Below are 72,089 nucleotides of genomic sequence, written 5' to 3'. Positions count from 1 at the left end.
GTTTAAATGTGCATCTCTAAGAGCACAGTAATAAAGTGGGCAATATTTTCACAGACGGTCATCTGGCGGCCCATTGTAAAAAGTGTGTTGCACACCCACCTTGCCATCCCTCGCTTGATAAGACGGTCATTTTGTACCGGCACCACAAAGACCTTACAAGAAGAAATCACGGAAGCATCCGAGATTGCACGCGCAGGTGATCCATGCGTCAGCAGGCCGCCTGTGGCATTATCATCTACAGAGCTTGAATTCACGGCATGACGGCATCTGGCGTTTCTGTCAAGCTTTTATATCCTTCTTTCCCTTAGCAGACTCAGTTGCGTATATAATCTCCTGTTCCGCAATAAACGCTGTGTTGAAAGTTAGAGCTTGTCCTGCTTAGTCATTGTCGATCGTCCTTTCCACGCTATGCTTCCAGTGTAACTGTTGTTGGTAGGAGTGTGCTGATCTTCAATGAATTTTTTGCACGTCAACTTCAGTAACCAGGTATGTGCCATCGGGAACAAGCAACTCTACAAAGACGGAAAAGAGATCCTTCAGGTTTATCCGATGCTGAGCAGAGTCGAAAACACGTCAGAAGAATTCCGAAAGATCAGCAACCCATCGCATTAGCACCCTGCGAGAAATATCCACTGGTCATGTGCCGCTTTTAAATGAAGGGCTTTAAAACCAAAACTCTAGCGAGCTGCACCTTAAGTAGACTAAGTATGTGCTTTTCTTCAATGAACCTCTCGCCAACTTCGATCGCAGAATATGTGCCACTGGATGCGCAGCAGGCGAAGGAACAATTCTCAGCCTTCGCAGGCATCGGCGCGCCTAGCTTGTCATCTCGGAGGCCACGCACGACTTCTCGGCTGCGAAACTACATGACGCAGCGTGCGCAGAAAAAAGAGAGCGAGAGGAGCTCGCTATTTACATGACAAGTTCCTAAACGTTCTGACTCACCAGCACACGTTGTATTTCGAAGGTCACACGCAAGCTTTGAGACGGAGGTGGCACCGAGTGTTAGGGAGGCGCAAAACAGGAGTCCTTCCCGCAGTACACACCTCATAGATAACTGGCTTCGACGGTGGCGATGTGCTGTGTCACTGCATTGATTCAATGCTAAACGCAATACCGCAGACAATCACCGTGGGGTGTGTTCTGCCATACTTCGAGCCTGCAGTACACCCTTATTCTTTATATTTATTGCATACTGTAGACCACAGCAGGGTCCAAGCAGGAGAGGCGCAACATAGTAAAGGTACAACAAGAATAAGAATGCGGAACGCAGTACGGTACAGATGGCGGGGAAAATTATGTTATTAAAATTAAGACGAAGTTGGGAAATGGTTTCATTCAGATATGGTATAAAGCCCCCACATATGCCCGCCTTCTCGCTATCACATGATCTATCTTATTTTGAACATACACTTCTCTTATCCAACCGTCCGTCACGTTACTCGGCGCGTCCATTTATTCTCATTTGATCCCGAGGTTTCGTTGCTAGTGGATGGGCCTAGCGAACTCTCCGGATGCAAATTATAGGTAACAATATGATGTGCACTTAGTCCACTAGTTAAGAACCTTATTGAAAATTTAGCATTTCCTTCGGCATGTCCCTGTTGGTCCGGCCCTTGAGGCGCAGTTGCAGCCATAGTCTCTGTCGCTTCATTCCGTTCGCGTGAATTTAGAGTCGCGGCAAGGCTGCTTCGATTAAGGCGAAAGCATTATATTCCCCATGATACAGGCAATCTGGCGAGCGCCCGGTGTTAGAATCCTATGGCAGGAAAATGACCACGTGACCAAGTGATGACACATATTCCCCTCACTGGACCTGCTGCGGCTCACACTGCGCAATCACACTGCAAACAGCCACTGTGTCGAATGGACGCCATGGTCCACACGCAAAACATTCGTTTTGCCTACTTATAAAATTGAGTTGACCCCGTGCAAGACCGATCTGTCCCACTCCGAAAATAGCCTTGTCCCACTCCCAAAATTTCAGTGGTCAATGTCCAAAATTAACTTTGCCCAATTAGAAAATTGAGTTGAACACGTTCAAAACCGACCTAGCCCATTCCGAGAATTGCGGCTGTCCACCGCCAAAATTTACTTTGTCAAATTAGAAAATTGAGTTGACCACGTCGAAACCCGAGCTGACCCACTCCCAAAATTTACTTGATGGACCTTCACAATTTCTGTGGCCCACACGCAAGAGACAGATAGAGAGAGAGAAAAAACAAAAGGGAATACACAGAGGTTAACCCGAGATTATCTCCGGTTGGCTACCTTGTACCGAGGAAGGGCAAATAGATGCAATAGAAGAGAGCGATAGAGAGAAAAAGAATGAAAAAAATGTTGTGTGCGGACGGGTCATGTTCGTATTCTTTTGGTCACTATTTTAAGTGGCTCTGCAAGCGTCGTCGTTGGCGGCTGCATAGACGACCTTGTCGGCGCTTAGCGCGTTCCTCGTAGTTCTTCCGAGCTGGACGTTGCGGTTCTGTGCAAGGTGCACTTCGTGTTTGCTGATTCAGCGTATATTTGACTTTTTTCTAGCACAACTTGCTGCTCTGGTGCTCCCCACCACTTTTCTCGGAAATTGTGGTATGCGTCCAAATATCATTCTTTCGTCGCATTCTATGACAGCTGTGACAAATTAGGCTTCGCGGCTACTCTACATCGATACTTGTCTGAGTACGCTCCAGTAGCGCACCTCTTGCGGGAGGTGCGATCATTCGAACGTTTTTAGGAAAGCGCCTTTCCTCTCCATCAGCTGCGCTGACACAATGTCGTGTCAGTACAGGTATAATGCCGTCTCGCGTAGGTTTGTTGTTTCGGTTATAAGAACTCGTTATATCCATTCCGGCACATTCCCTGGTTGGGCGTCTGATGCGCAGGTATTACAATAGATTCTCCCTCCGAAATGTTGATAGATGTTATGTGCAGCAGCTAGTTAGCGTGCATGCCGCCGGGCGTGTTCACTGTAATTGTGTTGACTTCCTCGCTGGAGTGTACGGCAACCTGACCATGCGTGCTCAAGTCTGAAGCCACACTCATAACAGCCTCCCGTAGCTTGCGTTGCGGTATGTCAGTGGAGAGTAAGTGTGCTTGTGGACGTATCGTAATTTCTGCTTGCGGTTGCTTGGTGAAGTTGCCTGCGAAAGGTATCTTGTCCTTCTGACCGGTTCTTTGTTGCTCTCCCCCCCCCCCCCCTCTTTTGGGACACTGAAGAACCCATACTCACTTACGGTCTTCGTCTGCTGAGTGATCCAGCGCCGACCATTTGGCTTCGTAATTGGCGGTCGTGGACATTTCCGTGTTCGCGCTGCCATTGTGGCTGTCCGAAGGTTGCGAACAATAAGAGGCGATAAAAAATCACTCACAAGCATCGTCTTTAGCTCCCGTATCGTCTTTACTACAGTTGCTGCAGTGGAGCTCCCCTCTGTGCCCTTTGCGAATATCAAACGTGGCGTTATGCCATTTGCAATGTCAACCTTGTGATACCGGCTGTGGACTGCGTTCATTGATTTTTGTAATGACGCGTTCTCCTAAATGGACATGTTCTTTTGGCCGCAGTTCTCCAGCTCGGCAGGAATGTGCGGAAGGCGAATGCATGCTCAGTGTCATACCAGGTGGAGAGAGGACCGATGCTTCAGTTCTAGGCGATGGCTGCTGACGAAGTCGGGGAGACGTGAGGAACAACACGAGGCGACTCACGTGAGCACGCATCATACTGTGTTCGGGATAGTATTGGCCCACTTTGGTTATGACGGGGTATCCAGCGTCGGTGCGCCGACTCGTAAACTACGCTTTACTCGGCGAGAGACGGACTAAGCATATACTCCAAGCTACAAGCCGTAAGAAATAATGCATACAAAGCTTTGCCCAGTAATAGAATTGCACTCTTGTTGAAGTATAAGCGCCACAATGAGGATTGTTTGGTATCATTTGTTTTGTTGCTCAACTGAGAACAAGGAGAGCGGGCAGGGCACTTGCAAGGGCACCGAATGCGGTAGTGTCGTCCTGCATGCCAGCTATTCTGCAAGATGGCACCCCAAACCTCACTCGCGAAAGTCAGGAAGGTTTGCAAATAAACATTTGCCTTAATATTGTTCCCTTCACCGTAACAATATGAAAGCGAAGAAAAATGTCGAGTTAACAACCTCAGCAGAAAAGATCAGCACTGGAGTTGCTTCTAACGCCTCGCTGCTATCCCACAAGTTCCTCCATCAGCCTGCAGTTCCTCCATGCAGCATGTTTTCAATCCAGGCGCCGAAGCGTATGTAGTTTTTGCATCAGCGCGCACTTTGGTGATGACGGCGCCACGAACGTTGAAGCTCGTCTCCGGCGATCATCCGTCGAGTGCAGCTCAAGAACTGCTCGCTCTCCAGCTGCTCCTTATATATGCAAGAACCCTGTCACTCGAGAGGCGTGCTCTTCGTGTGCCGACTCCCGGCTAACATCACAGAAGACACGCTTGTGTACGCGGTTTCTCTCGGCGTGTCAACACGCGGCATATCAAAACAGATGCTCGTTTCTTCAGTGTTTTCTAGCCTTGCTGGATTCTTTTTTTTTTTTTTTTGGCGCGTGGGCGGGCCGCATTACAATTTTTTGAGACAGCTTATTCTTTCGAGAGGTCGCCCGCGCGAGCAAGCACGCTCCTTAGTGCTAAATGCACACCAACGCAACGCATTTTCTAGCAAGCACAGTAATGTTTTTTTTACAGCCTCGTAGGCCCGGTTTCTGTCTTATTCATTATTCTGTGAGAAGAAAAATCAGAGTACGTCGTTTAAAACTGCAGCGCTCTTGTTAGGCTTCTCTCATAACTCGCTGACTGGACAATGTGGACTTCTCCTGCGATCTCTCTTTTCCTTTCTAGGAGGAGCTTTACCTATATGTAGAAAGAAAGCCTTTAGCAATGAATGGTAGCGTTGGTGCGGCCCGAATTCCGTGGTTATTGACGAGAAAAATGGTAATCGTGTTCGAGCATAGTGCTTGCAAGAGACATGAATGAGAGAGAATACATTAAAGTCATGTTTTCGTTCCCTATGGTCCTGCCTTTTTTAACCAATGGCTGCAGCTGCTGTCGTGCCGAATAGCTCACAGTTAAATAAATTGACTAACGCCCCAATGGTAGAATCGAACCTCGAGTGTAGAGCACAGCATCGCAGTGTTCTAGCAAGTGGGTCCCGATTATATGCTTTCCTTTACAGCTGGTTTCGACTACGCAAAACAGAGTAAATCGGTTCAGCCTAGCATTGCTGACCAAACACTACTAAAATTTCTTCAGTACAGGAAAGTGCACAGGGCACTGCCTCAACCGCCTGAGTGACAGTACTTGATTACTTTATCACATTAGGTCATGGTCATCCATGACCATGCAGCTCTTTGAAACATTTGGCGTCTAACGACCACCTTAGAAATAATGCAACTTCTGTCAAACGATCGTGCTCAACGTGGTCTTTGTCTTGCGGCCGTCTTCACACACACACGCGTGCGCTCGTGTCTCACGCACAGGTACTCAATTTGCCCAAAGACGGTGGTTAACCTGCTGCCGCTGTGCCGAACCCCAAACAATTCTGGATAGCTAGGTACTTGAAGAGTGCTTCTCATAACGTCCATCACCATACTGCCGGAAATCTGATATTTGAAGCAAAATATTTAAGTTCTCATATATACGCACGCGGGAAAACTGAATATTCCCGACCGGTGAGGTTGGTTATGTTTCAGACTTTTTAAATGAGACGCCTTTCTTTGCCTAGTCAGAGCCAAGGTCAAACGAGACGTCGGGCCACGGTCGCAGAGTGTGTCGCTGGTGCACAACCTTCGATGTGCTTGCGCATGCGGACGCACCACACCCTATAGCGATGATGCAAGCGCCATGTTTACGCTCGCTAGCCGCAATTTCCAGTGATGAGGACATAGCTCCACCTAAATGTCCTTCACTCGAAGACAATAATTGAAATAGGTTCTTGCTTCTGCAGTCTGTCCGCGTGATTTTAGACCCTATGCCCATTGCTACTGCATTTTTTTCGAGGGACAACTGCTAAATCAAGGCTAGGAAGTCTACTAACAAAAAGTTCCGCGCATTTGAGACGAATCTGACCTAACCAAAATAGACTAGAGCTTATTGTTTAACCAATTGACATAACAATTATGGCTTCCCTATCGAAACCGTATCACGTAAATCCCTTTTTAAGCGGATTTCATTCCATCATTCATTTTAACGCGAAGAGTCTTCGTAAGCACTTCGACGCTATTGATAATTTCTTCGCATCGCTAACTAGTTCGTTTTCAATAATTGTCATTACTGAAACTTGGTTATCTGACGACGACAAAAATTTGGATTGCTTCCCTGACTATAAATCGGAATACTGCAATAGATTAACGAGCAGTCACGGTGGTGCGGCCATATATGTTTCTCCTAATATTGCTTATCGAAGAAGAGACAACCTATCAATACCCATTACTAATTGCGAATCTGTTTGGGTTGAATTCAGTAACTGCTTTCTTGTTCAGGACAAGAATTTTATAATTGGCTGCATTTAGCGTTCTCCTTCATTATCAGCTAATGATTTCTATACCAATCTTAATCATATTTTACATACTGTATCATTAGAAAATAAAAAATGTTGTTATAATGGGTGATATAAATATTAATTTACTCCATGAAACATCACCCATCTGTATTCACCATACTAGTTTGTTTTATAGCTACGGATATGATTGTTTAATTGACGTTCCCACACGCGAAGTTTCTAATGGTACCTTTACACTTATTGATCATGCTCTTTCTGACCTGCTTCATTTACCAGAGGCAAAAGTTTTGTACATCGACATCAGTAATAATTACCTTACGCTTTATATCCAACGTACCACCTTGCCCAGCTTCACATAAATGTTGTTCTGGACAAAGTTGGCTTCATAACTGATGTTGCTAATACAAATTGGTCTGAAATTAAATGACTAAACGACCCACAGAAAGCCTTTTCTACATTTTTTTCACGTATTATATCATACTTAGAACAGTTCACCTCCAAAAAAATGTAAAAAGATTGTACCATTCTCTCACAATCCGTGGATCTCGCAGCAGTTATTACCAGCATTAACATTACCAGCACGGAGGGATAACTTATATAGGAAAACCGAAAGGCAACCGTTTAGCATGAACTTACGTGCCCGATATGAAAGCTTCTGTAACAGTCTTCCCTGTAAAGTAAAATCAGCTAAACGATTGTATTTCGAGCAAAAAATTTTACATGCGGCAAATAACAATAAAGAAATGGGAGATTGTCAACACCTTCATAAAGGGAAACAGATGACTAAACCCAGTATCCAGAATTTTAAATGATGGAGTAGAGCTCAATTCCACTGCCGATATAACTGAGGCTCTTAGTAGTGTTTTTTTTCCTTAACAATTTACCTTCTCCTACACAGATCGTTAGCATGAACCATCTACCTCATTCATTCTTTTTGTTTCCTACAACGGTAGAACAAACAACAGCTGTTATAAGTAATCTAAAAGTGACAAGAGCTGGAATTTATGAGGTCCACCCTGCTAACAATAAATTAATTGTACATCTAAATTGCCTATATACTTCAATATATTGTTAACCTATTATTCAATACTGGTTTATTTCCTTCTCAACTTAAGCGTGGCAAAATCATCCGAGTTCTAGAAAAAAGGCGATAGCTCATTATTACATAACTACAGACCTATTTGCACTCTACCATTCTTTGGGAAAGTTATTGAAAAACAAATTTAAATACGGCTTAAGTTATGAAATACCTTTATCTTTTTATCTTCTCTTCGTGCCAGTTTGGTTTTTGCCGTGGATATTCCACAGAGCTGGCACTCAGTCACCTTACTGACACACTAAAGAATTTAATCGACGAAGGATTTCTCACGGCGGCCGCATTCCGATGGGGGCGAAATGCGAAAACACCCGTGTATTTAGATTTAGGTGCACGTTAAAGAACTCCAGGTGGTCGAAATTTCCGGCGTCCCCCACTACGGCGTGCCTCATAATCAGAAAGTGGTTTTGGCACGTAAAACCCCATAATTTAATTTAATTTTTAAGGATTTCTCGCCACCCCAGTTTTTATCGATCTAACGCAAGCATTTGATGGCATAAATTATAATATCCTATTAGCTCGAGGCAATTGACATTTGTGGGCCTGCTCTTTCAATACTAAAAGGCTACTTATATAACAGAGTTCAAGTTGTTTCTATTTCCTATACTTATTCCCGACTGCAAATTACTAATATAGGATTGCCCCTGGGCTCTGTCCTGAGGCCACTTGTGTTTTTGGTTTATATTGTCACGTGGTAATGACGTATCAAGAACACAGTAGCAATACTGTGAAAGACGAAGCTAACGTTTATTAGGCGAACCTGTGCCCGCAAAAACAGGCTACACTTAACAAACGGCGACAACGGCGACAACGGCGAACACAGTAGGGGGCGATCGTCGAAAATCTGATCAGCGGGTCAAGCGTGTCGACTTTTATACAGCAGTCGTCGCATGTTCCAGAGTAATCGCTGGGACCCGCGTGTCTTCCACAAAGTGCTACACCATTTGCGTTACGCATACAAGCAATCAGATTACACAACGTTCGATCACAGACAGCGGATGGAAACATAACATTCCAGAAACTTCCGATACATGCAGGCGCGTCCTGCGCTGTGCGATAACATTTGTTAGGCGGCGAAACGTGTCGCCCGATAAAGACAAACAAGTAGGCGTGTCAATATTATTGATTTACTTAACTGTCTTTTTTTGCACAGAATGCATTCTGGACACCACTATATTCACCTTTCCTAAATACATCTAATCTCTCGTTAATAAGTTACATGCTGACTTAGAAATTGTCCTAAGGTGGTGTAATGCTAACATGGTATCTAATAATGTAACTAAGACTAAATTCGTTGTATTTTCTTGACATCAGCGAAACATACCATCCATTCCACCTATCGCTTATGGTCCTCACCGCCTTCCTCGAAGTTCATGATCATCTTTCCTTGGTTTTTTACGTGATTGTAATTTGGAATATCACAATCATATTGCTCACATAAAAAGAAAATAACTTATGGTATACGCATCTTAATTAAAACACCCCCTTACTTCACACGTATCACATTACCCTCCCTTTACCACTCTTTTGTCCCCTCTCATTTTACTTATGGCATAATATGTTGGGGAAACACCTGTAATACTCATATTGCGACTCTCCAGACAGTTCAGAACCGAGAGATGAGAATACGGGCTTGCAGTCCATGCTTTTTCAATGCCAATTCTCTACTACACGAGAATAACCTCCTTACAATTTCTGAACTCACTAAATACAACCTGGGTATCTTTTTCTACAGAGTTGTGAATGATGCGCTACTATAGATCACATTGACCATCTAACCTGATGATTCATAGTACCACCAGATTCGCATTGAATTAAAATTTTCTTTTTCCGAGAATCCCCACCAACTACGGTATATATACAGACTGTAGAATTCACTTCCATATCATTATGGAACACTCTTCCGTTCATAATGAAAAACGCAAGATATTTATCACAATTTAAAAGAGTACTAAAAATGCATTTATTATTGACAGATTAACGACATGGATTACTGTATTCGGTCTTTGTTCGCTTTTTTCCTTTTTCTCTTTTTTTGTTTTGTTGCGGTAAATAAACTGTTGGTATCTTCTTCCCGCATAAATTTTTCCTGCTAGCCTGAGATATGATAAACCTTGCTATTATTTGTATTCAATGCTGTATTTTCTTCTGTAGTCGCTCTTTTTTTGTTGCTTGTATACTTCCTTGTTATATGCTAATTTTGCTTTGAGATGTTTATTATAATACCTGTTCTTGTACAGGAGGTTCCGATACAGCCTTTTCCTATGGGACCTCCTTCTGCGTACTAAATACTTGTAATGTGACACAACTTTTTATAATAAATTCTGAATTCCACATCCAGATTGGTCTTGATGTTGCCCTTTCCTTCTTCCTGAATTTGAAATTTGTTGCATCCCTTTGTCACTCACCTAAATATTTTTTGCTTTTTCTCTCATGATATTGCTGTACTTATTACTAGTTGATTGTACCGACTACACCAGCTATGGTAGCGTCTGCCTCGTGCAATATCGCTATTACAGATGCATGCTTCATTCTTACTCCATATATTTTATGTTCATTTAGTATTTCATTTCAAGTACTTCGTCTGTTTACTGCGTATTTGAGTTCTTGTATGCTTAAATGCTTTCTTGTTGCTCAACTTTCGCGACCTGCTAAAATAGCAGGTCTCCCAGTCGTGTTTGGTGGTGCCCGAATAGAGCTTGCCGAACGTTACTCGAGTACGAGCAGCTGTAATGCCCGATGCCTGAAGCCCTACTTTCGTCCACCCTCGACTCCAACGGCCCTGCCCCACCGACACAATATTAGGGAATGATCTTGCAGTGTCGAAACAGCCGATCACTGGCGACCCTCACGCCTTGCATTATATGCGCATCAACTTCTATGGCATTGTTTAAAGGGGGAGGGCGACGCCTTTTAACATCGGAAACTATATCATTTGGCTCCTCTCCACAAAACCTAATTTTCTAAACATGGTAGTCCTCACTATTCCGCCTCAGAGTGTTTCTAAATTTGAAATTGGCCTTTTCGACTAAACTTCATTTGTGTTTCAATGGAAAAACCTGTTTTCATTTATTTTAAGATTGGCATTGCTTCCCGATTTTGCTTACGGCGGCGCAATCTAACGCTTAGTTCCGTTTTGTTTTTATCGTTGATTGAAAATGCCATGTTATTTGCTGGTTGCCTGTCATGCTACCGACGCCGGTACGCGTGCGCGCACCGCAAATAGACGAGGCTTGGTTGCGCTAGGTGCGTTGTCTCGCACGTAGGCCACCAGTTGCAGATGCAACAACGGGCCCTCGAAAGCACCAAACAGAAGAGAAGAGAAAAACCGGTAAAGGCGCGGATATGGTGCGGGGTTTCCAGCGTGCCAGGCCCCGGCCGGCGAAGTAGGACACGTTACGCTATCGACTCCAGGTTCGCCGAAACTTCGTGCCCTGCTTGAGATCGACACGTCGAACGTGGCCCGCAACAATACGGAGATCAACTGTTGGCCCACTGCATGCGTTGAAGCGCGCGGCGAGCAATGCCTTTCTTCGTTTGGCAAAGGCGCAAACTGTAGGCCAGCATGCTGCCGTTCCCTCAAGATAGCGTGCGATACAATATGGTCTCGCGGCTCCTACGTGTAATCGAACATTTTCTGTTTCCATGCTGGCCACACCAAAGCCCGCCGAACGCCCCCAGCGACGCTGGCTGCGCGGTGTTGGTAAGCCCGTCCGCTATGCGCCGGCGTTGCGAAACTGCGTACCGCGTAACGCGAACGAGCGTTACTTCGGAAAATGCGCGAATTTCGAACAGAACGGCTTACCACGGTAAGAAAGTCATGAGCCGATGTCTTAAATAATATTTTTATTTCTGCTGCAGTAATACCACCGCAATCTGGCGCTGTAATGCGACGTGTAAGTGTTGTCACCCATGCTTTCGCTATGCATTTATTCGCAAATATTTGTGCTGGCTGCCCTCATTTTGCAAATGCCGTGTAAGCGTTCATGCACAACTCTCAGTAGGGCAAGGGCATAATGAACAAGGGGCGCAATTTCTTCCTTTGTCGTTTGCATTGTTGTTAGTCCTCAACGGAATCGGTTAGGCCTGTCAGAGTTAAGTCTGCTAGGAGCAAAAAATATTTGTGTCGCTGGTGTGTTCACAGCATTAGTGTACTGCATGGCCATGCTTTGTTTAGGCTTAATGACCAACATGTGTAACTGGACAGGACCGGACCACCCTTGGGCAGGGCCTATGCCAGGTATGGGCCAGCTTTGAAGGCGACCACGGAGCAAGGCTTGGGAGGTCCAGCGCATGGGTCTTTCGGATTCGGGCCAGGCTGAGCGGGAAAGACCGCCTTGTCCAATGCTCTAGGACGTGGCTTTGGGGTTGTTGGGTATGTGTCGATACATGTACATACAATACTAATAATACTTACACGGTTAATAACAACTATTCTGTACCAAAACAAGATTGCTGCACATTACGCAGTTAAAAATTTTGAGCATGTTTAGTTTTTATGCGAAGTGAAACTTGCGCATGCTCCGCAAGGCCCATCATGGTGGTTGTCGTATTTTTCTGAGCCTCTCTCATCCCACTGTCGATCTGTGACGCCATGGTACAGTAACGCCAGCATGACACACTGTACGGCAGCTACAACAGGGATGTATTTAGAATAATATTGTTGCAGGAAGAAAGCAGGCCCACGAGCGTAAAATAACGTATATTTACAACTGGCGTACATGGCGTTCAGGCCACTGCCAGACTTAGTCTTCGTCTAGTCCAATCTAACGTCTAGTCCAATCTAAGAATGGCGACGTGAACAACATCGCTGGTGACGTTGCGATGCACTGAAGGCTGACCGACTGGGGTGATCTCGTATGTCACGTCGCACAGCTGGCGTAAGATCTGGTACGGAACAGAATACCGGAAAAGTAGTTTTCCGACAAGCCGACGCGACGTGAAGGCGTCCAGAGAAGGACAAGGGAACCAGGTGAAATATGGTAGTCTCGGTGCCGAAGGTCGTAGCGTCACTTTTAAGAAGCTTGCGAGAGTGTGAGGCTATGACGGGCGACATCTCGGGCCTGGGCGGCAAAGTCAATAGCATCGCGAGCGTAACCAGTGCTGGGTGATTGTACTGCGGAAGGTAGCAACGTGTCAAAGGGCATGGTGGGGTCGCGGCCATACAAAAGGTAAAATGGTGAAAATCCGGCAGTGTCGTGACGGGACGAGTTGTATGCGAAAGTGATGTATGGTAAAGCGACGTCCCAGTCACGGTGATCGTCGGAAACGTACATGGCCAGCATTTCAGTTAGCGTGTGGTTGAGTCGCTCGGTGAGGCCGTTCGTTTGAGGGTGGTACGCGGTAGCACTCTGGTGTTCTGTTGCGCAGGAGCGGAGCAGGTCATCAACGACCTTCGATAAAATGTAGCGGCCGCGATCCGTCAGCAACTGGCGAGGGACGCCGTGGTGCAGGATGACGTCGTATAGTAAGAAGTCTGCGACATCTGTAGCGCAGCTGGTTGGTAGCGCTCGCGCGATGGCATATCTTGTGGTATAATCGGTTGCTACAGCAATGCATTTGTTGCCTTTGATAGAAATTGGAAAGGGGCCCAGGAGATCTAGGCCCACACGAAAGAAAGGCTCTGTGGGGATATTGATTGGTTGAAGCAAGCCAGCGGGAGGCGTAGCAGGCGTCTTCCGGCGCTGACACAGGTCGCAAGAAGTGACATAACGGCGCACAGAGCGATAAATGCCGGGCCGGAAGAAGCGGCGCCGCAGGCGGTCGTATGTACGAGTGATGCCCAGATGTCCAGCAGTAGGAGCGTCATGAAGTTGCTGGAGCACGGCTAGCCGAAGGTGCTGGGGAACGACTAGGAGGAGCTCCGGGTCGTCTGGACGAACGCTACGACGGTATAAAGTTCCATCGCGCAAGGTGAACATGCGGAGGGACGGGTCATTGGACGAGGAGCTTAGGCGTTCCATAAGTCTCCGAATAACAGGATCTTTGCGCTGCTCGTCGCCAATATGGAGGAAGTCGGAGATGGATAGAACACTGATGTCCGAGTCTGCATCGGTATCGTCCGGTTGATCGACGGGATTATGGGACAGGCAGTCAGCGTCTTTATGCAGGCGCCCTGACTTATACATAATAGAAAATGTATATTCCTGTAGACGTAATGCCCAACGTGCAAGTCGTCCAGTTGGGTCCTTCAAAGAGGAGAGCCAGCAGAGGGCGTGATGATCGGTTACGACGCAGAAGCTCCGACCGAAAAGGTACGGCCGGAATTTCGCGACCGCCCATACGAGCGCAAGACGTTCTCTCTCGGTAATGGAGTAATTTCGCTCGGGCGTGGAAAGAAGGCGGCTAGCGTAAGCGATGACACTGTCTTGACCCTGTTGACGCTGAGCGAGGACAGCGCCAATGCCATGACCACTCGCGTCAGTTCGTACTTCAGTGGGCGCAGAAGGGTCAAAGTGTGACAGAGTTGGGGAAGTTGTAAGCCGCTCAACCAGGGTAGAAAAGGCTTTCTCCTGCAGAGGTCCCCAAGAGAAAGAGACGTCTTTCTTAAGAAGGTCAGTGAGAGGGTGAGCGATGTCGGCAAAATTTTTCACAAATCGCCGGAAATAAGAGCGTAAGCCCAGAAAACTACGGACATCGTTTGTTGAACAAGGTACAGGAAAATTTCGCACGGCGTGAACTTTCTGTGGATCAGGTTGGATTCCGGCGGCTTTTACGAGATGGCCAAGCATGTTAATTTCACGGCGACCGAAATGGCACTTGGATGAGTTTAGCTGAAGGTCAGCCCTGCGAAACACGGAGAGTATGGTGGTGAGGCGCCGCAGGTGGCTCTCAAAGTTCGGCGAAAACACAATCACATCGTCGAGGTAACAGCGGCATGTAGACCATTTCAAGCCGCGCAAGAGAGAGTCCATCATGCGCCCGAATGTAGCTGGCGCATTGCGTAACCCAAACGGCATGACTTTAAATTGGTACAGACCGTCTGGTGTGACGAAGGCTGTTTTCTCGCGGTCCATCTCATCGACACTAATCTGCCAATAGCCGGAGCGGAGGTCAATTGATGAAAAGTATTGGGATCTGTGAAGGCAGTCAAGAGCATCATCAATGCGCGGCAGGGGATAAACATCCTTCTTTGTTATCCTGTTGAGGTGGCAGTAGTCAACGCAGAAGCGCCACAAGTTGTCTTTTTTCTTTAGTAAGACAACCGGTGATGCCCACGGGCTACTGGAAGGTTCAATGATGTCCTTGTCCATCATCCTGTCTACTTCTTTCTGTATTATGGCCCTTTCTGTTGCGGAGACACGATATGGCCGCCTATGAATGGGGCTGGCGTCACCGGTGTTGATGCGATGTGTGACAACAGATGTCTGGCCAAGTGGACGGTCGTCCAAATGAAAGATGTCCCGAAAAGATGACAGGAGGTGACGAAGAGCTGTTGTTTGCTCGGAAGGAAGGTCGTCCGCAGGAATTGAGTACGGAGGAGTGGGTGATAAAAGTCCGTTGGTACTGACGAAGGATTCAGAGGTCAAAGATGAAATCTCTAATTCTTCCAAAGGAGTGATATGCGCTATGGCGATACCGTGTGGCAGCACATGCGACGAAAATCCAAAATTGAGGATGGGCACGCGAGCGCAGTTTTCGCGGATCCAGATTAAGGTGCTCGGTAGGGCAACACTGCGCGACAAAACCACGTCAGTAAGCGGCGACACGACGTACTCGCCATCAGGTACGGGAGGACAGGACGTCAGGAGGACATTTGTAGCCGCTTGTGGAGACCGCCTTGCAAACTCAGCAGAACATAAGCGGTGTGAAACACAAGTTGTTGCGTCGGCAGGAAGCGGCGGATCCAACTGTACAACACCTGCGGAGCAGTCAATTTGGGCAGAGTCTTTCGAAAGGAAGTCGAGGCCGAGAATTAGGTCGTGTGGACAGTGTTCAAGCACGATAAATAGAACAACGGCATAATGGCCCCCAATGGTCACACGTGCAGTGCGCATTCCAAGGACAGGTGAAGTACTCCCATCGGCGACTCGCACAGTGCACGGCACGGCGGGTGTCAGAACCTTTTTGAGCCTACGGCGGAGAGCAGCGCTCATAACTGAAAGCTGCGCTCCTGTGTCAACGAGAGATCTAACAGGAACGCCATCAACTTCAATGTCCAGTAGGTTTCCACATGTAGGCAGGGTCAACAGAGGATTTGTGGGCCGGGTCGGAGTTGCAGCTTCACCTCCGGGAGCTGCACCGCCTAGTTTCCCGATGCGAAGCGACCGGTTGCAGAAGGGGACGAAGAGCGTGAACGAGAGGCGAACGGGACCCTACGACCTTGCGGAGATGGGGAGCGGCTAGATCGTGGTGGAGCACTGTCGGCTTTGATGTTCCTAGTCGGCGCATAGGGCGAGAAAGTGCGATTGTCTGCTGCTTGGCGGTAGTGACTCGGAGACGACCACCGAGGAGGCGACGACTAATGGTTGCGGTAATGACGGGAGATGTGTCCAATACCGGAACAATTAAAGCAAATGGGTTTATCATCCGCTGTGCGCCAGTCAGATGGGTTGCGACGTGGTGGCGGAAAGCTTCGCGTCTGGGAGCGAGCGGCCGGAGAAATCTGGTAGGTGTTTGTATGGCGGACCGAGCAGAGAGATGGAATGCCCAAACTTGCTATTTCCTCCCGAACGACCGCTTGTATAAGGGAGATAGCGGGCACGCTTTCCCGACAGTCAAAACGGACTGGCGCGTGATTTCTTCCGGTCCTGTGGGCTGAACGAAGCGCGGCGGGTCTTCGCAAGAAGATGTCGCGGCGGTATTGGGCAATCGGTCGAAAGTCTGAGCGACGCGGCGGCCCTTCGCTTGTTCGAAGCGCCGGCACTCCTTTATAATTGCATCCACAGTAGCACAATGCTTGCACATCAGGAGATTGAAGGCATCGTCTGCAATACCTTTCAATCTGTGACCAATCTTGTCTGCCTCGGTCATGTTGTGATCAGCCTTGCGACAGAGGGCCAGCCCATCCTGTATGTAGACGACACAGGATTCTGTGGACGTTTGAGCTCGACACGCAAGTTCTTTTTTTGCCGCCAGCTGACGACCGACAGGTCTCGCATTTTTTCTTTGCAGACATCCCAGCTTGTTAGGTCAGCTTCGTGTGTGTCGTACCATTGCCTCGCAGTTCCTCTTAGGTAAAATATGACGTTTGCTAGCATCATTGTTGGATCCCACCTGCTGTTGTTGCACACTCTTTCGTACATCGTAAGCCAGTCCTCGACGTCGGCGTTGTCTGTGGCACAAAATGTCCCTGGGTCCCGTGGATGAGTGAAGATGACCGTTGGCACGGGCTGCTGAGGCGCTGTCGCTTGTGTCTGTTGATTTGCCATTGTGGCGGCAGGTAGATAACGTCCGCTGCGAAGTTCCGTGATTGTACCCCGCACCTTCCACCAAAATGTTGCAGGGAGAAAGCAGGCCCACGAGTGTAAAATAACGTATATTTACAACTGGCGTATATGGCGTTCAGGCAACTGCCAGACTTCGTCTTCGTCTAGTCCAATCCAACTTCTTCGTTCCCTTCACCGTAACAATATTTTAGCGGGACCACAAATACATTAGTTACATATTACTGACTTCTAATTCACGGAAACTGCTCGGACAATGTCGCTATAGAATGTACTTTATTGTTCATAAGGTACAAGCAGCCCGCCAGAATTGACTTTCCAGTGTATGGGCTGGTCCACTATGAAGAATGAGTGGTAATCTGCACTCCCGCAAGCTATCCTTGCGGATAATTACGGCAATGGAAACGGGCTCAAATCGTGCAAAGGAAATGATTGATTTTCTTCTTTTATGTCTCTATAAAGTCTGTTAGAATCTGCGGGATCTGCACTTTCCCAGAATACTTCATATTGGTAAACGTTCACAAGCGTGCCGCTAATTAAATTGCGGACACATTGAATAAATTTTGTAGTAGTATATGAGACGCTGCATGCGCATAAGAATATAGATGAAACCTAAATAGGCCTACATATTGGAATGAAGGGCTTAGTTACCGCGAATTCGGAGGCACCGCATTCGTTACTTCATACAATTTTGGGCAAACCAATGCTGCTCTTCACCTCAAAACACAAGTGAAGGAAGGGGTAGAAACGCAATGATTGTCGTGTGTAAAGGTTACGTAACTGTCCTTGCCGAGTTGAAAACAAGACGAATATTGTGTTACATAATTTAATACTCGCTTACATGATTGCTTGAAACTTCCCAACTTCTCTAGTCAAAGTGCGCCTTTACGCTCGTATAACAAGGTGACCCATGTTATTTTGAACCATGCTACATTTCTACTGTTGAAATCTGAGGGTAAACGCACAATTTCCGCTGTCATGGTACCTAGTTTTTTTATTAAATCAATAAAGTCCATTGCAGGTTTTATTCTCTCTTTATTTCTCCCGCACAAAGCTTCACTTATGGAAAACGGTTCGCTTAATGAGTCACGCCATGTTAGCATATACCACAGCAACTACGAAATACCTACAATTAAAAAGTTCATTTGACAGATGTAGCAAGATTTTTGCTGCGACAATATAGCAAACATTTGCGCAAATTTAGACACTTCTTTGTCTCATTTGCCAAAACACTGGAAAGAAAAGACAGCAGACTTCTGCATCCTCGGAGAATCACAAAACAATTTCCGCCTGTTTCCTTCGGGCAGTTGCAGCAAGAATTCCGGCTTCCTGTATATAAATCAGGCACTTTGAAATGTTGCCCTTATATGACTGATGAGTTTGAAACCATGGCCCCATATAACGCTTTCGAGCATTTCTTAAGAAGTATTATGAAGGCAGCATTTATTCATGTACGGTTAAATTTACGATACAACTGACCATCAATTTTTTCACATTTTTACCGATTGTGATCCTGGTGGCGTTCAGAGTTGCTGCAGGGGGCAGGTTAAATTCTGCACTTTTTGTAAACTACCCTTATTAGTGTCCGGAAATCTTGAAATCGTAATTTTCACTTCAGACCACAACTTCCCCTCACACTCTAGTTTTTGCACAATTTAGCCTTAACATTTAACAAATCGTAAACAAGGTAATTTATTTAGTTTATTGAGGACATGCGTAAAGCCTACTACGAAGCTCATATAACGCAAAGAGAGGGAACAAATTATGGCAGAACTCATCTCATGATGACTGTCGGTGGTAATGCGAATATGAATGGACAAATTTAGAGAATGATCATATTCCTGAAGTGACGTTCATTTATTTTTTTCGCCTTTCTTCCTTTATTGATGTCAAATTGGTCTAGACTATTCCCTCTTCCATTATCGTCGTGGGTGCCACTAGTACTGTACAAATACCTATAGAACTCCTCAGTTACTTGAACTATCTTATCCATATTAGTAATGACATTGCCGACTTTGTCTCTTAACGCATACATCTGATTCTTGCCTATTCCTAGTCTTTTCTTCGGTGCTTGTAGGCTTCCTCCATTCCTGAGATCATGCTCAAATCCATCCATATTGTACTTCCTTATGTCAGCCATCTTACGCTTGTTAACTTGGAAAGTTCTGCCAGTTCTATTCTTGCTGTAGGGTTATAGGCTTATATATCTATATATATATATATATATATATATATATATATATAGAGAGAGAGAGAGAGAGAGAGAGAGAGAGAGAGAGACAAAAACACAGGCAGGCGGACATAGAGACATATAGACATAAAGTAGATAGATAGCTAGATAGACTGATCGATGTATAGGTGACTGGACAGAAAGATGAAGATCTTTACTGAAAATCTCTTTAGCCAGCATATTTTCGCCTCCGTGCTACTCTGCAGGGAATGAGACGAAGGAAGACAAAGGACTTTGAAGGAGGTGTGCATAAGTAAAAAAGGCGGAAACGTGCTGATCTTGTGATGTTATCGGTAGTAAATAAGTATTCGGGGCAGCCGAGGTAGGTAATTCTGTTAAAACTCTATGGCTAATACAAAAGAAAACAAAATTACAGACGACAATACGACGTGCTTAGGTTATAATTTAGAGAGAAAAACTATTGAAAAAATATATGAAAAGGAAGTCTGGGATTTGGCGCTGCTTTTATGGATAAGGCCAGGGTCCCAGCATCCGTGTCAATGTCAAGGGGCCTTGGCCAAGCGTTTCCGTCATCATTTTATATCGATGCCGCTCGTATGTGTAAGCTGGACACTCAAGGGATGTGTGCTCTAGATATTCCTCAGTGCCACAGTTGCCACTACATGGATTTGTAGTATGGCCATTGCGAAAAAGGAGGCTGTTCGTGTATACAACGTTCATTCTAAACCGGTGATAGATGGGCTCCAGATGCACTGGTAGACATTTCGGGAGCCTTCATAGGAGTTGAGGGTCGATGTTGAACGAAGAATTCTAATTGTCTGTAGGCGAAGACCAGCTTATATGTCATTCATTGAGCATATTTCTCTTCGCCAAAGCTGAAACCTCATTTCTAGTGAAAAATGTTTCTTTAACTTTTTATAATCATGGGCTTAGATGTAGTGTTCTTTTTAAGTAACCTGGCGACCTTGAGGCATCAGTTTACTGATGTCAGTTTACCATGTCAGTTTACTGTTAATAAGGACGCCTAGATATCGGTAAGAGCTAGCATGTGATAATGCCGTCAAATTAAGGGAATACTGAAAAATCAGATTAGTTCTTTTGCGTGAAACAACCATGCATTTGCACTTTGAGGTATTAGGCTCCATCAACCAGCGCGAGCAGCACCTTTGAATTAGGTTTAGGTCGCGTTGTAGTAATGATTGATCACTACTGTTTGAGATTCGACGATATACAACGCAATCATCAGCAAAGAGGCGGATAGATGACGTTATTCCATATGGCAAGTCATTTATGAAGAAAGAGAAGCGGGCCAAGAACTGATCCCTGAGGGACGCCGGATACTACTTGTGCTGCTGTTGAAAGCTTACCGCCAATGACTGTGAACTGAGATCGTGCTGTTAGAAAGCTTTAGATCCATGACAATGTAAGCTGGTCAAAATTAAGACAACTGAGTTTGGCCATGAGACGACGATGAGCAACACGATCAAACGCCTTTGAAAAATCGATGTAAATGACGTCGGTCTGAAATGAGGAATCCACGTTCTAGTTAAGGTCTGTAGTGAATTCGAATAATTGTGTTTCACATGATAACCCGGGGCGAAAGCCGTGTTGCTTGCGGACAAAGAAAGAATTATTATTGAGATGACTGGCGACGTGGGAAAATATGATGTGTTCCATTAGTTTGCATGCAACGAATGTCAGCGAAATAGGCCGATAATTTGACAGGTCAGAGCGGTTGCCCTTTTAAAAAACGGGGTTACTTTCGCAGTCTTCCAGTCGTGCGGAACTTCACCTTCTAAAAGGGACTGCGCAAAAACTATCTGCAAGATGCGACTCGACACGTCCTTAGTACTTTTAAGGAACTTTGCAGGAATACTGTGAGGTGCCGGAGCACTCGAAATTTTAATTTGTTAATGAGGCACAAAATACCTTCAACTGCGATGACGACCGGCGGCATTGCACCAAAATTTTTTCTAGGCAGCGCCGGCACATTATGAACAGGTTCTGAAGTGAAAACAGGCGAGAAATAGGAGTTCATGACATTAGGCCGCTCATCAAGTGGAACGTCAGAGCCGTCTGGATAAACAAGCGCAATGTTATGGGATTGATTCTTTGGTTTTAAGATGCTCCAAAATTTTTTAGGGCGAGCACTTATGATCTTTTTTAGATAATCATGATGAAATTTGCGTTCCAAGTGCCTCAAAAGACGGGCATATTCGCGCAGGCAATCCGAGTATTTCATCCATTTAGCTGCTGAGTACGATTTCTGAGCGACACGATAAAATCTTTTTTTTTCTTGCGCTATAGTCTTTTTAGCGAGTTAGAATACCAGGGCTGGCCTGCATCACCTCGAATGCGAATCAGAGGGACATGTTTGTAAATTAAATTTGGTTAATTTTGTTAAAATGGCTGTTATTTTACATATGTACTTTACGTGTTTTGTGGAGAGAAAACAGTCATGGCTACAGGAACGTCATTGTGGAAGCCAACCACTAGCCGGCTGATATCATTTTCCTGCTGTGATTTGTGCAAACGGAAGCCACTAATCCGTGAAGTCTGGTCTACATGGAACTCGGATTTCACCAGAAAGAAAATTTGTATTATTGTGAAGAAGAATGCCCGGCGCTGCAGACACATCGCCAGTCCTCCGGGAGGCGCGAGCTTGAGATTGCCTGAGCTGCTCTGGTTAAGACACGCTGCCTGCTGCTCTCTTGTACCGTATTCATATTAGATTCTGGTGGAGGTACTCGGGTTTTACCCCAACCTGGAATTACGCATCCGAACTCTACCATCCGTCATGCCTGACGACCCCAGCCCGACATCCCCATCGGTTACTCGAGCCATCGTATGTGCCAGCGCCCAGCGTCAGCGGGATCCTGATATCTTCAGCGGCACCGATGAGAAACACGTTGAAGATTGGCTGCAATCGTATGAACGCGCCAGCAACACCAACAAATGGGACAATCCCCTCAAGCTCGGCAACGCGACCTTCTATTTATCGGGCGTCGCCAAGCTGTGGTTCGAAAACCACGAAGCCGATCTCCGCACGTGGGCTAGCTTCAAAAGCGGCATCGCAGAAGTTTTCGGCCGCCCTGGCGTGCGCAAACTTCGCGCTGAACAACGCTTACGAAGCCGATCCCAGCAAACTGGTGAAACGTTCACCAGCTACATAGAGGACATCGTCGACCTCTGCCGGCGTGTCAACCCGACGATGGCGGAGGCGATCAAGGTACGTCACACCATGAAGGGCATTTCCGACGATGCCTTTCATATGCTGCTGTCCAAACACCCAGGCACTCTTTCTCAGGTCATTGAGCTTTACCAGAGTTTCGACAAGCTATGCAGACAGCGTCTGCCCACGCGGCGCCCCCCAGCGTGCGACGAAACCCTCGCGAACATGACCGCGGCTTCTGAAATGGACTCCCTGCTTTGCCAAATAAAAAAATTTGTCCATGCTGAGGTCGCTCGTCAGCTTTCGCTGTTGTCCTCAGCCACGCCACCACCTTCGCCTTTGCCGCCCAGCCTTCGCCAGGTCATCCATGAGCCAGTGTGCGCAGCTTTCCCTTCTGCCCGCGACACTCCGCCGGTGCCGACTCCCGTTGCTTTTCCCGAGGTGACTGCACTTCTTAGCTACGCCGAGGCTCTCGCGCGGCCACCACCTCCAACCTTTGCGCCATCCCCATCAGTCGTGCCACTGCGTCCGGCTCCTCACTTCGTTAAGCCGCGGTACCCACACAGCAATGGACAATGGCACACTCCTGACAACCGGCCAATATGTTTTGCCTGTGGTCTACCTGGTCACGTTGCACGATTTTGTCGTCACCGCGGAACGTCCTACCGTCGTAGCTTCGACGCCGCAACATACGTTTCCCCATTCCCGCCATCATCCACGTCTCAGAACCCTGGCCAGATGTCTTCCTACTCGGACCACCGCCCTCTTATTGACAGCCGTTCGCCATCGCCTCGACGCCGCTCGCTTTTGCCGATGCGTCGTCGTCCTTCTTCGCCGGAACGGGAAAACTAATCGTCGCAGTTCCAGAGGCAAGAACTGCGTCACCCACGAACAGGCCAAGGCCTCTCCCTTCTCCAACTAATGTTATTGACGTATAACTGGATGGCCTCGCTGCACTCGCCCTTGTTGACACTGGTACCGCAGTTTCTGTTATTAGTGCCAAACATTGCCGTTCGCTCAGAAAAGTTACCACGCCACTGTCCAACGTATCACTTCGAACTGCCAGCGCAGACCACATCACGCCTGCAGCTGCGTGTATTGCTCGCGTTGTAATCTACGGCCTCTACACCGTCGAATTTTTGGGGCTGTGTTCTTGTTCCCACGATCTTGCTTTGTGTTGGGACTTCTTTTCCGCTAATAAGGCCGTCATCGACTGTTCTCGTGCTGAAGTGGAATTTCAAACGCTATGAATGCCCCACTCTTTGACGCTCGTGAACCAGAAGATAAAGTATTTGTTGCCGAAGACGTTACAATTGCACCACACTCATCTGCCCTTGCCACAGTGTCATGCAAGATTGTTGCTAATGCCAGCATACGTTTTAGGCCATCTGCAATTTTCACTCGTCGCAGATGTTCCCCGCTGCCTTTCGCTTTTTTTGGACGTTCATGCCGGCATCAGCAGACTGCTCGTCGCCAACCTATTGTCCTGTCATCTCACTTTGCTTCGTGGAGAGTGCGTCGGCCGTGCCCAGGGTGTCGACCCTGCTGCCATCATTGACATGCCCACTGGTTCCATCGCCACTCATGAGGTCGCTGGAGTGACCTCTAACCCTCCGCAAGGAGCCTACTTCGCCCGACGGTTTACATAGCTCCATCGTCGACACGTTTACTGTTTCTCAACGCGCCCAGCTTCTACGCCTTCTCGACAAGTTCCGTTCGTCTTTCGACTGCCAGCATGTTCCCTTGGCCCGCACGTCAACTGTTTGTCATCGCATCGACACGGGTACCAGTGCACCACTGCGACAAAGACCATATCGTGTATCCGCGACAGAGCGCCGTGTTACCGACGACCAAGTACCTTACCTGCTCGAGCGCCGCGTCATTCAGCCTTCGGATAGCCCCTGGGCACCTCCCGTTGTTCTTGTTAAGGATGGATCGATTCGATTCTGTGTCGATTACCGTCGTCTTAACAAAACAACTCGTAAAGATGCTTACTCTCTTCCGAGATTTGACGACGCCTTTGACTGTCTCCAATGCGCGGAGGTCTTCTCTTCCACCGACCTACGCAGCGGCTATTGGCAAGTCCCCATGGCACCCGAGGACAAACCTAAAGCGGCCTTTGTAACACCAGATGGCCTATATGAATTTCGTGTAATGCCTTTCGGGCTTCGCAACGCCCCCGGACCATTTGAGCATATGATGGACAACCTTTTGCGTGGTGTCAAGTGGAAAACGTGCCTGTGGTACTTAGATGATGTGGTTATTTTTTCGCCCGATTTTCGCACACATCTCTGTAGGCTGGAGAAAGTGTTAGAGTGCCTAACTGCCGCCGGCCTTCAGCTCAACCTGAAGAAATGCCACTTTGGCGCAAGTCAGCTCACCATCCTTGGCCATGTAGTATCTAAACACGGTATTCTTCCTGATGCCGCCAAGCTCCGTGCAGTTGCTAATTTCCCAAACCTTCCTCCGTAAGAGAACATCGCAGCTTCCTTGGCCTGTGTTCTTACTTTCGCCGCTTCATTCGGAAATTTGCATCCATCACCGGTCCCTTGAATCAGCTTCTACGGAGCGACTTGAACGTCTGCGCCTGGTCGTCCACTTGTGACGATGCCTTCAAAGAGTTGCGTCGTCTACTGGCCTCGCCGCCTATGCTGCGTCACTTCGACCCGACACCTCCGACCGAAGTGCACACCGACGCCAGCGGTGTTGGACTCGGCACTGTGCTCGCGCAGCGCAAATCTGGATTCGAGGAGTACGTCGTTGCAAGCGCAAGCCGCACCCTCACCAAAGCCGCCAAGAATTATTCCGTTACGGCGAAAGAATGTTTGGCCATAATCTGGGCACTTGGTAAATTTCGACCCTACCTCTATGGTCGTCCTTTCGACGTGATTAAAGACCACCACGCACTTTGTTGGCTGTCCACGTTGAAGGACCCCTCAGGTCGATCTGTAACCGCACCTTAATATCTTGCAACCGCTGGGCTTTTCGGTTGCAAGATTTTAACGTGCGCGTTGTCTACAGGTGTGGCCGCCGACACACCGATGCCGACGCACTTTCCCGTTCGCCCGTGTCAACCGAAAGCGATGCCTGCCTCTCTGCCGTTGACCAAGTGCTTTCGTTCCCAGCAGGCTGCGACATGGCTTCGGAGCAACGCAAGGATGCCTGGATTAGTACTCTTATCCGCTTCCTTTCAAACCCGTCGACTGTTCATTCATCCTTTCGAGCTTTGCGCCACGAAGCATCTCACTTCGAAATTCTGGATGCACTTCTCTATCACCGGAATTGTGTCTCTGACGTCCGCAAGTGGTTGCTGGTCATACCACGACATCTTCGTGGTGAAATATGTTCTGACTTCCATACTGGCCCGCAGTGTGCACATGCGGGTTTCTTAAAGACGTACACCTGGCTTCGCTCCAGGTATTATTGGCGTGGCATGTAAACCTTTTTGTGGAAGTACATTCGTTCGTGCCCTCAGTGCCAACGCCTCAAGGTTCCTGCTCAGTATGTCTCTGGTCCACTGCAGCCAATTCCGTGTCCGGCCAGGCCTGTCGATGGCATTGACATTGAACTGTATGGCTCCCCTCCGAGCACGCCTTCCGGAAACCACTGGATAGTCGCCGCCATCGACCATTTGACTCGATACGCAGATACCATACGCCTGCTGCCACCGCCCGTGATATAGCATCCTTCCTCCTGAAAAACTTTATTCTCCGTCACGGTGGACCTCGCGAATTTCTGACTGATTGAGGACGTGGCTTCCTCTCCAAAGTTGCAACGTGCTCCTTGCTGAATGTCACATCGCTCATCGCGCCACCACCACCTACCATCTTCAAACAAATGGTCTGACGGAAAGATTTAACCGCACCCTTGACGACATGCTCTCAAATACGTCGCACCTGATCACACTGATTGGGACCTTATTTTACCATTCATAACGTTCACCTAGAACACTGCACCACAGGCGACCACAAACTTCCCCCCATTCTTCCTCTTGTATGGCCGTGAACCTTCGAATACCCTGGACACCATTCTTCCGTACAGACCCGACTCATCCGAATGTACGCCCATCTCTGAAGCTGCCCGCCGCGCAGAGGAACACCGTCAGCTCGCCCGTTCCTTTACAGCCGTCGACCAATGGCAACAGAAGTCTCCACGTGACGATGATCACCGCCATTGTCACTTTCTTCCGGACTCCCTTGTGTGGCTTTTGGTTCCCGCCGTTCCTGCTGGACTGTCATCCAAGCTTGTTACCAAATATCAAGGACCCTGCCGTGTTATCGCGCAGACATCGCCTGTGAACTATATTGTCGAGCCTGTCACGCCACCTACGGACCAACGCTGTCGTCATCGTAAAACTGTCCACGTACAACGCCTGAAGCCGTATTACGACGCCATGATTTTCTGTTCACCATGAGTCGCCAGGATGGCTCCTTTTCCTATGAGGGGGCGATTGTAGTGACGAGAAATGCCCGGCTCTGCAGGCACATCGCCAGTCGTCCGGGAGGCGTGAGCTCGAGATTGCCTCAGGTGCTCTGGTTAATACACGTTGCCTGCTGCTCTCTTGTACCGTATTCATATTAGAGCATATCGGTATCAGGTGCCGTAAATATGACAGCTTCTACGCAGCCCTCGGGCATTCCATAGGAAAATTGTACAAGATTTTGGATAACTGTTCATGGTAATCGCTGGCGTTGAGGCTCCCAATGAAGTGAGTGTTAGCTCAAAGAATAAATATGGTTGGACGTGTAAAAGACTGTCACTAGCAGCCCAAGAGCCACCGCAGCCTCATTTTCAGGGAAATTATTAACTGCAGGATTAGCACAAAGAAAAGCTTTGGCTGCACAACATACCATACGTAGAATCAAATTTACGATATGCATTTCAATTATTTTCGAGGGTGAAGTATGTTAAAGAATTTCCCTCGTATTCCTTGAGTTAAATGGTAGGTTGGCTAGACGTTAGAGAACCGGTGTTGTGGAGTTCAGTGGCAGGTTGACTAGACGTGAGGTCATATGAGAGATTCTGAAGTGACTTCGTAGGTTCTCGTGATACGCCAACAGGTGAAGCATAAGATTTTTGGCCCATTGGTTCACGTTGCGTTGCGTCAAAATAGACATCGCTCCTTGTCGGCGTTTGTCCATGCTAGGACCTGTTGTGGTCGACAAAAGTTAGGCTCGTAAATAGCAGCTCTGGATTCTGTGGTGCTCTCACCATGATGGAGCTTTCCCTTGCACTTGTTCAACTTTGTGTGAAAGTGTAGCTGCCTTTTTCTTTGAGCATTCACCATACGATAATGGATAAGGTCCAGCACACTTAGCAAAGTGCAGTTGGGCCCATTAGGCACAGTCTGTGTGATTGGTCTCCAGCACATAACCTGCAGTATGTTGCAACATGGCCATGCCATTGGCAGTTGTAGCATTCCGTTGCAGATCCGATGTACTCAATCACAAGATACCGGCTGAATCCATGTAACACACGTTTAGGCATTCGAGAATCCTTGGCGAACTACGAAATCACTAATCTTCGACGTGCTCTGCAAGGGATCCTTCCTCGTTAGGAATTTGGGAAAGTTGTCTACAACCTGACAGGGCACCTTGTTCCGAGAGGTATTACTTTACATGTTTGTCAGAGTACTCAACCGCTACTCCTTGCATGCGTCCATACATGGGCGAGTACGCAGAGTGGACGGGAGCTGGCACGGCTGTCCCTCCTGACGTAGTAACAGTGTGGCCGCGGTGAGCGACAACACTTTCCCCATGTGGATACCATCTCCACTAAGGCGATGGTTGAGGACATTTTCTAGTGCCGTCAACAGGACTGTGATGCTCGCATGTTCGGATTTATTTTCCACAGCGTACACTCAATGTGCGTTGGCTGGAAGATGATCGGAATTGAGCTGGTCTTTGGTTCCTGTACGCGACAGCAGTGCGAATAGCCTGGTCCATGTCTTCGGCAACATCGTCTGTCGTTTGGCTTATATTCACCTCATCGTGTCTTTGTCTCTTCAACTTTTATTCATTTATTCACGTTGCGAAAGGCCCCGCGGTCTCCTGGATTTGCATGCCCTTGATGAGGGTGTCATACAGAGCAGCGGCTGGCTGCTGCCTGATGACTGCTTGTTCCGTGAAACGCGCCTGCTTTGGTGCTTGAAGGCGAGCATTCGCCTTCTGGGGATCCTTAGGTCACCGGTCCACTGTTATTATCGAATTTGTGGGGAGCAAACTGTAGTGACTAAAAAATACGCAAATGTTGACAGACAGACAGACAGACAGACAGACAGACAGACAGACAGACAGACAGACAGACAGACAGACAGACAGACAGACAGACAGACAGACAGACAGACAGACAGACAGACAGACAGACAGACAGACAGACAGACAGACAGACAGACAGACAGACAGACAGACAGACAGACAGACAGACAGACAGACAGACAGACAGACAGACAGACAGACAGACAGACAGACAGACAGACAGACAGACAGACAGACAGACAGACAGACAGACAGACAGACAGACAGACAGACAGACAGACAGACAGACAGACAGACAGACAGACAGACAGACAGACAGACAGACAGACAGACAGACAGACAGACAGACAGACAGACAGACAGACAGACAGACAGACAGACAGACAGACAGACAGACAGACAGACAGACAGACAGACAGACAGACAGACAGACAGACAGACAGACAGACAGACAGACAGACAGACAGACAGACAGACAGACAGACAGACAGACAGACAGACAGACAGACAGACAGACAGACAGACAGACAGACAGACAGACAGACAGACAGACAGACAGACAGACAGACAGACAGACAGACAGACAGACAGACAGACAGACAGACAGACAGACAGACAGACAGACAGACAGACAGACAGACAGACAGACAGACAGACAGACAGACAGACAGACAGACAGACAGACAGACAGACAGACAGACAGACAGACAGACAGACAGACAGACAGACAGACAGACAGACAGACAGACAGACAGACAGACAGACAGACAGACAGACAGACAGACAGACAGACAGACAGACAGACAGACAGACAGACAGACAGACAGACAGACAGACAGACAGACAGACAGACAGACAGACAGACAGATAGATAGATAGATAGATAGATAGATAGATAGATGGAAAACATCTGAAGTAGGCAAAGAATGAAAGTCTGATTAATAGAGCAGGATTCATAGATTTTTTTGCAATGACTGTAATAGGGCAACGAACGCAGAAGTTTCATCAAACACTGCGCGTAACGCGATCTGCATTTGCAGCAGAACATAAACTTGCTTATTTCAAAAGATTGAGCACTGTAGCTGCTAATGAAAGTATGACACTTTATAACGCTTGCTTAGGACTAGTCGTAAGAGGCAGAATGCATTTCACACGCATCGAGCTTTGCATACACATTTGTCATAACCTACCCGCCGTTCTCGCTAAATTTGATCCCGGTACCATTTGTAGTTCTGTCGGAGAAACGGGCTACATTCTGTGTGCTTGTCCAACAAACATAACGCTCTCGAGCACATGCATACGTAATGTATCACAAAGGCCGATATTGAGCCACCCACTTTAAACATCGTCGGCACATCACACATTACATGCATGCCCTTTACTTTCACCGCACATAAAGAAGCCACATCTTGTAGTTCCCCAAGGACCTCTGGCGAACCTCGTATAACGCCTAAAAATACCGTAAAGAAAACGAGGTACAGAAATGTTTTGTAAGCCAGGAATGTTACAATGCCAGGTCACATTGCTTTTAAGATTGTCTTCGTTTTTGTAACTTTATTTGTTTTGCGAAAAATTTTTTTAGGAAATTGGGAAATACGGCTGATAATGGTAGCGTGACATATTCAAGCACTTGCATTAGAAATTGTTAGCGGTAGCTGTATATGATGCATACACATTTCTCTTTGCAAAGAAAATTTTGCCTACAATTTACTTTGACTATTTCGGATAGCCTTGATTTTGGTTAGATTTGGAGCTACGCCCGAGCTTCGGGCTAAATCTTGCACCACTCGTTAAGGTCTGTCACATAGGCTCTTGAGCTCTTGACTGCGTAAATAATGACAGAATCGATTACAAACACAAACCCTTTAGGTTTCACCCACACGGAATCCATAACGCACCGCTTTTACCTTTAAATGGCCATTCAGTGCGTTGAAGCACTTACTACGGCAAACTTTTACAAAGCTTTTCCTTTTTATTCCAGGCGTAGCAATATTTATAGCCGTCACTTCTTGGCTGCATTGAAAGCTATCGTGTTCCCAGTGTAATTTAGTGTACACCGTTGAATGAGTGCATTCGTGGGGCGTTTTGTGTCCTTCCGCCGAATATTGCACCCGGTCTCCTTCAACGGGTTAGTTTTGTGGGGCCCTGAAGAAAGTTCAGCAAATATGAGAAATTTACTTTGCTAGCAGCTAAGAGCGCTACGTTATTATTATTATCCGGTGTTCAAGCTTGCTTCAAATAAAGAAGGTCCGGCTGTAGCGACGTCAGGACCGTAACGAGCATTTAGTGAAAATCAGAGTAAGTGAGCGAAATTTTGAGCTTGTGAAACACCCAAGCTAAAAATTTATTGTCCGCTTTCTTAAGTGTCAGCACTGTAGTCAAAGAATTGGAATATTCCTTGGCTGCAACTTTCGTATTTGTGCCGGTATTACGGGAGGAGGGGGGGGTGGGTCGAAAAAGGCATTTACCGTAGTTAGACTGAAGAAGTATTATCTGATGTTTATAAATCTGCGGTATATAGCTACATGCGCTAGATAAAATATTCTGAGTTGATAAAGATCCCCACGCCTATTGCCGTAAGTATACTTTATACGATATGCTTTAGGTACACGTATACGTATATGTATTCGGTATACGTATAAGTATACTTTATATGCCGTTTGTTTTTGTTGTTTTGTTGACAGTACGTGAAGGAATAGAATTCTGGGCTGAGCAGGAAAGCGCTACTGCCAATTCTCCCTGTAACTTACCACTTTCTCTAAAGAATGCTAAAACAAGTGACATAATATTTCTCTCTAGGGTAGGCGTAATGAATACTACGCGCAAAAGAAAAAAGAACTCAATGAAGTGCAATTTTCTGAATTTGTAGGTCAATTCAGTAGTTAAAGCTGTTATATTTGGTTTAAAAACACCGCTTGTTTCCTTGCTCATAGAACTCTGAGGCGAGCCTGCAGGGTCAGCTTCGGCAAAATCATTGCGTTAGTTAATATGTGTCCGATACAAAGGAGCTTTCATGCGGCTGAGCCATTTCAAAAGAAGTATTGTAGTACACCCTAATAAAGCTTGTTCAGCTAGTTGGTAAATGCTTTCTACAACGAAAACTACGCTACCCACCGAATTGCTTACTAGTCACTGATATTAAAAGACGTCCTTTCCTTTCACGTGTCCCCTCCTTGGTCTGTTGCATCGCTTTCGTTGTCTAAAGTATCGCGGGGTTGAGGATCGAGCATTATATGTATTTTGAACATCTATTTTATTGCAAATTCTGTACTTAAGTATGTTGTTAATTGAGAATGCTGCTCTACAGGTTGTGCATAATTCTAATCTGGTCGTGCTAAATATAGTTCTCTATTACAAGCGAAAGCTTTAACACTTGTAGGTGATTCCAAGCAGCAGTTCAGCCTCCACCTCTACACCCTATTTTCAGTACAATTTCACATTATCGGTAGGGATCATTGCCTAAATATTTATGTCCTTTCTGAAACATTTAATTTTGCTGCAAAGGGCAGCTCTGTTTATCCCTCACTAAAAAAATAACGTGTTCCTTCTCTTTGAAGCGTTAGAAATTTTAGCTATATATTAACGAATAATTGAAATGGTTGGTTTTATACTTCATGTTCGTTTCCTGATTCTGCAGGGGATTTGTTTTCACGGCGACCCACCGTGGTTGCTTAGTGGCCATGGAGTTGGGCTGCTGAGCACGAGGTCCCGGGATTGAATTCCGGCCACGGCGGTCGCATTACGATGGGGTCGAAAGGCGAAAACACTCGTGTACTTATATTTTGGCGCACGTTAAAGAGCCCCAGGCGGTTCAAATTTCCGGAGTCCCCCAGTACAGCGTGCCCCATAATCAGGAAGCGGTTCTGGCACGCTAAACCTCATAATTTAATTTTTTTTTGTAATTTTCATGGTGGCATTTGCGGAACCCTCCATCTAGTTGGCCTGTCAATTCTCTCGCTCCTTGTCAGCGAGGCTTGCCTTGAACTGACATTTAATTACTCCAAATGTGGCACGTAATAACGGCAACACATATTGCTTCATGTTCTCAACAACTCCCAACATGATATCTTCAGATGCTCCTTTCATTCTATTTTCTATCGTATCTCCGTCGCTATTCTCGGTGTTGAGGATGACCACCTAATATAGAAAAATAATTGCCTGATGTTGTTGTCAGATTAAGGTAAGTGCACTACACACAGGCGTATTAAGTTTTCTAGGACTTCCCTGATATTCACAGTTAAATGCTTGTAGTTATGCCTAAGGTAAAATAACCCGTACTTCACCTAAAACACGGTATGCTATTATACATCTATGCGCTCGTTCCGCGAAGGGCATTCAGTAAAGTAATGGCCTCCAATATACTAAGAGAGTTGGTTTAAGTGCAGTTCGGCTGCAAGGTCGCTTATTGTAAAATGGCAAATCTTTTATTGTAAGTGGCAAAACTATAGTAAATGGCAAATTTGAAAGCTTGATGTTGCTTTGAAAGAGGAAACACAGGACATCTTGTTCTGTTTACACCTAGCGGTCCTTGAGAAGGAGAGCCCATTCTACTGGAAAAAAAAAAGTTATGTTGTCCCTGTAACCGAGACACTATAACAAAATGTTTTCCACAGTTTCTAACGCACGGCAGTTATCACAAAACGGGCTGGTGGTCAGTGACGGGTAGTTTTTCAGGAACGTGCCGTATACACGAAATTTATTTTACAATGTCTCAAGATGATGGGGAAGTTATTCAGAAGTCTTGATTTTAACACTGGGTCCAATGAGTGCGGAAAATAATTTTGAAGCGAGAGACGCCAGAGGTATTTTCTTTCCATGCACGTGCAGGTATTTGACATTATTGATGCACAAAATTTTGTGATACGTATTCGTCTAACATTTCTTATTTGTAGGCGTGCAGCTGCTACACCTGCTTTTGCACTTCCGCATACGGCACAGTGTACAGAATATCACTCGAATATGATAATTTTGCAAGCAACAGCGGCTGTGTGATGAATCTAACCGATGTCTTGAGTCACTATATGTTAGTTAAGAGCCCTGTTTATAAAACACATGCTCTGTACGACCGCTTATGAGTTGGAAGGTGACCCGTCGTCCTAGTATTTGCCGAAAAATGTGGAGAACAGCTTCTTTTATATTATAATTCTCATCGAGTGTGCTTTATGTTAACCGTTCAAGAGGTTAAGCGAGGCGCTTGTCGGTAGACAATGCGTACAAAGCACTGGAAGAACTCTGGCGAGAGCAGAATTCGTCGGTGAGGATATGACTGGAACCCGTGCGTTCCTCGGCGATATAGCCCAGGTTGATTGAAATATAGTGATCTTCAGGGAGTTGTAACATAAAAGCTAACTCCCCTTGTGCAGCAGGTGTGCATATCTGAAAGTTCAGTTGATAATTTTTCGGATGAAAGAAAATCGGCTTGCCGCTTTTAAAAATTTTCATCACGAATCTCCTGCTTAGCCGTTACGCACCAACTGTTCATATTTTCTACGGCGAACACCATGAGAAATCATCTTTTTTTTTACGTATTCAGTTACTATCGCTGTGCCTTATCGTGCTTCACTGATTGGATAGCACTGTTACTCAAAAAGAATAATTCTTTCATTAGAAGTAAGAAACTTGAGCCATTGCTGAAATTGAGACAGCAGTGGAAGGAAGCGCATGCTGCTGCGAAGTGGCTTTTTGAATACTCCGTAAGTCGGGAGTTTTGCGCCGCAGAATATTCTCGGCTAAGTCAAACAGCTATACCTGCGCGGCAGCTTTCCTTATCTCATATTCCAGCCTCACTTACCAAGCTCTTTAACAGTGTGCCGAAATTACTGGTTGCCATGGCGACCACTGCTTCCTGGATGGCACGTTGTTGTTCTTTCCTACAACAACTTGCAACCAAAAAGAGCACTTAGGGTGGCCGGGTCTTTAAAGACAGCCGCAGAGATAAGGGCGAGAAAAAGGCAGCGAACTCCTCATCAAAGGAGGCGCATAAGTAATTACCTAATGGCACACCTACTACACAAAGCTTGTTCGAGCAGAAAACTTATTCCTTTATGAGGAGTGCCAAAAGGCAGCATCTGTGAAAGTTCATTTTACTTTCTTATTTCGAGTTGAAGCATGTTTGGATACTAAGACCCACTTACTTCTCTTACCTAATGCAAATACATTTTACATTTGTAATTTAGGCTCTTGAGCTTTTTTCTGTCGAACAGATATAACTGAACAGAATTTGTATTTTCTACCTAAATCTACCCTATGAAGGTACCTGTAAAGGATCAGAGAAGGTCAATTTACAAATATTTCTCTTGGACTTCATGCGAAGTCCGACAACTCTTAGGTGATTCTATGGCAAAAAAAGTAAAACGAGGGAAATGTGCGCGCGCAAATAAATATTCCATCCTATAATTTTCCTTTGTGCTTCTTTAGTATGAAACTAGTGTGCAATTGCTATGGTGTTTCGACTTTCTTGTGAATGTTCTCAAAACTTCAAGTGTCTCTTACTAGGTGAATTAGGTAAATAGGTAAGCTTGCAGCCTCCATATTCATTGAGACTCCAGACTGCACACTCCAGACTCCATTCAAGGCGTTCGACACAATTATTCGCGCAATTCATCGCGCAAAATTTTCATCCATTCCAATAACTGGTTCACCCCTACTTCTAATCCTCAGTTACTTACAAGATAGAAAACAAGCCGTCAACATTTCCGGATACTGCTCTAAAGAAGCTGCTACTAGCATAGGTTTACCGTAGGGGTCCATGTTTGGTGCCCTATTTTTTCTGATTATTAATAATGATCGGCCTAGTTGCCTCTCGTCATCAAAGTGCATTCTGTACGCTCACGACACTACTATATTTAAAAGGACGGTGTGGTGGGCATGTTGGTATTCCATGCTTTAACTACTGACAGTGCGAAACGGCACGAAGTACCCAAGAAAGGTAAACGGAGAAGCGCATGTCCGTGTGTCTTTTTTGTGTACTTCGGGCCGTTTCGCGCTGTCAATAGTTGCACTATATTTAATACAAAAAATTGCGTAACAACCTAACAGGTAAGCTAAACGAATATGTCATGAAAGTTCCCACGTGGTGTCAACTTAATAAGCGGCAGATTAACCATAATACAACCAATTTTGTCGTCTTTACCTCGATTAAGCGATCACTTGAGCTACTTCAATCAATTTCCTTCAACAATCACCTAATCACTGCAGTTTATCATTGCCCCTATTTAGGTGTAGAGTTTGATTGCCACCTTAAATTTCCCGTTCACATAGCTAACGTAAACAAGAAAATGACATATGGAACCCGTCTTCTATATAAAGCATGACCATATTTCTCATTTTATACTTTCATCATCATCATCTCATCATTAATCAAAATTCTCCTTTTCCTAGTTGCTACTTTACAACTGGTAAAACATGTTGCTTGGCTAGTTGGTGCATTGCATGAAGAAAAACCAGCAAAAAAATGCACAAATGGAATATACAAGTACACAGGAAAGAGGCTCGACTACCAACTGTTTATTCTAAAGAACGGGGCTAGGCAAAGATACATGTGAGATCCCGTGGAAGATAGGAGGTGCATGCGGCTTTTGGAATGTATTGGTTTTTCCGTGATGGTTGCTTGTGATAAGCTGATTGTGCGATGGTTATGTGACAGAGCAACCTTTATAAATTAGAGCCCCATTCCGTCTAATAAACTGCTGGTAATCCTGCGTCTTTCCTGTCTTCTTGTGTGTCTCGTGTTTGCGTTTTCTTTTTGGCTGATTTTTTTAATGCTATGTAACTTTTTCTGTCAAATGCAGTACATATCAATCAAATAAGTCCAATGGTGGCCTTTAAAAAGTTGTCTCCGTTTTACAAAAATTGCAATAGATAATCGGAGTTAACCCCAGCCTAGACCTTCCTCCTAGACGCGTAGTGCGTACCGATGGACGCGCCACCGGTGGCGGCCTTGCGCAGAACACACGGAAGAGGAGCCAGGCGCGCGCCGTAGTTTGTCGTGTCGTTGATAGTGCTTCTCTGTCTTATACCCCTGACACACGGGAACTCTAAAGTCCTTTAGGTAAAGGGAAATCTACCGGAAAGGCGTTCAAGTGCACTGACACACGACAAAGGAGTATCTCCTTTACGGCAAAGTTCCTTTTCGGGAAAGGAAATCGCGCAACTACTTTTCGAGCGGAAAAGGAGTTACTCTCGCACACAGCGTGCACAACTCGTCAATAGAAGGAAACCTGCCACACAACCACGGTGTCCATAGGTATCTTTTTTTTACCTTGCGAAAATGCTTTAATTGTTAGCGGTAATACAATTTGTCGAATAGTGAAGATTTCCTCTAGCTATACTCTCAAACGCTCGCATAACGTCGCTAGTGCCGCCATGTTGAATTCCGGCAGTGTCGTCGTCGTTTGCTGCGCGCATGTGGTGTGTTCACGTCGCGAGATGGAGACTGCACAATCAACGCCCGCAGGAAATACCCAGAAGAAACCACAGTTGTTGGAAAAACATGTTGAATAAAACGCGTTACGCCTGTGCGCACTAAGGAAGAGACGACAAAGACGTCAAAAAGGACGACAGAATCGTGGGCATCACCAGAATAAACAGCACGCACAGCAAAACACCGGCTGCACATAGTTGCTGGACCAAGTTAAATGGCTGCTAACAACTCAAAAACGCGAATAAACAACTATAAGCATTATTAGCCATCAACAATGAAAAAAAAAATATTTTTAGGTTCTACAGTAGCTAAGTGTAATTAAATACGCAGCTTTTTAAGAATGTTTTCTCTCTTGATTTTATTGATTTTATTGATTGATTTTATCTGTATCACAAGCATCAAGCATGACGGCATTCATTGAAAAGTACTCTGTACAACACTCTAAAAACAGTTGCACCCTTTGGGGTGCATATTTGCCACACAACGATAATCGTCATCTGTCTTGTCCGCATTTCCTTTCTTTAATGCGGCGAGCCCGGTACTTTCCAGTAACGAGCGGCATGCGCATTATCAGCATGACATAGCATTCTCGACAGGAAAGTACCGAGCGCAGCGTTTTCAAGAAAGGAAGTGCGGGTAAAACAGATGACGATTGTTGTTGCGTGGTAAATATTGTCACGTGGTCGTGACGGCAAAGAACACAGTAGCAATACTGTGAAAGGCAAAACTAGCTTTTATTGGGCGAACCTGTGCCCACAAAACAGGCTACACTTAAAGCACAACGAGAGCGGCGAACACAGTCGCCGCTAGAACGCGTCGCCGGACTTATGCGCAACCTTCACACGACCGTAGCGCAATTTCCGTCAGAAACAACGACTATTGAGAAGACGATAGCATTGTGCACAAGGCAACTGAACCGCCGCTCAATGCCAGATTATACAGGAGTTAAAGCCCTCTGCTCCAACGAATGGCAAAAAAGAATCGGACAAGTTGTGCGCGAAGAAATTCAGAAGACGTTGCCGGCATCGTAGTCCCAAGTTAATTCGTTTGCTGGCGTGGTTAGGGATTAAACCAGTGGTTATGGGAGTTCCCGAAGTGCAGCCGGAATCGCGATAGCCTCAACCTGAAGCGATGACCTACGCCACCGTCGCCGACGGTCAAAATACCCCTCCGTGCCCAAGCCGGGGCCACGTTACGCTGCAGTGCCGTCGTCCGCCGCCGCCGCCACCGCCGTTTCCCCCGCCAGTTTGACCAGCCGTCCCTTAGCGCAACTATACCCAAGGAAGACAGACGTCTGGCATGCTCCTGACCAACGCCCACTCTCCTACCACCGCGGAGAAGGGGCTCACGTCTACCGCTAATGCCCATACCGTTAGAAGGGACAGCGAGGCCTCGACGTCAATGCGCTGCGTCCACAGCTTGGCGAACGGCATTGCGATATCGATGACTACAACGCCCCAACACAGTGGAGACCCCGACGTCCTTCGCGCTCATCGTCGCCGAGACGCTACCTGTCGCCTCAGCGCCGGCCATACACTAGACAGCCCGCGGCCGGTCCATAAGCCGCTATCCAGACAACTACAAGTAGCAAGCGATGGAGTTATGGTTGCTGTATGTCGAAATGACGACGTACAGCGTCGTTGACGCTTCAAGATCTATTTCGACGACGCAGCAACGACACGTGACCACCTCGACGAAGCCTGGCAGTCATCAATACGCCTACAAAAGACGACCCAACGACTTCATGTACCGTACACAGGTCAACGCGATGCAGCCGTGATCTGACGCCAAGGCCTAACTGCTACGGAAGGAAAAGAACCACCGACTGCGACGTGCTTCCTGACGGCCAGCCTTGTAGACACTGGAGCCGCATCCTCTGTCGTAAGTAAATTATTCGCCGCGAAGTTGAAGTCAATACTAGATCGAACAGCCCTCAAATCCGGATATTTCTTTCATTTCAGTTTTATTGTTCACAAAAAAATACACATTTTTAGTAGGAATACCTGGGCAAGAAGATGTGTTTAGACAGTTTCGCTGTGCCCAGATTACCTAGAAACTCGTGGCAGTGGCTTTATTCAGGAGATGAAGCACAGCAATGATGAAACATAGCCATTAATAATAAATATTCTCGCACGTATACTCTCGTACATACTAACGCACACATATAGCATATAGTCCCAATAATACTATTACACTTCAATAGTGCACAGATATGCCTTGAGTAAACACCTATAATATATCCATTTCCAACAATAATAGAGGTTCAGTGTCTAGTTGTGGTTGAAAGTAAAACCGCTTGTACAATTTTCATAGCATCCTGAAAGTTAACTGCGATGTAAGGCTCTTGTTAACAAAGCATTCTTTTCATTTTTTCAAAGTAAAGTCCTTGATATGCTTGAGCCTGTTTAACATACTCGGTAAATTATGTTCAAGGGCTTGCAACTTGTAGTTCGTACGGAAGCATGGACCGTATTTCGCGCGTATATATTACTTAGTATGGGTTTTAACAATGCGCTCTGTGTAAGGAAATCTTGAGAGCTGGCCGCCGAATTGAAAGAGCGCAAAATATGAAAGTTGTACATGTTATGAAAGGCCATAATCTTATAGGGCTGAAATGCAACGTCAGTGTGTTATAAGTACGGAATGTCTGCAATGCATCGAACTATCGTTTTTTTTTTTTCAAGGAATAGGTGTGCCTAGGCGGTCATTTACATCGTTGAACACGCAGTTATTAAGATAGGCGGACTCTATTCGTTACCAGTGAAGCTGGCGCAACCTTGGAACACACATCATGGAGTTCCGCAAGGCGTTGTGTTCAGTCCCACGCTCTTCAACTTTGTACTCATGGTCTCGTGGAACGACTGTCCAACACGCTAAAAGTATCAATGTATGCCGACGACATCTACGTCTGGGCGTCTGGCGTTACGTGGCCAAAGGTATGCGCAAGGCATCAAAAGCTGCGACATCAACGTTGGCGTACCTAACTGAACAAGGCTTTAAGATCACGCCAGAAAAATGCGCATTGGTCGTGTTTAGCCGACAGCCAATGAGATCATACGCTGTCTCAATCAGTAGCCAAAGCACACCTTTGCATCTTACAGCAGAGGAAGTAAGTGAAATGGCTATGTAATTTAGTGGTGAATTTCTATTGCCAGATTTACAAATGGGAATGACCTACGCGATTTCCCATTCTTGGGGAAGCATTCATATCGATAACGATTGTCGGAATATATGAAATAATATTTTACTCGAGCCTGATATCGTGTTTTTTAGTATCTTTGAGTTTATGTTGTCCACGCCTGCTGATGTGGACACTTTCAGATCATTTATAATGGATGCGATGCCGTCGACAGTAATGTCGATGGGCTGTAAAAAAGGGTAGTCAAGATCAGCTACCTCAGGCACGTTTGAGTCGTCTTCTATGGTGTATACCGATGAAAAGAAAGAATTGAACGCGTTTGTACAGTCATGGTCTGGAATGGGAATGTGGTCATTATCATGCAAAATGATGTTGCTGTCCTGTCGCTCCGGACACACGGATTCCCAAAAAAATTTTTGTGTGAGTTGTGAGCAGGAACGGCAAATCGTGCGAAAAGTAGTTATCTCGGGCAGCGCGCAATCTGGTGCAGTAGCTTTTCAAGAAGTCGGTGTATTTTTTCAAAGATATTGGAATGGACGTGAGTTTTGTGGCCGCGTACAATCGTTTCTTTTTGTTTCTCAGTTGTTAAGTGATTTAGTGAACCACGGGTTGCGTTTATCATTTGTTATTTTAATTAACGGAACATTTTGACCAACCAGTGGTATTAGGTTGTTTTTGAACAAATCCCAGTTATCTTGAACTGTTCGTTTACTGAAACAAGGAAGTAATACCCTAACAAGAAATTTGTCAACTTCAGCGTTAATAACACTGTAATTTCCTCTCTTATAGTCACGAATTTATCTTAGTTGTCGCACCAGAAAAACGGGACGGTACTTTAAGGTTCAATTGCGTTAATTTATGGCCACTGCAACTATCTAAATATGTTATTTTTTCAACAGTATTATGGACCCTTGTCAATACTCGATCCAGTATATTGGAATCACGAGTGGTTTGACTTACGATATGTGACAGGTTGAAATCCGATGTAAAGGCAATGAAGTCTGAGGAAAGGCGCCAGGTCGATGACAACTGCTTCCAGTTTATGGAGGCAAAATTAAAGTCACCGAAGAGAAAAATGCTTTCAGCCGGACAAGCCCTAACGGCGAGAGTTATGCTGTTTCGCAGGTCGCTAACAAACAACCCACTTGAGTCAGGAGGACGATAACAGCAACCTAACAACAACTTTTCAAAACGAGTCATGCACGCAACCCAGACAATTTCTAGGTTAGTGTCGGAATCAATTAAATAAGATGTTACCGTCTTCCTAACGCCTATAAGTACGCCTCCTTCTCGTTTATTAGTGCGATCACATCCGTAAATATTATACGTGGTATGTATGGCATTTACTTCATTGTCTGAAATGTCAGGATGGAGCCATGCTTCCGTGAAGATGATAATGTCAGAACCTGTATCATCTAGAAAAGAAGAGACTTGACCGAGCTTCCGCACCAGGCTTCGAATATTAGTAAATGATATTGATAGTGACGGTATGATGCGAGGTTCTGGTGCCTGATGACAGTCATGGGTTCGTGTGCTATGCTTCAGCTATCTGCTCAGCTGTACTACTGTGCTAGTGACGCCCTCGTACACGTAGGTTGTGTCATCTAGGCGCATTCTGTCGACGCTGAGCTTGAAATACTTTTTTTGTTTTGCCTTCGCGAATTCGATCAGTTTTCTTCTTGCTACTTGTGTAGCTGGGGAGAAGTCTTCTCGTATCAAAAATCCGGAGCCCGTAAGCTTTCGTTCAGCTGACAAGATGCATTCTTTATCCTTATAAAAGGTCAATTTCGCTATGATCGGTCTCTTTTTGTTATCGGCGTGCTTGCCTAATCTATGCACCCTTTCGAAGTGCGTGCTTGATAGGCTTACGTCGAGTTTTTCAGCACAGAAATCGACAATTTTCTGCTCCGACGCAGCCCAGTCCCCTTTTTCGTCGTCCGCTGTGTTAAAGAAGAGCAGGTTTGAGCGTCGAATTTTATTCTTAGTGTCATCGCACCGTGAAGAAATTGTGGCCAATCGATCAGATACACCGCGAAGGATATCAGCGCCTGCTGTTGTAACAGCCGAATTTCCGAATGCGGGAGTATCGACCAGCGCGGCGATCTTGGCGTTCAACAGCTCGATTTCCCCTTCAGCGGCGTCCTGTTCTTGTTTCGAAATTTTTAGTTCAGCGAGTAGTGTTACCTGCTCGTTTTCTAGCTTTTGAAACGTGTTTATAACTGCTGTATTACTGGCTTTCACACTAGCTAGTTGAGAAAGCAAGTGTGAGTGCGCTTCTTCTAATCTCCTAATAGCCTCTAGTGCCGCAGCAAAAGCTTCTTCTTGAGCCTTCGTCAATGGTTCAGGATTACTTTCAACGTGTCCCGACAGCATCAGTGTTTCTGCAGACAAGGCATAGCATATTTCACACGCCAGAGCCAAGAACTGTTTCAACACATCATTCAGGTCTCGTGGGCATGACACCACCAACAAGCAATAATTACTCGATTTAACGCAAGCAGCACCTTTTGAGATAACTAACCTGAAAACGCAACGGACGTAAGCCTGCCATTCTGGAAGTGGTGTCGTGCCCAAGTGAAGCGGCTGCCAGCTGACGATTATGAAGGCAGGCGGTTGCATCAACCGTAGTCGTGCTGGATCCATGTTGCCAGATGAGCTGGCTGGTTGCATCCAAGCTTGGCGTCCTGCGCAACCATGGCGGCCGTGCTGTAAGCGGATCCTCTGCAGCAACATGGCACGAACCGAGCAGTCCGGAACACACGACCCAGGTTAGCGTGATCTGAAAAGGCAACGGACGTAAGCCTGCTATTCTTGAAGTGGTCTCGTGCCCCTTACTGTAGTCCCATGTCATATCGTGTCATGTCCTGTCATATCCTGTATACCTTCCATCAGGTTATACAGCTTCAGCAAGAGTTCCGTTTCCCCCATGGTGCTTGGCTCAAGCAAAAGTTTGACTAACGGTACCAGGAATACGAACAAAAGCACAACTCTCGTCTCCGGCACCCAGGCAGCTTTGACTGCTCTTGCTGTACGAGACATACAACGAGCATCACGATCTATATACTTACTCTTCAACCACGGTGAATGGGTCTGCTGGATCGGAGATCATTCCTGCAAAAACCTCCACCGTAAGGATTCACCTATCTCACCACACTACATCGACTGCCGCGGAACTCGCTGCTATTCGTTCTGCACTTTGCGTAATTTCTAATGAACTGCCCAAGAAATGGAGCGTGTTCAGTGACTCCAAGGCTGGTCTTCACTGCTTGGTTTCTGCCTTACGCCGCGAACCCCACGAACAACTAGTTCTAGAAATCAGACTCCTACTTCACCACGTCGTCGAGCAAGTACACGACATCATGTTACAGTGGATTCCAAGCCATTGTGGCATAATGGGCAGTGAAAATGCTGATGCAGCAGCACGATCTGCACATGCGGAGGGCTTGCAAGACTCCATACCATTCTCAAGAACAGAGGCAACATCGTGTGCTTACAAATTAAGCCATAAGATTTTTACGGAACACACCAAGCTTGAGGCATACACGTGTTCACCTACTGGAACCGTCCCTTCGACTTCGACCCCCATCTGGGCTCTCGTGACTTGATACAACTGTACTTTGGCGACTGTGGCTTGGTGTCGCTTTCGCAAGATCTTTTGCCTTCCGAGTCGGTATGGATGAGAGTGCAGTTTGCAGTCAATGCGGCGGTGAGGAGATTTAGAACACGTACTTTGCCACTGTCCTCGATAGAGCGCGCACCGGCTGTCGCTAGTGGCCGTATTGGCACGCCTTGACGACAGGTCAGTTTCAGGACAGACAGTCTTGAAAGGCCGACATGAACTGTCGTCGCACCGAAATTCGGTGAAGGCTTTGTTGACCCTTTTACGTGGCTGTGGCCTATTAGAAGCAATTTATGATCTCGCCCTTTTTTTCGTTCTTCTTTCCCTCTTTAATTCCTCTTTCCCTTCCCCTAGTCCAGGGTTGCAAACCGGAAGCTTTAACTCTGTTTAACCTCTCTGCCTTTCTCTCATTTGTATCTCTCTTTCTCTCTCTTTCACAGTTAATAATGCGGTCTCGGTTGACCTGCCTTTTCTGAATCCATACAGAGTACAAAGTATTCGATAGCATTTTTTGTCTTTCAAGAAAATTTGTTGCTCTGCTGAAGATAGCTTTTTACAGTCCTTTCGGGAAAACGTGAATAGAAGCTGTTAGATTGTAGTTAGATACTTTGTTTCTATCTCGGCTTTTGTGTAGTGCCACTACCCTGCTCTTTTTCATCGCGCTAGGGAACGCCTCACTCTCCAAGACTAGGTTACAAATGTGAACCAGTAAGGGAAGGAAAAAATGCAGTACATACTTGAAAGATTTTGTTTGAACGTTTTCTGCGTGTAGTGCTTTGCTGTTTTTCAGTTTCATAATTGTTGTGTGTACTCCTAGCTCATTTGTTGGGTCAAGGAATACACATTCGACAGAACACCTAGCCAAGCTAAGTTCACCTATTTTTTGCTGCGAGAATATTGATGGCATGATGGTTGACGTATTCTGCCATTGCTTGGCCAATGAGCACTGTGTTCTTGCATGTGATTTGGTCCGATGGTAGATTTGGAGCCCTCCGACCCATGACATCATTTATTACTTTCTTAGCGCTCTCAGTATGTTTTAAATCTATATCAGAAAAAAATTGCTCGTAATATACTTTTTGCATATGTGAAGTTGTGCGTTCATTCTTTTTCGCACTTTCTTAAGCGTTTTCAGTGCTTCTAACGTTCGCGTACGCAAGAAACAGTAACAATCATTATTCTTCCTTTTTATCATTGAGATATGTAATAGAGAGACCCACGGCTTTCTTGACCTTTTAGATGGCTGAAATTATTTAAAGGAAATTGTTCAGCGTACACGTTCACAAAAGTAGCGATAAACTCAGAGTAAGCGCCGTCAGCGTTTTTTTTTTTTTCGTAAGGAACGACGACCAGTCGTATGCAACGATATCTCAGAGGAAAGACTCGAGAGCGCTGTCTGATATACAATGCGCGGTAAAAGATGATTGGGTAGCGAATTTGTAGGAGCGATGAGGACGCCTCGGTGACCGCACACCTCCTAACCCCGACTGGAATTTGCAGCGCAAGAATTACACTTCATGACCCGACCTACTGTGCGACATCCACTGTCTTCCAGCAGTGCTCGCCAGACGTAACGCCAGTTGCAATGCATCGCACAATAACCGAAGAGTGCGTTCGACCACTCCGCCCGGGCCATTATCGAGTTTCGACGCGAAAACGTGAAGCAATAAAGCAACAAGTCGACAAAATGCTGCAGGGCGACATCATCCACCTGTCGAAAAGCCCATGAGCATCTCCTGTAGTCTTCGTAAAGAGAAAGGATGGGACCCAGCATTTCTGAGTCGATTATGGTCGAATGAACAAGTTCACTGAACAAGGTGTGCAGCGGTAGCGCAGAGGTAGAACACCCGCCTCGCGTGCAAGAGGTCCGTTGTTCGAATCCCGGTGCCGGCAATTTTCCACCGGATTAAAAAAAAAATCCGCGTGTTGATAAAATTGCACAAACAGGCCTGGAGTGTGGCCTGATCCCGGTGACCAGAACCGGTAACGCACTCCCTCACCAGAGCAGGATTGGCCACCCTGGTGCAGTACTTGGCCACAACCTCCTATATGAACACAACAATCAAACCCCGGCCCACAGTCCCCAGCAGCTGCGAAGCTACTGACCACGGCGGCGGTCAGACCTGCGACGCTGCAGAGGGTGCTAAGAATCACTGGCTCCGGACAGGCCGCCATTGGAATATGAACCTGGCAACGTTTAACGCTAGAACGTTATCTAGTGAGGCGAGTTTAGCAGTGCTATTGGAGGAATTAGAGGGCAGTAAATGGGATATAATAGGGCTCAGTGAAGTTAGGAGGCCAAAAGAAGCATATACAGTGCTAAAAAGCGGGCACGTCCTGTGCTACCGCGGCCTAGAGGAAAGAAGAGAACTAGGAGTCGGATTCCTGATTAATAAGAATATAGCTGGTAACATACAGGAATTCTATAGCATTAACGAGAGGGTGGCAGGTCTTGTTGTTAAACTTAATAAGAGGTACAAAATGAAGATTGTACAGGTCTACGCCCCTACATCCAGTCATGATGACCAGGAAGTCGAATGCTTCTATGAAGACGTGGAATCGGCGATGGGTAGAGTGAAAACCAAATACACTATACTAATGGGCGACTTTAATGCCAAGGTAGGCAAGAAGCAGGCTGGAGACAAGGCAGTGGGGGAATATGGCATAGGCACTAGGAATAGCAGGGGGGAGTTATTAGTCGAGTTTGCGGAACAGAATAATATGAGGATAATGAATACTTTCTTCCGCAAGCGGGATAGCCGAAAGTGGACCTGGAGGAGCCCGAACGGCGAGACTAGAAATGAAATAGACTTCATACTCTGCGCTAATCCTGGCATCATACAAGATGTGGACGTGCTCGGCAAGGTGCGCTGCAGTGACCACAGGATGGTAAGAACTCGAATTAGCCTAGACCTGAGGAGGGAACGGAAGAAACTGGTACATAAGAAGCCGATCAATGAGTTAGCGGTAAGAGGGAAAATAGAGGAATTCCAGATCAAGCTACAGAACAGGTATTCGGCTTTAACTCAGGAAGAGGACCTTAGTGTTGAAGCAATGAACGACAATCTTGTGGGCATCATTAAGAAGTGTGCAATGGAAGTCGGTGGTAACTCGATTAGGCAGGATACCAGTAAACTATCGCAGGTGACGAAAGATCTGATCAAGAAACGCCAATGTATGAAAGCCTCTAACCCTACAGCTAGAATAGAACTGGCAGAACTTTCGAAGTTAATCAACAAGCGTAAGACAGCTGACATAAGGAAGTATAATATGGATAGAATTGAACATGCTCTCAGGAACGGCGGAAGCCTAAAAACAGTGAAGAAGAAACTAGGAATTGGCAAGAATCAGATGTATGCGTTAAGAGACAAAGCCGGCAATATCATTACTAATATGGATGAGATAGTTCAAGTGGCTGAGGAGTTCTATAGAGATTTATACAGTACCAGTAGCACCCACGACGATAATGGAAGAGAAAATAGTCTAGAGGAATTCGAAGTCCCAAAGGTAAGGCCGGAAGAAGTAAAGAAAGCCTTGGGAGAAATGCAAAGGGGGAAGGCAGCTGGGGAGGATCAGGTAACAGCAGATTTGTTGAAGGATGGTGGGCAGATTGTTCTAGAGAAACTGGCCACCCTGTATACGCAATGCCTCATGACGTCGAGCGTACCGGAATCTTGGAAGAACGCTAACATAATCCTAATCCATAAGAAAGGGGACGCCAAAGACTTGAAAAATTATAGACCGATCAGCTTACTGTCCGTTGCCTACAAAATATTTACTAAGGTAATCGCAAATAGAATCAGGAACACCTTAGACTTCTGTCAAGCAAAGGACCAGGCAGGATTCCGTAAAGGCTACTCAACAATAGATCATATTCACACTATCAATCAGGTGATAGAGAAATGTGCGGAATATAACCAACCCTTATATATAGCTTTCATTGATTATGAGAAAGCGTTTGATTCTGTCGAAACCTCAGCAGTCATGGAGGCATTAAGGAATCAGGGTGTAGACGAGCCGTATGTAAAAATACTGAAAAATATCTATAGCGGCTCCACAGCCACCGTAGTCCTCCATAAAGAAAGCAACAAAATCCCAATAAAGAAAGGCGTCAGGCAGGGAGATACGATCTCTCCAATGCTATTCACAGCGTGTTTACAGGAGGTATTCAGAGACCTGGATTGGGAAGAATTGGGGATAAAAATTAATGGAGAATACCTTAGTAACTTGCGATTCGCTGATGATATTGCCTTGCTTAGTAACTCAGGGGACCAATTGCAATGCATGCTCACTGACCTGGAGAGGCAAAGCAGAAGAGTGGGTCTAAAAATTAATCTGCAGAAAACTAAAGTAATGTTTAACAGTCTCGGAAGAGAACAGCAATTTACAATAGGCAGCGAGGCACTGGAAGTCGTAAGGGAATACATCTACTTAGGGCAGGTAGTGACGGCGGATCCGGATCATGAGACGGAAATAATCAGAAGAATAAGAATGGGCTGGGGTGCGTTTGGCAGGCATTCTCAGATCATGAACAGCAGGTTGCCATTATCCCTCAAGAGAAAAGTGTATAATAGCTGCGTCTTACCAGTACTCACCTACGGGGCAGAAACCTGGAGGCTTACGAAAAGGGTTCTACTCAAATTGAGGACGACGCAACGAGCTATGGAAAGAAGAATGATAGGTGTAACGTTAAGGGAAAAGAAAAGAGCAGATTGGTTGAGGGAACAAACGCGAGTTAATGACATCTTAGTTGAAATCAAGAAAAAGAAATGGGCATGGGCAGGACATGTAATGAGGAGGGAAGATAACCGATGGTCATTAAGGGTTACGGACTGGATCCCAAGGGAAGGGAAGCGTAGCAGGGGGCGGCAGAAAGTTAGGTGGGCGGATGAGATTAAGAAGTTTGCAGGGACGGCATGGCCGCAATTAGTACATGACCGGGGTTGTTGGAGAAGTATGGGAGAGGCCTTTGCCCTGCAGTGGGCGTAACCAGGCTGATGATGATGATGATGACACTATCAATCAGGTGATAGAGAAATGTGCGGAATGTAACCAACCCTTATACATAGCTTTCATTGATTACGAAAAAGCGTTTGATTCTGTCGAAACCTCAGAAGTCATGGAGGCATTACGGAATAGGGGTGTAGACGAGCCTTATGTAAAACTACTGAAAGATATCTATAGCGGCTCTACAGCCACCGTAGTCCTCCATAAAGAAAGGAACAAAATCCCAATAAAGAAAGGTGTCAGGCTGGGAGATACGATCTCTCCAATGCTATTCACAGCGTGTTTGCAGGAGGTATTCAGAGACCTGGATTGGGAAAAATTGGGCATAAAAGTTAATGGAGAATACCTTAGTAACTTGCGATTCGCTGATGATATTGCCTTGCTTAGTAACTCAGGGGACCACTTGCAATGCATGCTCACTGACCTGGAGAGGCAAAGCAGAAGAGTTGGTCTAAAAATTAATCTACAGAAAACTAAAGTAATGTTTTACAGTCTCGGAAGAGAACAGCAATTTAGAATAGGATGCGAGGCGCTGGAAGTGGTACTTAGGGCAGGTAGTGACGGCGGATCCGGATCATGAGACAGAAATAATCAGAAGAATAAGAATGGGCTCGGGTGCGTTCGGCAGGCATTCTCAGATCATAAACAGCAGGTTGCCATCATCCCTCAAGAGGAAAGTGTATAATATCTGTGTGTTACTAGTACTCACCTAGGGGCAGAAACCTGGCGGCTTGCGAAAAGGGTTCTACTGAAATTGAGGACGACGCAATGAGCTATGTAAAGAAGAATGATAGGTGTAACGTTAAGGGATAAGGAAAGAGCAGATTGGATGAGGGAACAAACGCGAGTTAATGACATCTTAGTTGAAATCAAGAAAAAGAAATGGGCATGGGCAGGGCATATAATGAGGAGGGAAGATAACCGATGGTCATTAAGGCTTACGGACTGAATTCCAAGGGAAGGGAAGCGTAGCAGGGGGCGGCAGAAAGTTAGGTGGGCAGATGAGATTAAGAATTTTGCAGGGACGACATGGCCACAATTAGTACATGACCGTGGTTGTTCGAGAAGTATGGGAGAGGCCTTTGCCCTGCAGTAGGCGTAATCAGGATGATGATGATGATGATGATGATGATGATGATGATGATGATGATGAACAAGTTCACGAAGAAGGATGTATAGCCCCTCCCACGGATAGATTGGGTCGGCTCCGCAAAGCTAAATACTTCAGATTGATGGATCTTAAGCCTGGCTACTGCCAAACAGAAGTCGACGAAGGATCGCGAAAAGAGCACCGTAATCACGCCAGACCGCCTCTATGAGTTCAAGTTCACGCCATTAAGACAGCACTTTACGGCTGCAACGTTCCAGCTCGTGATGGACGCGGTGTTAGCATCATTGAAGTGGCAGACCTGTCTTGTTTACTTGGATGACGTCGTCGTCTTCGCGGAAAATTTAGACGATCACCTTAGGTGGCTTGCTACAGTGCTAGAGGCCATAAAGTCATCAGAACCTACAGTAAAGCCGGAAAGGTGCCGCTTCGTTTACGATGAGCTTCAATTCTTGGGCCACGTCATCAGCGAATCTGGAGTCCGCCCCGACCAGCAGAAGACAGCTGCCATGACAAAGTTCCAGCAGCCCATCAACAAAAAGGCATGGCGTAGATTCCTTGGCATGTGTGCCTACTACAGGCGCTTTGTCAAGGACTTTTCCTGCATTGATGACCCGCTGACACATGTACCTAAATGTAATGTCCAGTTCAAATGGGGAAAAATACCTCAAGAACTCAAACGATGCATGAAGTCGCCACCAGTACTTGCGTACATCGATGAGGACGCCGATAGAGAAATCCAAACAAGGCCAGTAGCGTAGGCCTCGCTGCCGTCCTAGTCCAGAGGGAAGACGGACATGAACGCGAGATAGCTTACGCTAGCCGGTTGCCGTAAAAAGTGAAAAGCAATTATTCTTCAACCGCAAAGCAATGACTCGCCATCATTGGGGCTACATCAAAATTTCGCTCCTACCTTATAGCCAGCCGTTCAGTCGTCAGCGACCATCACGCGCTGTATTGGCTAGCCAACTTAGGCGATCCTTCAGGTCGGCAGGCGCGGTGGAGTCTCAGACTACAAGAATATGACATCACTGTAATCGACAAGTCCGGAAGAAAGCATTCTGATTCCGACTGCCTGTCTCTCACTGCCCCCAGATGACCAGGAGGAGGGCACTTTCTAATACTTGCAGACGACTTTGCCGAACAGCAGCAAGCGGACCAGGAGCTCAGAAGCCTTGCTGTGTACTTGCAAGTCAAGACTGACGTTGCCATATCGTATTTAGGCGCAGGTTGTCTTCATCTTTCTTACGAAACGATGGTCTGGTAAAGAAGTTTTCGCCAGCCCACGCAAATTACCTTTTCGTTGTGCCCGAAGCGCTCGTTTCCGAAGTCTTTCACACACTGTACGACGATCAGGCATCCGGGCCCCTTGGGTTTCCTTGTACACTTGCAAGAATACAAGAGAAGTACTAATGGTTGCGCTTGACCTCCAACGTCTCTCGTTACGTCAAGATATGCCAAGACTGCCAGCTACAAGAAATACCGGCGAAAAAGCCAGCGAGATTATTATACAGCCGATTGAGCATCCTTGCAAACCATTTCATAAGATATAGATGGATTTGCTGGAACCCTTTTTGACTTCGACCTCTGGAAGCAAGTGAATCGTCGTGACCACCGACTAACTTACCCGCTACGTGGAAAGGAAAGTTCTGCCCAAGGGTAGTACGGCGAAAGTCGCTAAATTCTTCGTCGAGAACAATCTGCTGCGACACGGTGTCTTAGAGGTCCTCAGCACTGACAGAGGAACAGCCTTCACTGCAGTGCTCACCCAAACTATTCTACAATACAGCCTGAAAAGCCACAGGAGGACAAATGCCTGCCACCCACAGAATAATGGGCCTATGGAGCGGCTGAACAAGACCCTCGCTGACATGCTTGCAATATACGTCGACGTCGAACCCAAGACTTGAGATGCCGTCCTATGGTATGTAACATTCGCTTGCAACAAGGTGGTACAAGAAATAACGCAGATGACGCCGCTCAAGCTGGTTTACGACAGGAGCCCCAGGACGACTCTCAAGGCGATGCTGCCGCACGTCACATAAACTTTATTTCAAAGGAAGAGATTTTAATGAGGAGTGGTCGGAGCCCGCCAGTCCGGGGCCTCGCTCGTCTCTGCCGCCTTTCCGACCAGGCTAATTATGGACTTTTGTCGTGCCAGTTCAGAACGGGGTAGCTGTGCCTCCCACTGCTCCATCGTGTCATTGCTGCTTGGCCTATGAGGGCCCTTAATGCACTCCCAGGTTACATGTATTACGGTGGGTATGCCGCCCACCAAGGGCACTTGGCCCTATCGCGAGTGGGATACGTGGCGCTTAGCAAGTTTAAATGGCGGAATGCCCCAGTCTGTATTTTGCACCAATCGGCGCGCCCTTCCCGGCTATGTTGTGGGTGAGGCGGCGGGTATTTTCTGCGGACTCCGCGCTGATGAGCAAGGATGTCTTTGGGATTTAAATTGATGGGATTTTGAGAGGGATAGTGCGAGTGGTTTGGTTTAAAGAGGACGCCATCGTTCGGTTGGTGCACTTTCGAGCTAGCGCGTTAGCGTGTTCGTTGCCTTGTACCCACGCGTGTCTCGGGTACCAGAGTAGGCGATGACGGTGAAGATTTCGGAAAAATCGTGAAGCTAGCCGCAGTCACGTGCCCCTTGAGAAACATCCGACATGTCACCCGGGAGTTAATGGCCTCAACCGAGTCCCTTTGCGAACACTCTGCATGAGCAAGGGCGATAAGCACTGCTAACATTTCGGCCGAGGTGTGGGATCCCGCCGTGGGCGATGCGCTTATTTACTACTGGCAGATCGCGTTCATGACTGCCAGGGCGTACCTCCTTTGGTAGCGCTGCCCGGTCGCCTCTGCATACGTGACGGCGTCCGTGTAGTACCTAGGCGTATCAGAGCACATCTATTGAATATATTGTGCGCGTGCTTTGCGCCTTTCCTTCTAGTCGGGATGCATGCTCTTGGGAATTGGAGTTACTGCAATTTTGGATCTCACCGACGGCTGAAGAAGTTTGGCCTTTTCCATGAGATTAATGGGGTATAGTGGTATATTGTGTCGAGCCAATATTGCCCTGCCAGTCTTTGTGAAGCTGAGGCGTTCACTCTGTCGCATCAGAGTGGCCTCCCAGAGTTCATTGGAGGTATTATGTACTCCCAAAGCTAGCATGTTCTCCGTGGAGGTACATTTAGGCAGGCCCAGAGCCGCCTTGAAAGTAGTTCGAAATATCGTGTTGGCCTGCCTTTCCTCTTGCCTTTTCAGGATTTGGTAAGGTAAACCATACGTGATTGAACTAATTACTAATGCGTGTACGAGCCTCAGGTCTTCTCGCATGGCCGCCTTTCGATACGTCACTCGATGTATCTTTTGGGTTATGTTGTGGGTGTGGTTTTGAGAGTTATGAGTGTCTGTACTGCTCTCTCCTCGCTCTGAAGTCACAAACCCAGGACTGGCAACCTGGGTACGTCTCGCATCGTGTCACCCTCAACCACAATGTTAATCCACCTTCTGGATTTGTAGCCTGATGCGTGTATCCGGATGACCTCGGATTTTTCAGGCACGCACTTGAGCCCGCTTCCTCGGGAAAATTTATCGACCAATAATACTGCGCTTTGGAGCGCATATTCTTTATGCCCTAGGGAACCTCTGCTCGCCCAAAGCATGATGTCGTTGAACACCTCAAGGAGTGATAATATCGCCTCTGCTCTTCAACATGGCGATGTGTCGCCTCGCACGTGATCTGGATCAGATACTCCACCTAGGTTACACGCTCCACGTCCCAGAAGAAGATAATCTCGACGTCACCGCCTATCTCCAGCGCGACGAAGCCCAACAGCTCGCCTGCCTGGGCATCAAGAGTGAGCATAGGACCGACAGCCAACACTACAATGTTCGGCCATGCTACGTCGAGCACCAGTCCGGCAACTGTGTTTGGGCTTGAAGTCCGATACACCGATGAGTACTTAGCGAGAAACTGTTACGCCATGATTTCAGGCCCTGCAAGATCATCCAACACATTTGCTCACTGGACTATAAGGTCGTGCAAGAGAGCATTTCGCAATGAAAGGTGCACCGCGAACGACCTGAAGTCATCAACATCGTGCGCCTTAAGCCTTTCTACGCCTGCTGACGAACTTAGGGACTTAGTTTCTCTGTTATTTTGTTGTTGACTTTTCTTTATTATGCGTTGTTTTGTTTTCGCTTTCGTGTTTCTTTATAGGATCCGGATGATATTTAAGAGGGGGGTATTGAAACGTGTACTCGTTTATCGGGCGACCACGTTTCACCTTCAAACAAATGTTATCGCTCAGCGCAGGACGCCCCTGAATGTATCGGAAGTATCTTGAATCTTATCGATGGTTCTATCCACTGTGTTACCGAAGCATGTGCAGTCTCATTGCATGTATGCGCGACGCGAATTGCAGAGTACTTTCTGGAAGACCCGAGGGTGCGAGCGATTATTCTGGGAAACTGTGATGCCTCATGTATAAAAGCCGACGCGCCTGACCTGCAGGGCAGATTTCGGCGATGGGCCACTGTTTCCACCGCTATCGTTGTTCTTTGCGTTTAGTCTATATTTAAAAAAGATGGGTTCGCGCAATTTTGCCATTCAGAATTTTGCTGCTTTCTTCGCCGTCAATACTACGTGACAATATGCTAATTTCTCTCTTTGCTAGTTGAATGAAGCAATTGTGGAAAAAGCGGTCTTCACGATAGACAAGCTGTGCACCCATAGACATACATATAAGCGTCAATTTGTTCTAACACAGCGCCCTCAAAACTAAAGACAAGTATTCATGAAAATTGTCCTGTTGTGTTTTAAGGGTGGGAAAGTTTCTATTTTATGTTTAACTGAATAATAAAACAACCTATACAGCCTACAACACTGTTTAAGCTCACCCACCATTTGTTCAACGTTGTTGCCTGTGACACAGTGTTATATTCTTTATTGTATATTATGAACTGACGCCTTTTATGGTTATTTTAGGCGTGGTCATTAATTCAAACTTTGTTTTATAAACTCTTTTAAGGGAGGAACGTTTGTAAGTAAATACAGGAATACAAAAAGAAGTTGTTGAAATAATATTTCGAAACTCTATCATTTATGAAAAAAGACGCAGCTTTTTTATCAACATATATAATAACACTCTTTAGTTCATCTATGGTTCCCGGTGATTCAAATCACCTACCACTGATGCTAATAATTCATTCTTGAAATCGTGCTGGGAACACGTTGACTGACGCGGTCCTCATTTCAGGAATGTCAAAATGCGTAATTCATATCTGGAAAGAAATGGTCGGCGTGTTACGATAACGAAATCTCAAATGGGAGTCCCAGTACTAGTGTCTAAGCTAAAAGCATACCCAAGTTTACGAAAAGCAAACAACTCTTTCATACATTTTTTATAGTTATATCATGAATGCATACCAACAGATTATCATTGTGTCTAAGCAGTCAATTAAAGGAACGACAACAATTTCACATTCATACCATGGCATCTCAACACGTGAAGTGCTACTGAAGCTTGAGGAATACAACGCGGATGACACAGAAAATATATATCAGAGTCAGACTCCGCAGCCCGGAGTCAATCACTGCGCTAAGAAGCTCCACACACGCCTAGCAAACCCCAGTCATTCAACTGAACGAATATGTAAAAAATCGATGGTAATGATTGGGCTTCACTTGAACGCGACTGTGCGCTGCTTCGAAAATCTTGCCACTCTGTGCCCTTCAAGCAGGTAAATTACACCAAAGTGTTGGTTCAGGTAATCAGTAACACAGTTGACCGTGCAAGTTTCCGTCGTCATCATAATTGAGCAAGGAACAACTGAAAAGGCGTAGGCCTCAACAATATAACATACAAAAGGGACTGTGATGGTAGCGAATTTATGTGTGAGGACTTCTGCTTGACCGGAGGCATACGGTACGCGTATGCCTCCGGGCATACGCGTACTGTATTCGCTTCGGTAAGCGTATGCTCCGGGCATACGCGTACCGATTGACTCCGGGCTGCGGAGTCTGACTCTGATATATATTTTCTGTGTCATCCGCCAGGTACGCGGGAGCTCAGAGCACCGACATCACCAACGTCGTGGTGTCCTATATACCAAAAGCTATGGGGTTCACTATTGCTCCTCTTCACTCGCGGCTTCAAAGCGTTGCACACTGGCCTACTTTTGTTGTAGTTTCCAGCTTCAATTTCAATTACAAAATTGGTTGTTCTTTTTGATGCTACTTGAAATGTGACCGGATAACGTTAGGTTTTGTGATCTAGATAGGAAACTTAAAGCGCTTTTAGATTTTTAGCCCACACAATGTGAAGTGAGAAGGAACAACCAATTTTGAGCGTCCTATAGATAAACTCGAATATTCAAAGTGATTTCAAGTACAACAATCTATGTGGTTATCGGACATTTTTTGCGAGGTGCGCATGCTTCTTAATCTGCTCAACTGATCTGCGAGTAACCCAGTCTTGTACCAGGGATGGCGGGGTGGGAGAAGACGATGAGGCGCGTTGTTCGGGATTTGATCTCAGCTTTACTTCACCACAAGATATTCACTAATAGACAAGCTAATGCATAATTTATTGCTTTTCGTTTAGGGCGACCTATTAAAAGTATTTGCTAGGGCTCAGCAAGAGCATACAGCCTTCTTTTCTTGTCGAGATAGAAGAAGATAGTGAGGATGGGTGTTGCTTGCTCGTTTGGTACTTTGGCACAATTGGGCCATATTTCAAGCATGAAAGGAGGGAATTTATATTTTGGTATTCTGGCGGTAATGTGAGGCGCGTGAACTATTTGGGGACCACGTATAGTAAGCCGACGACAAAATTTTCTTTCAGCACAAATGCATTGCAGTTGTGGATTAATCATTTAAAAACCTCGCGGCTTATAAACGAATCGAGAAATACGCTTCACACCGGAGCTGCATGGACATTGTCGTAAGAATGCACTGTATGAAATTACGCGGTTATCTATAATATGCACCAGGTTCACTTACAACAACGTTGAAACACTAGCGTTTGTACTCATGAAAGCGAATATTTGAACTGTGATCCATGTGGACACCGTTACAGAAGTTTATTAGGTTTGCGGCTTCCATCCCTTCGCTATGCCAGGACAGGATCTACAAGCTCGGGCGCCCTAAGTACCGTCTTCGTCTGTAAGAACACTAGTAATAAACTTTATTCTGTGAACTCGTCTACTTGGACTTCGTTACCTGAAATGGACATTTATGCACAATGATTTAATTTTCGCTTGTGCGATACACCTGAAACAACTGAACATGGTTTTACAAGTGACACAGTTGCACCTTTTTTTTTACATATGCTTCAACGAACTCTTCAAAAAAGGCTTGGATCGAAACCCTCGTTCATTGAAACACCTGGCATCAACTAGCTGTGACTACGCACCATTTGACATTGCTGCGTTATGATCTGCGCCGAGCCACACTGGCAACGACAAACACAACGACCAGCTCGACAGTACGATGTTGAGCAAGAGTTGTATTTTAATGCGAAAGCATTACATGGCGCATGAAGCGCAAAACCGGGTTGCGTAGCCGGAGATGGTACAAAACGTCGGGTCGTCACAGAGGTGTGCTCGTGCCATTGCTCACGCGTTCATTGTCGTCCTCTTTCTTAGCTGGCTCAGGTGCCGCTCATTACGCCACTGTTCTCCTACTGCCCCTCCAACGCGCAGGACGGCACTCATTGCGCCAGTGCTGCCAGTCGGTAAGGTGATTTCGTGATCTCGCACGCTCACAATGACGAACCTTCGACTTCGACTTCTCAGTGAGTAGCTGCGCCCGGCGCCTTTGGAGGCCCAGCCAAGTACGCGAACGAAGCCGTGACACGTGATGCGAGAAATGGTACAAGGCGAGGTGAAAACAATATCATTACGTTTCGTAAAAGGAGTCGTCATCGGAAAGACGTCGCAATGTTTTCCGATTCACCTACGTATAAATACCTAGGTGCACCCTTGACTGTTTTCGTTTATAGTATTACCACCGGTTCATGGCCTATACCCCACAGTGTGTTGTTATATAAGAAATCATTGTTATCATCATCGGGACAAGAAGAAGGCTGTTTTCCTTCGGTCTACTTTATTGAGTTATCATTTTCGGTGTACTACGCGCATTTTCCGGGGCTACATATGGATTTGCCTCCTACCTTATTACCCACAAGGTCAGTCACTGGGTAGTCGATGATTGAATGGGTAGCAAACCGGGCTGCAGCGCTGCGGGAACAGGGTTCGTAATCAACCGTCCAAGAAATTTTGGTCACTTACTATCGGGCAGTGTGCAACTATTTTCCATTACTCAGCGAACCTCTTTCACGCCGGCACGGGTCACGGCAAATGACGCACTGGGTAGGCACCGCTGTTAAATGAAACTCTTTAATGCCGACTTGAACTTCAGCGAATCCATTTGATACGAACTTGGGCTAAAGCAAGTGTGCCAGTAGGTTTTCGTCGCTCTTCAATGGACGTGATTGTCGCCATCCTGGGAAGCTAAGTATTTGAAATTGGAAATGTGCCGCCCTACAATGACGATAACGATCTCTTAATTCCTCTCATGCCCCACGTAATAGCACCCAGCGCAACAATTTAGCAGGCTGCGCAACACATACACTGGCCATGTGCCACTCTTGAACGGCCCTTTCGCCAACTTGGGTCACCGAGTACCTGCTAATAGGTGTGCGGCAAGCGACGGAACAATTTAGAGCGTTCAGAAGCACAGACTTGCCGAGCTTCTCGCCTCGGAGACCACTCACGGATTTCTCGGCAGCAACACTGGATGGTACACCGTCTCCAGGAACAAGCGCGGGAGAGAAACCTAAAAAAAATTATGGGGTTTTACGTGCTAAAACTACCTTCGGATTATGAGGCACGCCGTAGTGAAGGACTCCGGAAATTTCGACCGCCTGGGGTTCTTTAACGTGCGCCTAAATCTAAGCACACGGGTGTTTTCGCATTTTGCCCCCATCGAAATCGGGCCGCCGTGGCCGGGATTCGATCCCGCGACCTCGCGCTCAGCAGCCCAACACCATAGCCACTGAGCAACCACGGCGGGTAGGGAGAGAAACCTGTTGCAGCAAGGCGCGTTTCTCAGCGCTCCCACGCACAAGCGCGCCATGCATTTCGGAGGCCACATGCATAGTTCGTGTCAGTGCCGTTAGATGACGCGACATGTTCTTAGGGAAGCGCGAAAGAAGGATTCATCTGTAGTGTACGCGTCATGCAAAACGCGCTTCTATGGTGGTAATGAGTTGGGTGGCTATACTGATTGAATGCTAAACAAATTACCGTTGACCGTCATCGGCCGATGGGTTCTGTCGAATTTATTCTGGATATGACAATAACTGTCGAAATTAAAGTTGTTTTTGTTCAATGAGCCACGTGAAAACGTTTTTCTGTAGGAATGTTTGTAGATTACACACGTACTTGACTGAGAAGCTGCACCTGTAATTATAAGCAAAATAAATTTCAGTGAATAGATTATGCAGCTGAAGAATCTATTGATCAAACAAAACTTGGTGCGTAATGATACAATGTCGGCGAAGTGCAAAAAACAATCGTGTACTTATATATAGGTGCAAATGAAGAACCGCATGCGGTCAAAACTATTCTGCAACGCCACGGATGACATGCGTCATGATCATATTGTGGTTTTGGAAAGTATAGCACTAGGATTTAAATTTAATTCACCTGTAGTCATGATGGCACTTCGTATTCGTAAGGCGTTTTCCCTTGTAAATTTTATAGTGTTCCTTAGAAATCCTGCTCGTTGAGAGAGGAGCATGTCCCAAGGACGAATATAAATTTTATAAGGAGTGGCGATACACGGTTAAGAGACTCATATGCTCGTTTGTCCGTTTGCCTTACAATCAAGATTCGTGGCTGCGCTCCTTTAATTACCATGAAAGAAAATCAAAGTGGAGCACTAAAGCTAAAGGACCAACTTGACAGCAATGCTGTACATTGCACAAGCTCATGAGAACGTGAACTTTTCGATGGCTTTAGTGCTGTTTTATACACCTTTAGAGTGATTTTACAAGCAATTGGGATCTTACACGCTGCCGGGATGAACCCCGACAGCAATCTCATAACTGCTTAGCGCTGTAAATTATAGAAATCGAAGATTCATATATCACACTTTAGAATTTTTATATTTCTAAACCAATTTTGCTTACCGCAGAAGGTTAGGCTAGCGAGGGCTAAGGGAACAACAAAAGTAATCATAGAGAGGTGTGTAAGTAGTGCATAGTTGGCGAGAAATGACAGTGTTGGCGACTACAGCGGTGATAAAACATATTGTTTGTTTAGAAGGCCCTCAGGCTTGAGCACCTTCGAGAGACGACAGTTTTCACGAAGTATACATTGTCTTGGTCCCGGAACTCGAGTCCCTGGTGGGTAATGTAGAAGCTCACGCCGCTTTCCGACATCACATTCTCCGCGCTATCCCAACGGGTTCACAATCCACGGTAGGCCCACACGATGGCGTCCAAAAATGATACGTCCACACACTGAGCCACTACAGACTGCGTAGGATAACCTACCTAACCCCGATTCCCAGCCTGACCAGAGAAGAGGCGATAATGTTCCGAAAACTTCAGACCAGCACATTCTCTTTCGGCACTCTTCTGCACGGCATGTACCCTACGAGCTACAGCTAGAAGCACGCCTTCTGCTCTGCGGCCACTACCCTCTACCACATGGTATGGGAATATAGGCAAAGCCTATCGGCACCACTCATCACTGCACCAGCCGTCCAGCAGTGGAAAGCGCAGCTGACAAGCCCGAGCTCTAAAGACCAGCATCGTATGGTGAAAAGGGCCAAGTTATCGGCTCAGGCCCACCGAATCCTGGACTAGGTACGCCGGCCCTATCGGATGATTTCACCATAAGCTCGTTTCTATAAATACAGTTTATTCCTTCTCCTCGAAGAACTGACTATTCTACTCGCGGAGCAGTACATCGTTGAAGCAATGTTTTCTCACCTCGTACTGTTGCAAATGTGAAACGCTGCTAAAACAAATTAATCCTGCTACGTAAAACTAAAGAATGAAAAGAAACATTTATATGTTTCTGCAGCCCCATGTATAGAAGGGACAGTCTCCAATGAGCGTTTAGGAGTATATAAATATTTATTGCAGAGCTCTGACGGCCTTTGTGAATGTCAAAGGCAATGATGCTCTGCACATTCTTTACCCTTCGTCTTATTTCGGCAGTGATGTACGGGTGTAATTTCGGCTATTTTCTCAAAATTGGGTATGGATATTGTGGTACAAAAGCCTACTCTGTGCTAACACAAAGGCAGCCCTATCACTGGCTTTTGATTGGCGTGACTTTCACAGCATACGCTCTCTTTCGTTCATAGTAGCTGGTTCGATGAAACCATTACGCATACAAACGCACGAAGCTTCGAGTTACAGCGAGGGCAAAGTACAGCCATTAGTGCCACAATTTTTCATGCATTCGACGCCTGCGCCTTTGAGAGCTTTGCAATTGTACTAAGAATAGTTGGTAGTTATTTATAGCAAAACAGGGGATACTACATTTTCACTTTTATTTATTTATTTATTTGTTCGTTTATTTACTTACTTATTTATTTATTTATTTACTATTTATTCACATTACATTACAGGCCCGTTGAAGGGCATTGAGTAAGGCAGACAACAATAATTACATGACCAAAATAGCAAAGTGCAACATTGTTATACAATATTAATACGCACTGAATTCAGGTTATCACATAATTTTTCAGGATTGGAGATGGATGCAATGTGATCCGGGAGACTGTTCCAATGTGCAAGAACTCTTTGCAATGGTGATTAGTTAAATTCCGGCGTCCGTATGTTCGAATCACCGTGTTTCTGACGGCTTGGAGGGGCGATGTACTAGGGTTCTTCCTTTGGGTTTGTGACGTGGGTATTACGCTCACCTCGGCGCCTGTGTCGAATAAGAAACGAGCCCTGTTGTTGCGGTCGGTAACAAAAATACCGAGGGACGACTTGAACTCAACGTAGAAGCACTAGTCGCCCTGAGTGCTTGCCGCGGTCGTTTCCCGAGCGCGCGCAGGGTGAGACAGACGCACAGCATTTCCGAACCGCCGATGATACCAGCATATATTCTCCCGCTGAGGTTGTGATAGCGACGCGTTTGGCTCGCTAAGTTTTGTGCTCTCTGTTTGCGTCGCGAACAGACGCAAAGAAGTGTGCGTCTTTCACCATCGACAAGCAACAACCAAAGAAGCTTTATTATCAGAAAGCAGCGGCTTTTATAGACCGCATCACGAGTGCCCCAGCGGCGCTGTAACTGCTGACGCTGCCCAAGCTGTCGAGCTATCTTATCGCACATCTTCCTCTCTTTTTTTTTTTTCATGAAGCCACTTTTGTTACGAAGCTTGAAATCGTTCTGGAGGAATCACACACCTTCCACTTCGTGTGTGATTGTGACAGGGATCGTTACACTGTCGCGCGCTACTTCTTTCTTCATCGCCTATTTCTGGTGATTCCGCTGTCAGTTGCGTTGTTCCTCGGCTGTCTTCTGAACTAGTCGGAGGCAGCGGGACGAGATGAGTGCGATTTCTGCGTAGAGAAGTTTCCCCGGAGTCGACCCAGTACGACCTGGGCTCGTCGGTGCTTCCTCGAACAACTCCTTCACTTTGGAGGTCGACGATCCATACGTCTGTTCCTTCGGACAGTTCGGGCAGATCGCGCACTCCATGGCGTCGGTCGTAGTCCCTCTTCTGGCGCTGACGCTGCGACCTCTCGAAAGCTGCCAGTTCTTCGAAGTCTGGTGTCCGGGGCTGGAGGCTTTCGCTGGACGTCGGCAGGGCTGTGCGCAGTAGTCTCCCCATGAGCAGCTCGGCTGGGCTGTATCCGTTCTTCAGTGGGCTTGCTCTGTAGGCCAGAAGAGTTTTATAAGCGTCAGCAGTTTTCTTTAAGGAGCCCTTGATAATTTTCACGGCAGACTCTGCCATTCCGTTGCTCTGATGATAATGAGGGCTAGATGTCACGTGCTGAAAGTTGTAGTCTGATGCAAACTTTGAAAATTCAGCGCCAAAGGCTCTTGAGAATTGTGGCCCATTATCAGAAACAACTACTTCCGGAATCCCGTGTCTGGCGAAAATGGATTTGCAGTGGTTTATTACTGCTGCGGAAGTCAGGTTATTCAGCGCTACGAGCTCCGGGTATCGTGAAAAATAATCCGTGATGATCAGCCACCATTTTCCCTCAAGAAAGAATAAATCCATTGCAATGCGCTGCCATGGCCTATCTGGAAACTTAGTCTGTTGCAGAGGCATCTTTCGGTTGGTGCTCTGCTTGAGGCAGCTGTGGCAGTTCTTAACAAGTCGTTCAATGTCCGCGTCGATACTTGGCCACCAAACAGAGCTCTTAGAACGTGCCCGGCACTTCTCAATGCCGAAGTGTCCCTCGTGAATTATTTTAAGGACGGGCTGCTGTAGTGTCGATGGGATCACTATCCGAGAGCCGCACATGAGCAGGTTTTCAACAAGGGCAATGTTTTGCCTCACATTCCAGTAAGGCTTCAGGTCAAACCCAACGTCTCGGCGGCTTGGCCAGCCTTTTGTACACAGGTTGACAAGAGCTTGACATACCGGGTCTCGCTCTTGCTCCTGGGCGATAAGCTGTAAACTCGGCGCTGTTACCGGGACTGACGAAGTCACCAATCGCACATAGCTCTGGATCTCGTCCTCCAGTTCCAGGGATTCCGTTTGTGGAAGAGGTGACCGAGAAAGCGCGTCCGCCACCGTCAAGTCCCGGCCTGCAACATACACAATGTCATATGTGTAGCGCATCAGACGCATGCGCATTCTTTGTAACCTCGGTGTTAGTTCGTCAATTCCTTTTGACCCAAACAAAGATACGAGTGGTTTGTGATCTGTCTCGAGGCTAAAGCGCTTTCCTACGAGATAATCACGGAACTTTTCACTAGCCCACACGAGGGCAAGTCCTTTTTCAATTTGGGCGTATCGCCGCTCGGTGGTTGTAAGAGTTCTGGAAGCATAAGAGATCACTTTGAATTGACCGTCTTTCTGCCTTTGGCGCAGGACAGCTCCAAAACCGTATGATGAGGCGTCTGCTGTGACCACTGTTTCCATGTTTGAATCATAGATTCCCAGAACAGGGTCCGATGAAAGAAAAATCTTCCACTTCTTGAAGGCGGCTTCCTGCGCGGGACCCCACACAAAATCCTGTCTTGAGCTCATCATGGACGAAAGAGGCTGAAGGACTTCCGCCATGCGGGGCACAAAGCGGGCCAGATAATTTGCCATGCCCATCACGCGCCGTAACTCTGTCTTGGACGTCGGGTGTGACATTTCTGTCACCGCGTCAAGCTTTTGCTTATCGGGACGCACTGCGTTGTTCCCGATTGTATGTCCCAAAAATGAAATCTGCGTGACACTGAATTCGCACTTATCTCTGTTCAAGGTAATGCCCGCTGTGCGGAGGCGGTCCATCACTGCCCGAAGCCGCTCGTCATGCTGCGCTTGCGTAGCACCCCAAATAAGCACATCGTCCATGTGGCAGACGACTCCCTCCTGTCCTGAAAGAACCTGTCCCATTCGTCTTTGAAAATGTTCGGGGGCCGACGAAATTCCGAACGGAAGTCGGTTGAAATAAAATCGTCCGAACGGCGTGATAAAAGTTGTGTATTCTTTGCTCCCTTCACTCAGCGGTATCTGCCAGAAACCCGAGTTCGCGTCGAGTTTCGAAAACGTGCTGGCTCCCCGTAGCATTCCGATGGTGCACTCGACGGCCGGGATGGGATGCCATTCTCGTTGAACGTATCTGTTAAGTTCCGTGAAGTCAACACAGATTCGAACAGCACCCGAGGGTTTAAGAACGACAACCATAGGTGCGCACCATGTAGTAGGCTCGGTGACAGGAGAAATGACGCCTAGTGCTTGCATCCGCTCGAGCTCTTGTCTTGTTTTTTCGAACAAAGGCAGGGGGACTCTACGTGGGGACGACAGCGCGAAAGGCTTTGCTTCCGGATTCAACTTGAGGTCGTACTCTTCTTTGAAGGTCCCCAGTCCCTGGAACACTTGTGGAAAATCAGATACGGGGTCCAGTTTCTTCACTACGTTGATTTGTGGTATTACGCAGAGCCTTTCTATCGCTGGTTTCCCAAGAAGAGGGGTTCGGAGGCCTTGAAGTACGTACACGTCCTCGCGGCTGCTCGTTCCTGCAAATGTCATATTCATGGCAGCCATACCAGATATGGCAAGGGATTTACCATCAGGCCCCTGAAGCCGACGCTTTGCTGGTTTAAGTTTTATGGCGGGAAAGATGCGAGTGAAGAGCTCCGCCGGAATGACCGTTTCGTCCGCTCCAGTATCTATTTTAAATACCACATTCGAGGATTCAACAAGAATGGGAACCTCCCACCTGTAAGCGGATGAATGGGACGCGACTCCGAGGAAGCCTGGTTCCTCGGTCCGGTTTTCGACGTTCCTGACAGCTCTGGTTGATCGGCAAACCGCTTCGAAGTGTCCTTTTTTGTCGCACTTTCTGCAGACTGCATCTTTCGCTGGACAGGACGCTCGACTGTGCCTGCTTCTTCCGCACCAGCCGCATGGTTTGGGAACGTTGTTTCCACTTTCAGGCGGAAGCGCGTTTTTCCCAACTTGTCGCGTACCGCTCTGGGATTGTATTCGGTGAACTTCTTGTTCTCGCACGCGGTGAATATCTGCCTGCTGTTGGTTGACGGTCTCGTGCTGTCGTGCCACCAACAACGCTTTCTGTAGTTTTAGGTCCGGATCGAGTTGCAAAGCTCTCGAGATCTTACGGTCTTGGAGACCCACCACGAGACGATCTCGAATTAAATCCTCCCGCAGCTCCCCGTAGTCACACGTGGAAGCCAGCGCGTGCAGTGCAGTGGCAAAATCCTCGACGGATTCGCCGTCTTGTTGCGTTCGGGTGTTAAACTTCACCCTTTCATAAATGATGTTCCGTCGAGGAACAAAGTAGGCCACGTACTCTTGCAGTACGACCTCAAACTTCTGGTCGCCGGGCTCAAGCTTGAACGTTTTGAAGATATCCTCGGCTTGAGGTCCCATTAGATACACCAATGCATCTACTTGACTCTTTTCTGGCTTCCCGTCTAGTCCAGATGCAGTTCGGAAGCGAAGAAATCGCTGTTTCCAGGGAGGCCAGTCGTTGGGCGTTGCGAAGCTGAAGGGCTCGGGTGGAGCAATTTGAAACAAAGCCATCTTACTTGGTCTTTCCTTGTAAGGCACTCGTTGGCGTGTCCGGCGTCTGGCACTGTTTAGTGGGCCCGCGGCGTCGTCGTTTCAGGGCTAGTCTGACGTCCGAGAGCCGTGGTGCCTCAGATCGGCGGGCGCCACTTCTGACACCATGTTTGCGTCGCGAACAGACGCAAAGAAGTGTGCGTCTTTCACCATCGACAAGCAACAACCAAAGAAGCTTTATTATCAGAAAGCAGCGGCTTTTATAGACCGCATCACGAGTGCCCCAGCGGCGCTGTAACTGCTGACGCTGCCCAAGCTGTCGAGCTATCTTATCGCACACTCTCCTGCTTGTGTGCAAAGCTGATAACATCGCGGTGAGTAGAGAAATATATTCACGCATTTGCTGAAGTTCGTTCTGAGCCTGTCGCGCTCGCACAGCCGCCAGTGATGTGGGCGTGGTGATCGCCACGAGCCAATCGGCAAGCTTGGCGACCGCAGGTAGGTCGTTCTGCTCTGAAGCAGCGACAACCAAGAGGACACTTGACGGCAGCTTTTGCAAAAAGACTTCTCGGAATAATGCTCCGTCTACGGTGTTTGTTGTTTCGCCGCGCAATACTTGCATGTGCCGCAACAGCTGACTGGGAGTATGGTCGCCGAGGTCCGTGTCGCGAAGCAATTTCTGCAGTCGCTGCGACTCGGGAAGCGTGACACGGCGCATGAGGGTTTCTTTTCGCGTTGCATACGCTTTTTCAGCAGGCGGGTCGAAAAGCTCCCGAGCTATACTGGCTTTCGGGAAGTGCAGGGATTTGACGTGTGAATTACGATTGAATATGGATCAATTGTTATTTCAAGAAACATGCGACTTTTCTTATAGCAGCCCACCCATAAAAAGTATGCATGGGAGTCAAAGCTATTGATTATAATAACGAGGGATCAAGGAACTATTCCAAATGTCCGGCTCTTGTGGCAACGGCAGATCTTGAACACCTAGTGTCGAATTGTTCTAACTCCGTTCAAGTGGGTTGAACATACATAGGAAGGGCGGATTAAAGGAATGTTGTCCAAATTTGCTGCACTTCATACACAATGCAGTGCTACATGCTTCTATTCCTTTCTTTTTTTCCTTTCATTTTCTTCACTCAATATTTCTCACTGTAGCTGAGCCGAAATAAAAATAATAACGAAAGTGGCAGATCTTACCTGTGTCCCGCAAAGTACCCCCTACGTATTCATCAGCATGCGCTAAAGGTAGGAGGGGGCAGGAGATGTACGCCTGTTTACTGTCTACCTCTAGTGTCCACTCTGCTCTACCCTTATCTCCGATAATAAGAAGAAGCACTGAGCTTAACATAGGACTGTACAGATGGAGAAATTGCTGTATTTATTTGAAATATAGCTTCCCCTCGTAGAAATCTTCAAGCAGGTGACTATAGTATGTTTGAATTGGTATTACCGGCTTCGCCTGCGATCTAACACATAGGAATTCCTCCGTTACGAATTGAAAGATGAACGTGTGGCCAGCAGCGACAGTCACAAGCACAACCGGTTTCTTCACACTTGCCTCGGATTCTTTTCCTTTCCGGGTATTTCAGCAGCGCTCGGCCCAGAGGCCAGTATTGCCATATAACGTTTTCTGAAGTGGTCTCTGTAGTTAGCTAAAACATGCACTAGCTTGAGATATCAATGGGGAAGCATGCAATGGGGCACACATAGGTTTGACACTATTGCCGCAACTGTTGTTAAGCGTTTGCTAATAAAACACAATACTACGACAACAACTAGAAGCATCGGTGATTTGAGACATTTCATCATGGCCCTTGCTGAGCTTCTTTACATTGTTTACGCAGACGAACGAGATGGAGTAACTAAAATAAAGAGCTACCGTTCACTCACACAAAGGACACGGACGGCTCGTGCTCAATGTTGTACCACTCATGCTCTCTCGGTTGTTGTACATGGTGTTCTTTGTTAGAGCTTGTTAATTATGTAAGTTTCACATGACAAGACCGGAAGTTACTATATCGCGGAAGTAAAGAGAGCGAAGCACTTGCATTAACAAAAAAACAATGGCAGGATTATTTCAGAGCCTTCTGATGAAAAGCTTGCAATCGAAATTAAAACACGGAAGTTCGCGTTTCCATTGTTCCCAGAAATTTGATTCATGAAAGCATGATTTTCGGCAGCAGTCGCATTTTATTTTACGAATGCTTAGGTAGTGTAACGCTCAGGTTTCAAACTTGTGTTTTGAGGGAGGAGGAGGAGGAGAAGGAGGAAAAACATTTATTGAAAAAAAGAAAGGACAAACAGATGGGGCACAGACTTTAGAACAGCTAACGTAGACTCGGCAATGAGTGGTGACTATGCTATAGCCGATTTTGCTGCGTCCCTCAAATAGCGAGAGCCCAATATAATAAGCTCCTTTGTGACCATATTGTCATCTCAGTTATTGTAGGCAGCCGAAGAAAATACCCCCCCCCCCCCAAATTATTTTCTCCATCCTACACCTGCTATATGCGTTAGTTTTTCAGAAGGCAGTGTGTGTTGTGTTTTATTAAGGAGCACTATCATTCGCAATGATGATGACCGAAACGTATGTAGGGACACCTAGAAAGCTTAAACGGGAGACACATGGTGCGATTTTGGGTGCGATCGGTCGTACGACCATTCGCATCGGCAGCCGCACTCAACAGGTTTTCAACCAAATCCGCCGCACGCGGGGCCGAATCGGAAGCCCCGCATGCGACCAACTCGCTGAATATTGTCGTGCGACTGCCGCATCGGTCGGCCGGCTGCAGCCAATGACAGCGCCGGTAGCGCGAACGTCACGGCCACGTCGTAGACCCGACGGGGCGGAGCCCGCGAGCGAGCGCCTCGCCGCTCCGATCATGTCTGTTTTTTTTTCTCCCTGGTCGAAACGAAGGCCTCTTTCGCCGGTGACGGCGGCACATAAATAAGCTGCAATTTGTTTCTGACACGAAATAACTGATAGAATAAAGTGGCCTCGAAAGAGTGCATGTTATAAAACGTTGTGCGATATAGTAAATAGTTGTCGTGATTTGTAATCGGACGCGGTCAGCGCAGATGCGCCAGCAATCGTCTATACGAAGCGGCTCGCCTGACTGCCGTGTTTACTCATCGCTACTAACGGCACCGAGAAAACTAACCGTATTTTCACTTAAGAGAAACATAAATGTTCATGCATTGATTGTGCTGATTGATTTAGGCGCTTTATTACGAGCTGCGGACGCATCGGCATGGGCCCTCGTCCTCGGATAGACGGCCGGTGAGCTACACTCTTAAAATTTTCACACCCTTATGGGTGTAATGCGGGTGTATCTATCTTTTCACCCTTGTAAACACCCTTGAAACACCCTTTTTTAACGGAAAAGGGTGTTCAACAAGAAAACACCCGTGAAACACCCCAGTCTTTCTAATTTACACCCTAATTATAAGGGAGTAAGGGAACAAGCTTACAGTATATGATAAATGAACATTGCCAGTTAACGCGTTGATATTGGCTATACATGAAACGCGCGCTACCTGCGCTTGGATCAGGTAGTTGGAATGATTAGATCGGGGCATCTAGGCAGCAGCGTACAGACTCCGAACAGCGGTCAAAAATGAAGAATGTTGATATCGAATGGATGACACTAACGCGCAGACTTTGCATAGCGAGATATCTGCAAAAGGCTTCATATGATCAATGGCAAAATATTTACAAAGATATCACTGAATACTTAAAGGTGTGCAACCAGTTAGACTGGGAATGGTTAGGAGTGAGGGCTAACGGTAAATAGCTCACCAACTTACGGTTTGTACATGACATTGGCGTACTCAGCAACGCTGCAGACTATTTGGAACAAACGTTTGAGGACCTTAGCGCAGGAAGTGTAAAAGTCTGATTGAAAGTTAGTATGCAAAAGAGAAAAGTAATGTTCCACAGCCTGGCGAGAGAACGAAATGTCATGGGCGGCAGTCAGTCTGTAGAACCTGCGCAGAATACGTTTATTGTGGTTAATTACTCGCAGGGGCCTCTGATCAAGGAAATTAACAAAAATAAAAATTAGCTGGAGAGCTTACGGCAGGCATTACTAAATCATGACAAGGGAGCTTGCTGCTAATCATTGCTTTCTACCGTTACTAACGTATGGGGCCGAAACTTGGAAGTTACCAAAGAAGCTTGGGAATTCGTTGAGGACCGCGCAACGAGCGATGGAATGAAAAATATTAGGCATGACGATAATAGACTGGAAGACAGCGATGTGGCTTAGAGAGTGAACGGGGATAGCTGATATTCTGGTTGACATAAAGATGAAGAAGTCATGCTGGGCAGACATTGCAATGCGTAAGAGAGAGAAATGCTGGTCTATTGGAGTTGCAGAATGGGTGCTAAGGGAAGGGAAGCACAGTCGAGGACGGCAGAGAATAATGTGGACATGATGGAATTAGGAAACTTGAAGACACGTGGAACCAGTTACCACAAGACAGGGGTATTGATGATCGCTGGAGAAATTTTCGTCCTGCGATGGACACCAAAATATGCGGATGATGATGATGTCACGACATCCATGCCAGCTTCGCGGCATGTCATTCATGTTGTGTCATGCATGTGCGTCATGCACGTTCTGATAGCTCGATTTGCGTCGATTGCGGGGTGGGGGGCGAGTAGCGGCGTAGCCAAGTGGGGCACGCCGGGCACTTGTCACGCTCACTAACAGTAAATTTTTTGCTGCAATGGCAATGGCCCCGCTTCTTCCCCCTCCACGGTAAATTGGGACCCCCCCCCCCCCCCCATCACACGAAAAATTTTCTGGCTACGCCACTGTGGGGAGGAGTTGTGTAAGATTGCTCTAGACCCCTCCCCCTCACTTGTCAACGGAAACGGGGGAGGGGAGGGCAGCTGCCGCCGGGCCACATACCTTAGGCAGCCATGTACCGGCTGCATTTCCTTTTGGACGTGAATGCTGCTCTATGTCATTACACAGTAGGATTCATGGCGGTTCGAGGCCATGCGAAAATAAAAAAAACACATACAGCCATCAGCAAGTCTTAGCTTGAGCAGATCTTTGGGAGCTGGGCAAGACTCTCATCAAAAGAAAAGCTTGGCACCCGTCTTACATGCATTGTCAACTCTGGATCACCGCTGACTGCACATTTCCAATAAAAAAATCACACAGGAACTCCGCTGGGATTTGTCTGAGTATGCGTAAGCATTGTGACTCTTCCTCATCTACACGCAGTCCATGTCGTTATCAATGTTATGAGACTTGATCCGACGAGTATAAGCGACAGCGCTGCGGCGACACGAACTGCTGTGGTCGGCGGCGCCAAGTGAATGGCGCAAGCAAATTACTGCAGGTGGCGGGGCCAGGTGCGCTGGTGACGTTCCGTTCGTTTTGAGCCGTTATCGCTCTTTAGCACTTCTCATCCGCGTCGAACCATTATCAACCGTTCTCCGGCGGCGGCGGCGGCTGCTTGTGGCACGGCCGCGCGAACCGTATCTCGAAAGCGAACTGCAATGTGGACAGAGTGTGCCCACTGCTGAAAACTTCACGCGCTGTGTTCTCACTGTTTACTTCGCTTTGAAAACAGTCGCGCGTACACCTATCTTGAAAGTGATCTGCGAAAAGAGCATAGTGCGGCATGAGCTGAGAGCTTCGTGAGCGCTGTGTTCTCGCCGCTTCGGTCGCGTTGAAGCGATAGGTAGCACGAAGGTGAATTCACTCGCTGCTGCGGGTTCTATTTTGAAAGGTATCGAGCGGTACGGACTGACGGACGGATGGTTTTTATTTGTGGGTAAGTATAGAAATGCTTACGTTATAAAAAAAATCACAGGGTTCGCGGATGTCGCGATAACAACCAACTCCGTCTTGATCGCCCCCTCCCCACCCCGGGAAAAGGGACACTACGCCTCTATCTCAGTTGAAGAAACGATGATGAAACGTT

This window comes from Dermacentor andersoni, chromosome 8 (genome assembly GCF_023375885.2).
Source record: "Dermacentor andersoni chromosome 8, qqDerAnde1_hic_scaffold, whole genome shotgun sequence".
NCBI lineage: Eukaryota > Metazoa > Arthropoda > Arachnida > Ixodida > Ixodidae > Dermacentor > Dermacentor andersoni.
The sequence above is the reverse complement of the archived record's forward strand: the minus strand, read 5'-3'. Positions refer to the sequence as shown.